Source organism: Ricinus communis, chromosome 6 (assembly GCF_019578655.1).
Source record: "Ricinus communis isolate WT05 ecotype wild-type chromosome 6, ASM1957865v1, whole genome shotgun sequence".
Lineage (NCBI taxonomy): Eukaryota > Viridiplantae > Streptophyta > Magnoliopsida > Malpighiales > Euphorbiaceae > Ricinus > Ricinus communis.
In genome coordinates, this window is record NC_063261.1 from 3493235 (window position 1) to 3565323 (window position 72089).

General features: G+C 37.7%; 1 non-coding gene across 1 annotated transcript; it reads left to right on the plus strand.

Moving 5' to 3' along the window:
* Window positions 1–34233: 34233 nt before the first annotated feature.
* On the plus strand, window positions 34234–34340 carry LOC112534012. The gene has a single exon (XR_003078342.1). It is a non-coding gene; the product is annotated as a small nucleolar RNA R71 (small nucleolar RNA).
* Window positions 34341–72089: the final 37749 nt, after the last annotated feature.

Genomic DNA, 72089 nt, shown 5'->3' on the forward strand with positions numbered 1-72089 from the left:
ATATATATAAGTCCCCTAAGAAATTGACTTAGTTAATAATTTTTTTTGAAAATCAAACTAATTAGGTATAGAAAATAAGTCCTTTTATTTTTTTTTTCTAGCATTGAAAGTCTATTTTAAATCATCCCAATTCAAACAAAACTAAATTAAATTAAATAAAAACTCGTTATTAGTTATTACTAATATTATTATTTTTATTAAAAAGAAAATTTTGAGTATTACATTCTCGCCCCCTTAAGAAAATTCGTCCTCGAATTTTTAAAAGAAAAAGGCTCACACTAAGATTGAAACTAGTGAGAGTAAGAACCTCTCATCTCTAGCTCGGCTTCTCGGGTACTTTCTTCGATAGAACAATTTAGCCATAAGACCTTGACCATCGGTATAACGCTAGAGCAAAGCCGGTGAAGTTGAGAATTCATGATCATGACTGGTTGTTCTCGTAAGTCAAGTCTTTACTTACTTCGACATACCGAGGTTGCAACACGAGCGAAGGATCGAAAATATACTACCTCTACACGGATATACGAGATACCGGATGGACACGTGAGAAATTTGGCGGCAAGTGCAACTTGCATGCAACCTTACTAATCCTGCCGATAATTCCAAGGGTCCTACACAATAGGGGCTAACTTGCCTTTGTTACCAAATCACATCACTTATTGCATATGAGACGCCTTAGGAATACGTACTCTCTAATACTGATCTCCATGCGCTCCCGCTTCGGGTCCATATAATTCCTCTGCCTACTGAAAGCTGTCTTCAGACGCTCGGGAATAATATGAATCTTTTCTGAGGTGATTTGAACTAACTCTGGTTCTGCCAACTTCCGTTCGCCATCTTCTTTCCTAATGACCTGTCCCTTACACGTACTGGATATCCTTAACATCCACATGATATCATCCATCTAGTTGTAATAACGGATACAAGACCATTTGGGTATTGAAATCATGCCCTCTTGAAACAGAATTCCTCATCGACTAGAATTTAAAAAGTCTCCTTTGTTCCTCTATAGTTCAAAATGGAGCATGCTGCGCTACATATCCATTTTCATAGCAACTAAGCTTGTCATCCAGAGAGCCCCAAGCTAACACAACTTACTTTGAAAGATTTACTTATTTATTTACTTATAATCATTATTAATAATTTTTTTTTATCTTGAAAAACAACTTTATAAAATTGTAGAATCTCTAATCATTTTCTTTTTCAAAAAATTCTACAATATCGCACACCAGGGTGATAATACCCCTTATCACCAATAGGTTGCAATGCATTGATGTATGATGCATGCCTTGAAAATGAGTTATGGAAATGTGCATGCCTAATAATGAAATGCCATGATGAGTTTCTTGGAGGACTAGGCACAATATTGTACTTTAAAACACTTTTGTTCTACTTAGCAAAATAAGCAGTGTTCGCTTAAGCTTCTCTAGATTTCGATCGCCCGAAAGATACACCAACCACCATTCTTATGCTTCTTACAACCACAAAACTCAACCTTAACCTCTACTGGACATTCTAAGTACTGAGGTCAGCTTTACCCATTAAGACGATACCTGATGCGATGACGAGGCAATTCATAGCACGACTGTAACTACACTCTGCACCAATCCTAAGCTATGGTGCCCACTATCGAAACAACAATCGAAGTATCTAAGGCCAGTCTGCACTAACCACTTGTAGAAACGACAATGAGTCTACCGCGCATTTGATCTTGTTATCACTACAGCGCTTATTCTTAATACAGAATCAAAAATAAGCTCACAAGAAAGAAAAGTGATAAACTCTCTAACAGTGAATGCTGAAACTGGAGTCAATGGAAATAAACAAAGACAGACTTGATCCTAGCTCCACAGTACCAAGAATCCTAACCTAGGATGAAGGAAAACTAAACCTAGACTTTGATACCAACTTTGTCACGACTCGATCTGTGGGCCTGTGACTGGCGCTAGGGAATGGGTAGGCATAAGGCCATCGAAACAAGTAGCAAGCTAACCATTCATCAACTCAATTAGGGTATAATCCAGATTCTATCCATTAGCACTATTCCATAATTAACCTTTAACCACCAGATACTACATATTGAATTCGGTCTGTTAGGATAATTAGGCAAAACCTAAATTAACATGCCATTATAAAATGATAAGTTCTGAAACTTTCTACTGCGGAGAATCTAGAATTTAAAAGTCAACATACCAATAAAATCAGTTATATTAACCTGAAGATGAAGGAGTCGGGCTGCTAGAGGAAAAAAACTGCAGGAAACTAACAAATACCTAAAAACAGTCAAATTAAGAATGTCAGTCTCAAGAGTGAGTTAAAATAATATATCCAAAAACCAATATAACCACTTCAGTAAAACATTCATTTAATTAAAATAAAATACTAACTCATGCAAAAACACGTGTCATGCCATGCTTCTATAAAATAATTTTTACATACTATGGGACGAGTACCTCAATAGAATTCTAGCTCCTAACACTAACAGTCTTAGCCTTTCGGCTCTCTTACTCTAACAAGACTAGCACCCAGAGAGCGAAGCTCGACCAGGTTCCTTATATCCAGTCTGGTCACTTAATTTCCAACAAAGGCGGCACCTAGAGAGCAACGCTCGACCAGGGACCTTTACTCCGACAAACACACTCTACACAGCCCGGATAGTTGAACTCGACCAGGACAAGTCCCAAATTTACCTTTTTCTACCTGTCTCATATTCATACCGGTGTGCATGCAGTCCTGATGCAACCATCAGGTGGCATGTTCTATTGTCGTCTCATCCCTATCAAGATGCAAACATAGTGTCAATGATGTAGAAAATGATATATATACATATATATATATATATGAATAGTAATTAAATAAATAATTTAAATCTTAAATCATTTAATCATAACTGCTATGTAAGATTTAGGCATGACACATGTACAACATATATATGACTTTAACTCATAGTTTTGATGATGTCCTTCCTCTGCTCCTAAGCTTTAGGTGGAGCGAGTTGAAATGATGGATTATCTAATCACGGGAACAATTAAATCAATAAAAGTAAAACATTTAACAAATAACCCTAGGCCTAGACTCCTAAAACTGACTGTCTAAGAATTTCGACTCGTATAAATTCTACCAAAAATGCGGCAGAACCTCCCTTAAATACGAATGTTTACCCCCCGTATAATGGGTCCAGGACCTGCCAGAAACACTTCTAATATTCAATAATTTATTAACGGGAGTCAGACCACCAAAACTACATCATTTTCTCTGACTCCGCAACCCACTACGGATCACAATTATTGGCAGTCGGTCCGATAAAATATTTATTTTGACAATCAATCCTTACATAATTTTTCTAGTATTCAACATAATAATTAATCAAATAATTTTTTTTAATTAACAATCTCTAAAAATCAACGGCTATAGAATTACCGAGATGCTTGATTAATCGGTCGACTCGCCTCCAATCGCTGGAGTTCGATCGATGATCTAAGCAGGCCTATGGACTCGAGACAATATGCAGCTGATTCCAGCACCCAATCCTCCGATCCAGCGAAATCCACGGACGATCTCGGCCGTCGTTTTTCAAACGGAGTCCGATCACTGCAAAACTAGTGCCATTGGAAAGCTTGAGCTGAAAGGAGTCCGGATATGCCCTTTGATCAGCCAAAAATCACCGGAGACGGCCGAAAAAAGCATAAAATCCTGACTGCCCCGAAACTATTTACCTCATCGGATTTTCTTCATCCGGCCACCATTTGTGTCGTCGCTGCTTCCAAAAGGAAGCCCACACTCACGCGAGTTATCGCTACTGAAATCACCTACCGCCGTCGCCAGGAATGCCTTGAATGGCGTCGAAGAGTTGATGCCGTTCGCTGCTCTGTTCCCATCGCCGCAGCCGCCACTTGGCCGCACTCTAACGCCTTCCTCCTCTATCCGCCATGGACGGCAGCCCCCAAGCTCTCCTCCTCTCCCTCTTCTTCTTCTTTCCTGATTTCTCTTTCTCTTTTCTTTCTTTTCTTATTGCTAAATGGTCCCTCAATTTCAATAACTATTTTGTCCCTCATTCTTTTTAATTACTAACAATTTCTCATACAAAATTTCGTTTTAACCCTCCAACTTTCCTTCATCATTTCAATTAAACCCCCTAACTACTTAATTTAGGCCAAATTACAATTATTAAAAAAATAAAGAGTTACTTAATTACCCTTGCTTTTAATGGTGAAATTACTAAAATACCCTTACTGACATGTTTAATTATAAAAATACCAACCATGAAAATTCTCATTTAAACCCCATATTAAAGAATTTATACTTTTAGTGCTTATTTCATAATTAATTATCAAATTAATCCTAACACTTGATTAACTTAAATAATCAATTGGTTGACTATCTTTTCAATTTAGTCCAAAACCATTTACTAATTAAAATTTGTCATTCCCCAATAAATTTTTTTATAAAAATATTATCTACTATTTCTTTTGTAACTTTTAAATATAATATTTAATTCATATGCTCATATTGAGAAAAATTTGAATGTGACCTATATATATGAAAACATAATTTATCCTCTAAGAAATTCACTTAATTAATATTTTTTTTGAAAATCAAACTAATTAGATATAGAAAATAAATCCTTTTATTTCATTTTCTAGCTTTGAAATTCTATTTTAAATCATCTCAATTCAATTACTTAAAATAAAACTAAATTAAATTAAATAAAAACTCATTATTAGTTATTACTAATATTATTGTTATTATTAAAAAGAAAATTTCGGGTATTACAAATGGCATTCAAACATACAAGGTAATATGCATTCGAGCCCAAGGAGAGTGACCGGAACCTCTCATCGATTCAATATAGCTTATCTATAGACTGTCACGGCACTTGCACAAGAGAAGCGAATATGAATAAGATGTCAAAACATGATAAAAGGAAACTCACCAAGTAAGGAATGGGGCATATGTGAGTGGTTCATACAGGACTGTAGGAGGGCATGAATTCTGGGTTGATTGGTGCCATCACTAAGATGATGCGCCTACTACGAGGCATGGAGACGATAGTTGAAGGTAGGGTAACAAAGTCATTGATATCCATGCCCTCCGGATGGACATAGAGCCGAGGATGAGCCGTCGCTCGGGCCTCGGGTCCTCTTCTGACCTCCCTTCATCGATCTTGGTCCATCGGCTGCGTCGGCCTTCTACCTCCTTCAGTAAAGTTTGAGGAGCACTTTTGAATGCCTTGTACTCAACAGCTAATTACAGACTAGAGGATAAATAATCGATTCAAAGCTCTGAATTGGCTCATAAGAGAATGCTACCACGTGAGCCGCTTTTAGCTCCTCCTCTATCAGCTGCCCTAGCACCATCGCTGGTCTTGGGAGAGGTAGAGCATATGGGACAGGATGCGCAGCTGGTCTAACCCTCCATTCCCTAATCTGGTCACCAAAGTACCAACGGCGATACATGAAGCTCTCTATCAAGATCGACACTCATCGAACACCTCCACAACTCCTATGGTAGTGAACCATGAGGCCAACTGCCCCAAAGCATCACATTAACGTGCTATAATGACCTAGGTACGAACTTTGAAACCTCCTACTCACTTGCTTTGAGCGAACTCACGCTTTCCAAAAATTATTTACAATAAATCATTTTTCTAAAAAGCTTTCCTCTAAAGTAAGGGGCAAACTGTTATTAGAGAAATTTGGAAACTAATCATATAAAGCCCGATTATGAGAAGTTTTAGTTTGCTACGAATCGAAAAATGGAAAAGAACCATGTCCCTAAAAACATAAGGAGATTTTCCCAAACCAAAAAAGGAAAAAAATTAATAGAATATATTGGTCTCGAGCTTAACTTCTCATGTGTCCAGGTTGACCCCATGCATATTCAATCCGAACTTGCACAAATGGACTTAGACACCACACGGTTTACAGCCTCGTAAGTGTCCTAGGTGAGATAGCATGTCTTCAGGTTAAGCCTGTGCAACTTCATTGACCACTCATGCGAAGAAAGATGTTGACCTAGGGGAGTGGCCTCTACACCTATGCCCATGCTAGTTCACTCTGAGCTCGAGCGTGTCAAAGCTAAGCTCGTGCGAAGACCCTTTTGATCTCGTGCAAGCTCAGTCTGGAGAGATGATAGGTCAGAGGTGACATGTCGATCGTTGATTAGGTGGGATTTTTCCCTCTAATAGGGTAGAGACACATGTCCAGCCTCTATAAAAATTAACTCCCCTACTAAGTTAAAGGTTGGCAACTTGTTTGGTGGGTGGAGAAATTAAATATTGCGAGCTTAAGAAAAGAGAGGAACTTTTGAGAAAAGACAATAGAGAAACTTGAAGGGGCAATTAATCTAGTTGTTTTGAAGAAAAATCACAATTCTTTCCATTTTCCTATTCATAAAAATCTTTGATCCATCCTTGATTTCAAATCACCAAGGTAGCCGCTTGAGGGCCCAAATATACTCTTAATTTTGCTTTATTGCATGTTTCCTATTTTTTTTATCGTATACCCCATGATTTAATTTCTGTCTATTCCCTACTAATTTCTTGTTTTTGTTTTATTTATTGTGGCATTAGTTTTTTTACATTTTTTTAAGTGTTTTCAATGTTCCAAATATCTCTTGGCTTGGTTAAACTTGTGTGAGTTGACCTTGTGCCTGTGCGAGGTCATCCCTTTCCCTGCTAAATTCTGTCATTTTAAGAATTATGTTTTGTGTTGTACATTAACGTAGTGTCAATTAAAACCACTAGGACCTAAGCCACTAAGCTCCTATGAGGTTAGCCTCAACGTGTGCGAGGCTAGGGAGCCCGAGGTCTCCTCCCGACGTCGTTTTGCTCAAAGTGTTGAGTTTGGAGAGTTCCAAGACTTGAGCCCCTAAGGCCGCGTGAGGTCACCCTCATTGGGTCTAGGTGCCAGATGAACCCAAAGAGTGATGTTTCGAGCAAAATGGAACCATATACCGTCTATATCTTACGTTGGAGCTAAGTTCGCGAGAAGTTACTGATAAGCATCATAATACACATATTTTCATGCCCGATTGTTTACATTTTTTATCCATGATTATCCCGTTTTATGCTAGAATCACCTGTCTTTTGTTTCCTTTCTCATTTCAGGTCATTTTCGAAGGACATCATCAGTAATCGAGGGACATACATGTGATTACGGACTAAAATCCATCAGTTTGGGCGAGGAGTAGCACCCAGAGGGTTGAGCACGGCCTGGACTCCGGCCGTGCTGAATTACCAAGAGTCTATCCCCAATTGTGCCATTTCGGCCGACTTAGCCACCACTCGATGAATCGTGACCGGATAATACCGATAAATTTATCTTTCCTGTGGATTTTATGGTAATGGATATGGAGGGTGAGAGCACCGTGCCTCTTATCCTGGTAGGCCTTTCCTAGCTACATCGAGTACGTTATCGATGTAAGCGATGGAAAGCTTAAGCTTAGAGTTGATGATGAGACCATTACCTTTGACCTAGCCACTTCCGTGGGGCGATCCGGACTATGATAATACTGTATATTCTATTGATGTGATTGATGATGTGGTTGAGTCCCATTTGCAAGAAATTTTATGTTCTGACCCTTTGCAAGTAGCAATAGCTGAGGATGAGGAGGAGTTGTCCAACGAGCAAGTGTTGGAGCAACTCGCTGTTTTATTGGCTTTTGAGCCGAGCTTGTCAACTAATCCCTATCTTTTTCTTGACAGGTCTGGGGTGCAGAAAGTAAAGACTTCATTCGAGGACCCACCAGTCTTAGAACTGAAGGAGTTACCGAGCCACTTGGTTTATGCCTTCCTGGATGAAGAGGAGCGCTTACCAGTAATCATAGCAGCCGATCTAACTTCTGAAGAAAAAGCCATGCTGTTGGAAGTTCTAAGGAAGTACAAGAAGGCCTTTGCTTTCAATATAGCAGATATCCCGGGCATAAATCCAAGTTTCTACTCTCATAAGATTTCATTGGAGGATAGTTTCAGGCCGGTTGTTCAGCCTCAAAGACGACTCAATCTGAATATGAAAGAAGTGGTAAAGAAGGAGGTAATTAAACTTCTTAGTGCAAGTTTAATATATCCCATTTCTGACAGTTCGTGGGTTAGTCCTGTGCGGGTTGTACCCAAGAAGGGAGGCATCACAGTGGTAAGGAATGAGAAGGATGAGCTGATCCCGACTCGGACGGTAACAGGCTTCCGAGTTTGCATTGATTACCGTAGGCTTAATGATGCAACTCGGAAGGACCATTTCCCTCTTCTTTTTATTGATCAGGTGATTGAACGTTTAGCAGGTCACATGTTTTATTATTTTCTTAATGGCTTTTCAGGTTACTTTCAGATTCCTATTGCACTTGAGGACCAAGAGAAGACTACCTTCACCTGCCCTTATGGGACGTTTGCTTATAGACGGATGCCATTCAGACTGTGCAATGCACCGGCTACATTTCAGCGGTGCATGATGGCTATTTTTGAGGACATGATTGAGGAGTCTATAGAGGTATTTATGGATGACTTCTGTGTTTTTGGTAATTCTTTCTCTCTTTGTTTGGCAAACCTTGAGCGCATGTTAGCTAGGTGTATTGAGGCTAACTTGGTACTAAACTGGGAAAAATGCCATTTCATGGTGAGAGAGGGGATTGTTTTGGGGCATAAGATCTCTGCATTTGGGATGGAGGTGGATAGAGCTAAGGTAGAAGTAATATCTAAGCTACCTCCTCCTAGTTCACATTAGGAGTTTTCCGGGCCATGTAGGGTTTTATAGGAGATTTATTAGAGATTTCTCTAAGATTGCTAGGCCTCTCACTCAATTGTTAGTTAAAGATGTACCTTTTATTTTTGATGATGCATGCTTGGCAGCTTTTGAGTTACTTAAGAAACTTCTAACTACATTGATCATGGTTTCTCCCGATTCGGGCCTTTTGAACCGATGTGCGATGCTAGTGATTATGTAGTTGGAGCTGCTTGGATGAGGATTGAAAAGAAGTTCCAACCCATTTACTACGCTAGCAAGACTTTGACAAGAGCCCAGGAACACTACACCACCACAGAGAAGGAGTTATTGGCTGTTGTTTACGCCTTCGACAAGTTTAGATCATACCTCGTTCTCTCCAAAACTATTGTCTTCACGGACCACTCGGCGTTGAGGTACTTATTCCCGAAAATGATGCGAAATCGAGATTGATTCGGTGGATTCTTTTGTTACAGGAATTTGATGTTGAGATCAAGGATAAGAAGAGCGGAGAATCCGGCGTGGACCATTTATCGAGATTGGAAAATCCTCACTTGGATGCACTTGATGAGACGGCCATAGACGATCGATTTCCGGAAGAACATTTATATGTCACTCGGTATACACTGATACTCCACGGTTTTCGGATTACGCTAACTATTTGGTTGCTAGGGTTCTACCAAAGGGTATGACTTATCAGCAAAAGAAGAAATTCTTCGCTGATTTGAAATACTATATTTGGGAAGATCCCTTTTTGTTTAAAGTATGTGCAGATCAGGTGATTCACCATTGTGTATATGGCGAGGAGACTCTCCAAATATTGAAGCACTGCCATGAGCGACCCACTGGAGGTCATCAAGCAGCAAACCATACAGCGAGGAAGGTGCTAGAGGTAGGATTCTATTGGCCTATGCTCTTCCAAGATGCACGGAAATTTGTTCAGGTTTGTGACCCTTGCCAGCGCGCAGGTAATATCTCTTCTCGTGATGAGATGCCCCAAACTAGTGTGCAAGTTGTTGAGATTTTTGATGTTTGGGGCATCGACTTCATGGGACCCTTTCCCTCTTCGTATGGTAATAAGTACATTCTGGTCTGCAGGTTCCTTAAGCGATTATTTGCTAGGTTTGGCATACCTAGGGCACTTATTAGTGATAGAGGAACACATTTCTGCAACGCCCAATTAGAGAAAGTACTTAAGCGGTACAGAGTTACTCATCGATTCTCTACTCCCTATCACCCCCAGACTAGTGGGCAGGTTGAGGTAACTAATAGGGGTATTAAACATATTTTAGAGACAACCATTAATACCAGTAGGAAGGACTGGACTCTTAAGTTAGATGATGCATTATGGGCGTTTAGGACTGCTTTTAGGACATCTATAGGTTTTACGCCCTATCGCTTTGTTTATGGAAAGTCATGTCATTTGCCTGTTGAGTTAGAGCATAGGGCACTTTGGGCCCTTAGAACTTGTAACTTTGATATTGATTTTGCAGGTAAGGAGCGACAGTGGCAGCTGAGTGAGCTAGATGAGTGGTGCCAGCAGGAGTACGAAAACTCCTCAATTTACAAAGCAAGGACTAAGAAATGGCATGATTAAAGGATTCGTGAGCCTAAGGAGTTTCAGGTTGGGGATCGAGTGTTGCTTTACAACTCTCGCCTTCGTCTGTTTCCCGAAAAGCTGCAGACTCGTTGGTCTGGACCATTTCAGATCGGACAAGTCTTTCCATCTGGAGTGGTAGAGTTGCATCATCCAGAGAAGGGAAACTTCAAAGTGAACAGCCATCGGCTAAAGCGATACCATTGTAACTCGTTGGATAGTGAGCAACGAGTTGACCTGGCTTTGTATGCACAGGAAGGGTGATCCGAATGAGTCAAGCTTAAGACTCTGCAAATAAGCACTTCTGTACATTCGACTTGGATTATACTTTTATGTTTTTAATTAGTTGTGATTGTTTCATCATTTTCATTTGACTTTATTATAGTTGCTTAATAGTAATTAGGGTTTTTAATTTTTCGGACTTATATAATCGGAGAGGACGGACTCTTCCATTTGACCATATCTACTTGTTTTATGATCTAATTACATGCATATATGCGTTGATTACAGGTAGGGGGCAAGGCGGTTCGAGATGGCAAAGGAAAGCCCACAAACACTCTATTTTACCACGGTTTCCGTGGCCATCATGGGCTAGAACACCGGTAGTCTTTGAGGCAGCGAGTCAAGCCCGTGTTGAAGGATAAAGAATAATTTGTCACGGCCCAAGGCATCACGGGATACAACCCCATGCCGTCTTTGGTCGACGTAGTGCCACTACCCGTGCCAAGGTGCATCACAAGAAGGCTAAAGGCTCGGCCGGTGAGTCCTAGCCGTCTTGGTCGACCTGACCTTACCCTCACCCGTCTTGAGCCACGTGCCTATAAGAAGGGAGGCCTCAAAATTTTGCTTCCCTTTTGTTTTTCTTAGCTCAAAGGTGTTGTTCTTATACCCTTATCTTACCCTTCTCACTTTCCTCAGCGAACTCAGGTAAGTCCCTTCATTTGTTGCCTTATATTTTTTTTTATTATGATTTGACTTCTATTTTATACATATACTCTTGTTAGGACATGCTAGGATATCTTGGTGGCTTTATATTGTAACCATATGACCTTGGTTAGGTTAATTTACATTAGTTGTTGTGTTTGTGGTGTAGTCGGTTATGAAAATGATAAGTGTGGGGTTTTGGTGGAAATAAAATGTGCCTACAGCATGCAAAGCATGAATAATGTTTAGACTTAAATTGCAATTGCTGGTTCATGATAAATTAGATTGGTATGTATCGGTTTATTAGTTTATACAAGTTTTTGGTAGTCGAAGTATAATCATTATACGTTGATTCGGTAGATTATTTCTTTCATTAACTTGAATTCTTACAAAAACTAATAATTCGTTGCATTAGGTGATATGACGGACGCGATAAATCTCGTATAAAGCAACTGAAATGCGTCGCTACCGATGAAGCGATCGCGTGGTGAAGGAACGTCTTCCTCCACAGTAGCGGAACCGGCACCGACTTCCACCTCCACCACAACGGCCAAATAGTCAGACCTCGGAAAGCACTGCTTTGAATCCATCCACACTGGCCGTCATCCATTGTGGACATTCCCTAATGCTGAGACAATAAAAGTAGATTCCAAGTCATGAGATGGAAGCAAGTGATGGCGGGCCGTTGCATAGACTTCACATCCCTGAGAGAGTGGGATTGGCTCAAGATATGCACACTGTTTGAGACTACGCGAGATTCTTTGACATCATTGAGCCAACCTACCGTGACCTTACGATCGAGTTCCTCGGCACCTTCTTCCTGCGTGACGGATCCTGGCTGGCATCGACTGATGCAATTTATTTCAGGGCTTGGGGAAGGGAGTTCCGATGTCGGTCCCACAATTTGGCATGCATTTGGGATTATGGGTGAACAAGAAATCTCGGGAGGAGTATCAGGGATGTCTCTACATCCACCCAATTTCATATGACGCCATGTGGGACTCATTGGTAATGAGGCCGGAAACATACTACCCAAGCAGGTATAAGGCCTCTAGCCTACCGGACCATCTCCGCTACATTCATACCCTACTAGCTTATACCATTATAGGCCGAGAGGGCAGTTTTGGGCGATCCACAGGGCCGATGTCTTTATTCTCTGGGCTATGCAACATCAGAAGAAGCTAGACTTGGGATATTTATTGGCTCGCCAAGTCCGTTCATTTATAGTAGATGCCCAGAAGAAGATGCATTGTTGTTTCGGTCCGTATGTGAGTAGGTTAGCTAAGAGACTGGATGTATTGGACGACTGTCTCTCGGAACTTTCAAATATTGGTGACATGACACCACTAGGGATCAGACAGATGATCAACATGCAGATGATCACGGCCACTAGACATCCACATGGTATTGAATATAGGCTCGTGAGCACTGATAGTCGGGGAAGCTAGGCGGTAAGCTGGGCGGCTGAGGCGGCGACTAGAGGCCCAACATTCGTCGGTACGGGATCCCGGATGTTAGGATTCCTAACCCAACTAGAGTGTTTATACCCTCATCTGGAGCCTCATCCTCTCATTCGGCAGGGCCATCGAGCATTCAGATCACTGCTATGGCCGACCGTCTAGATCGAGTCTGCGATCTACAACGTGATATCACGAGTTTGTGCGGTTTCAAGAAGAAACGAAGGCACAGGTTAGGCGGTTTGAGCAGTATACTTCAACGAGTTCACGAGTGGTTTAGAAAGACAGGCCACCCAGACAGGACTTCATAGTAGTGTGATTCAAAAGATGGCGGTCGGAGCACAAAATCGGCCAGCTCATTGATGATATGGAGTTCGATTTGGCAACATGCTTCACGGACCTGATCCACCACCGCCACCTTCCTCGATGAAATTTCTGACTTCAACTTCCAAAGTGATCCAACCGGTGAGGATACACCATCAGTAGACTCCTAGCGAAAAAAAAAAATTTGTGATATTTTCCTCTTTCCTTTGCGAAAAATAAATTTATTTTTATTTATTTTCTTTCAATTTATTATCTCCTTTTACTTTATTGCTTGTAGCTTGCTTAATTTTATGTTATTTCCTTGCACTTGTACATTTTATGTTAAGTAGAACACTATGCCTTTTTAATTAAAAAAAAAAAATCAGCATGATCTTCCATAACCATAATGTGTGAATCATATGCTTCCTCAGTTTTCATCTCTCAACAACATGGGCGGTGTTATACTAAAATGTGGGGTAGGTACCTACCGATGTTGTGCCTATCTTGAGTTTTGTTTTAATTAAGTAGTTGATGACTTTTTCTCCTTTGAATGGATTCCCTTATAGCTTTTACCGAACCTTGTTGGGAAGAAGGCAATGAATAAATCTCTTAACTACAATCCGGCCGGGTAAAACCGGTATTTTCCTTAATTCTTCCATATTACTTTATCTTAGATATAGAACACCGTTATTAATATTGCTGCTTATTATTGTGATTGACTGTTTAAACTTTGGGTTGAGAATTCATGCAATTTTAACCCGTTCAAATGGTGAGATTTTGAGCCAATTGGTGCATCACTATTATGCTCCCTTTTCTTTCATTAGTGAGCATTTTACGGAATCTCTATTTCTAGAACTTGCTTTACGATATCTCATTGAGATTACATGAATTGTCAATAATCGTGAGATGATTTGGGCACTTAGGATTTACACAATTTGGCCAAAAAGCCTAACCCTGTTTTTCCCTTAGTGAACCAATTTTGAGCCTTAGCCATTCCTTTCGTGACAATAATAACAGTGACACTCATTGTATCACTTCTATTCATTTGACCATTCTTTCTACCATTGTTGCTGGAAATTATATAAGTTATGCTGCATTTTACTTTGGATCAATCTGCATTCATATATTTCACTAAGTTGCTAGATTTTTCATAGATGCTCCCTTCAATTATTATATGTGTCAATAACCAACAACTCCTACATAAGCTGTTGTAATATATATACATAGTATATATATAATTATATATAAAAAAAAGTATTAATTTAGTTCATTTCGAGCATCATCTTATTTTTAGAGCAACTTAGTGTTCATTTTGGTACATCACTTGATCCTTCGTTACTTTCTTGCATTACTTGCTTAACTTCCAACAACTTGTAGCCTACTTTCCATATTTATACGTACCTTACCTTAACCCCATTACAACCTGGCTCAAGACCCTTTGATCATGATTATTGATTATTTCATAGTAGTGGAGATTGAATCCATAAGCAAGCGTATGGTAAGCACTTTTTCTGTATTTTTGAGTTGAGAGCTTGGCGATCTTCTTTCACCTATATACACTTGTGTGTTTTGAGTGACATCTTGTGAGGCATGGTTCTCAATTTCTCAATTTAGATGGTTTATCATTTTAACTTTAGCAACTTTATTAAGTTTGTTCTCTCTCTTAAGGATTTAGTGATTTAGGGATTTTGGGAAAAATCATTACGGAGTTTTGAAATTTGTTTTGAGCTAACCTCCTACAATGCATTTGATCGAGTTATTTGGTATATGTTTGAGCAGTGAGTTGTAAATTGCTTGAGGACAAGCAAAAGTTTAAGTATGGGGTAATTTGATAAGCATCATAATACACATATTTTCATGCCCGATTGTTTACATTTTTTATGCATGATTATCCCGTTTTATGCTAGAATCACCTGTCTTTTATTTCCTTTCTCATTTCAGGTCATTTTCGAAGGACATCATCAGTAATCGAGGGACATACGTGTGATTACGGACCAAAATCCATCAAATTAGGCGAGGAGTAGCACCCAGAAGGTTGAGCACGGCCTGGACTACGGCCGTGCTGAATTACCAAGAGGCTATCCCCAATTGTGCCATTTCAGCACGACTTCCGTAGCCACCACGGTCTCCGGCCGCGACTGTGATGAATCAGCATAGGCTTGGGCATGGCACGGAAGAGTCGACTGTGAGACTCCTGATTCGGCCACTTTGGACTCGGCCGTGCTGAATTACCAAGAGGCTATCCTCAATTGTGCCATTTATTGCGACTTCCGTAGCCACCACGGTCTCCGGCCGCGACTGTGATGAATCGGCCGCGAGCTTGGGCACTGACTTTGGAAGGTCGATCTGTGACTCCAGTTGACCAGCACCGCTGACTGCGGCGTCTTGAATCATCACAGCCTGGACTCCGGCCATGCTGAATCAACTATATAGGCGATTTTGAATTCTTTTTGAAGGGGACGATTTTTGGACTCAATTCCAAGACACACACTTAATCAATTGTTTCCTATACCTCAATTATAGACCTTGAGAGATCAATTTCATCAATTAGTTTTTATAATTGTCATTCTTGCAATCTTCTTGCTATTCAGCAATAAAAGTTTGATTCAGTAAATTTGAGACGTTGGATTAATTGTTTATTAGGTTGTTTCTTGACATTGAGAAATGCTTGTTACAACTGGACATTGAATAGTAAGAACTGGTAGTTAACACTTAGAGATAAGGTTGATTTACTCGCCGGATTAAGAACTAATAACTCTTAATAGTTTTAAATCATACTTAATGCTAATCTGTAGTAATCTGATAGGAAGAGATTCCATTAGGTTAGTGCAGGTCTAGGAATCCGGTAGCTCGAGAGGCAAGGATTCAATTCGAGGATTTAGGCACGGGTAAGCAAGATCGGCAATCCATAAAATCCATCTTTAGAATTCCATCACTTAGGCTCCCTTTTGGGTTTGTTTCTCTCTTTGCAATTGTCTTTTGATTATCCATTGTTCTTCATTTACTTATTTGCACTCATAACCATTAGCTGGTACGTTAGAACTTTCACACCCTATTTCAGACTAGATAACATAGCAAACAGTAGTAACTCTAGGTTCACCCGATCTCCAGGGATACGACCTTGATACTCACTAGTGCTAGGCTGCATCAGTAGGTTCACTACCTTAGGTGTAGGTTGCATAAAGAACCCATCAGGAGTTAGCATCCAGATGACGCCGTGAACCCTCTGTGTCCTGAGAGGACTAACCTCAAGCGCGCTCACTCTATACCCGCATGAGGTCAACCTCAGTGATAATAAAAAAAGCTACTTTGCTTTGTTTATTTCTTTTACATTCTCTTGCTTAATCATTAATTATGTTTATGTCTTATCTTGACCTTTTTATGTTTAATTCATTATATTTGTATTATTATTATTTGATTTATTGTGTTCGCATTTATTATCATTCTAAGTGGCTAACCCAAGGCACATAGTAGGTAGTTCCTGGAGATCCGCCCCCCGAGGAGGATCAATCTTATTTGGTCTTATTTCATTGTCACTTAATAATTTGCATTAAGGCCGCTAGGGCCATTGGCATGCATAGCTTCGCCTTGATTGATCCATGCTTTCCTTAATCCCATTCTGATTCTGTTCTCCTCCCTCATTCTATGTATCTTTAATTGTGGCTTAGGACATCAACCCACATGCTAAAATGGATAAAATTGGACTTAGCACTTGTTTTGATCACCTTACATGCAAACATAATAAAATTGAATACTTATCAAAGTAAGCTCTCGCGCCTCGAATATACTCACCTCAAATGCTAAAGGCTAAAACAAATCCAACACTTAGATTAGGAAATAAAAAAGGACAAAGTAGTATGAACAATTATGGCATGCTAAGATAAAACCTAAGGTACCAAAGTGCCTCCTAATTAGGACTAGTCAAGGTACCAATGTACCTCCCCCTTTAGGATAGTCTTATGCTTTCTCACCCCACATGTTAAAGAAGATAAAAATAGGTTGATGTGTAAAATGAATAAAGGGTGAAACAGGCTAAGACAATGTTATTACGGTAGGCAAAGGCTCGTCTGCTCTAATAGAGTATAGACTTCACCGTCTAGGTGGATAAGGGTGCTTTTGTGAATCTTCCCTATCCCTACCTAACTTTTTGAACCTAGAATCTCTAATTTTAGGGAGGGGGAAACTTAGGCTCTCTATGAGGGGTACAAAGCCATCATCCTCACTCCTGAAACTATCCCAATCTCAACGAATGGCGACTCCTTCTTCGAGTAGTCTTAAGGCCATTTGTAATCCCTTAGGGTCCTCAATCGGACGACTTATTTCGAAATGGGCCTAGTATGGGGAGCAGACCTCGGACTAGTAGCGGATCTCGGTATCTTCTGTAGTTCTCTAAAAAGGTTCCTAAACCTAGGGTTCTTCCTTAGTGGCTTATATCTAGTTACCAAAAACCTTTTGCCTTTGAATCAACATAGTCAATTCACCTAGGTTGCTAGTAATCTCTGTCTAATGAATATTACTAACCCTAGACCTAAGGCATAATGATGTTTATATAGAGCTAAGGTTTGGAAACCCTAAAAGGTAGAGCGGTAAGCTTGAATTATTTATTTTTTAAAAGAAAAAAGATTTTCTTTTATCTGTCAATAATATCCAACAAAAATCTTAGTCATTATCACAAAAATTTTCTAGAAACTTATTCTCTTATTTTTGGGCATTTAAAGTCAAAATGCACACAGAACGACATTAGATTTTAAAAATCAGCCAATCGGGATTTCGAGAATCAACTCATCGAGCATTTTCGGCATCAGAGAGGTATTTTTCTTCCATTAAATCTTGTTTCCTGTGATTTATCCACTAGATATATGTGTTATTTGCCCAAAATACAGGAAAGTTTGATGAAAAAGTCGAAGAAATTGTGTGCCCTAACCCATAAAGCCGATTTAGCAGTGCACACAACTGCACATTCTGAATGACCGTGCATGGGCTGAAAATTGATTTTTAGTGCATTTTTTCATAAAATAACAATAATTACCAAGAACCAAAGCAAATCAATGATGTAACCCTCCCCAACATCAAAGTGTTGGTTGTGGATGGCATCCTCGAGAGGTATAGGCATAGCTATGAAGTTGATGCCGGTGATGTCTATAAAAGATAATGGAGACAGAGTCAACTCCCCAACCGAGGTGTAGAATGTGTGAGTGGTTTCCATCCACCTATAGAGTAGTACATAAATCGAGGTATAGTTCGTCCTCCTAGTAATAGATGCCAATGTAGCAACAAACCGGTGAAATTTAGTTCTAATGATCCTAGCCTAGATAGAACTTAGTAACTTATCGAACCACTCACGTGCATTGTAAAACCTCTTTAGCAAGCCGAATCAAAATACAATGTCGCCTTATAAAGCATACAAACAAGTATCAAAACCACAATACACACACACTAAGACCCAAAAGTATTATTCTTCACAGTCGTGAATCTGGTTTTGGACTCTAAACATCATCTTTTTGGCAGTAGTAGTCACAGGAAGGCGTCCCACTCGTGATTTCAGTTTTCATGGCCGTGAAAATTTCTTTACAGGCGTGATTGGGGCTTTTACGGCCATGAACATTTTTTCACGAGTGTGAACGCTGCGATTCCAACAAAAATAAAAACTAACGGTTCTCTTTCAAAATTGTTCAAAACTCATTTAATCCTTGTCAAACTAGCTGTTCCAACCACTATCAAACTCTCATTAACATTTTTTTAAAAAGTTCTTCAAAATCCTTTATTCTCTTTCTCCAATTTCAAACCAAATTCCTCTTTCTCTCTCCTTTTTCATCATCAAATTCCTAAATTCATCTCTTCTATGGCTAGTAGAATGAAGTTATGGTCCACCAAGAAGGAAAAATTACCTGGAAGTAGTGAGTTCCTCTCCTTTATTCTCAATAGAGAGCATAAGGAAAGGTATGCTTACCTAAGACTTAGGAATGTAAGCCTTACTAGGTGTTTTTGTTGGGTCATTGTAGCCAAATTAGGTTTAAAAGAGAAGCTGGTGGAACTTCTCTCTAGAGTTGGGTGGCGTGCAAGAATACTTGGTGCTTGGCCTATCAGAGCTTCCCCTCAATTGCAAGGGCTTCGCGCCTCATAATGCTTGAGAGGTAGATCGGATGGCTCGGGCCTTCCTTGTGTATCTTTTTGGGACTACATTGTTCAATGACTTAAGGAACTCATTGAACTTCCATTATTTAGCCTCGTCATAGGATTTGGACCAGGTCTCCTTCAATTGGGGATCTGCGGCTCTTGCATACTTGTACCATCATATGGACATTACTATCCATGGGAGCAAAAGGATATGTGGCTTTTGCATGCGATCAATGTAAGGTCCATCTATTTTGATTTCTCCATTTTCCACTTTCTTATTATTACATTGCAGTTACTAACTTTTAATTTGCAGCATTGGGCCTTGGCGATTGGACTGCTAGTGAGCTCTCAGCCTATTAGACGTCTCGAGCCTTTTTGTGCTTAAGTCATTAGGGCTCGAGTAGGAGCATCCCTCTAGAGTGGGCACAAGTCCATGTGCATTGCATATGGATCAAATCCTTAAACAGGGATAAGGTAAAAGAAAATTCATTAGTCATATTTATACTTTACAAGTTCTAATTACTTACCTTTATAATTCGCAGATTCATGGTGACTAGCTTGGCGAGCATTATCATTGGGATCCATACATGCTCTCCACTGCAGATCTCGATCATAGGAGGGTCCTAATGTTTAATTTTAGGTTAGCCTTAAGATTAAATCCACTGCTATTAAGAGTTGTTAATTCTTAATCCGGCTAGTTAGTTACCCTTATCTCTAAGTGATCATTAACTAGTTCTTGCCATTCAAATTTCTAATTACTAAATGAACTTCTCAATTACATAAAGCAATCTGAACATCACAATTCACAATGTCTCATGAATGATGCAATTTCTTATTAATAATGAAAGCAAGAAGAATACAAGCATTGATAATTAAAATCTCATAAACACTAAATGCAATCCAACAATAAAGGAACCCCAATGGGTTTAACAGTTCTAGTTACTCATGCTAATAAATAACACAAAGTAAGGAACAAAAATAGAAAAGCAAATTGAAAACATGTACAACCTTCTTCTTCAAGTCAGATGAACAGCCCTAAATCCCTAAATCTGAATGATGAACCTCAAATTGCGTCTTAAATGCCTCCAAATCCATCTTGATCTATTAATGTGATGCTTAAACCATTGGAATCTGTATTTCAATATGTGAAATAGTCTCCCAAAGTCGAATATCGAAGTCTGAGAAAGGGTGGCTCGTGCGTGTATGTGAAAAATCAAGTCAGAAAATCGAACCCTTGCAAAATAATTCGATTTTGCCTATATAATTGTCCCAGCATGGCCATGGTCAAGCCCGTGCTGGACCTCCGAGTCCCAAAAATTAGGTCTTCTCCCTAACCGTGCCCTCACCGGTTCTGAGCCACCACGGGCTGTGATGCAGGTCGTGGTGGCCTCGAAAACCCTGCCTAAAGGACACTTTTGAGGGTCAAATGTTAATGGTTCAACACGGCCAGAGTCCAGGCTATGCTCAACCTTGAAATGGTAGCCTTGCTTAATTTTGATGGATTTTGGTCCGTATTTGCACGTATCTCTCTCTACTACTAATAATGTTCATCGATGATCACCTAAAACATGAAAGGAACCAAGACAGAGGTGATTCTGGCATATAACAAGATAATTATGCAGAAAAATGGAAGTAATTGGGCATATAAATATGTGTAAGATAATGCATATCAAATCACCCCGCACTTAAGCTTTTGCTTGTCCTCAAGCAATCAATAAATCAATACATATACAAGCAACAATCACCCCTCAAAATTCATGCTACAGTTCACAACTTAACCTTATTCAACAAATAATAAATGAAACTTAAGTAGCTAAACAAATCATACACCTTCAAAGAAGAACTATAGTAATACCATCTCGAAGGACAACTTATATAACAACTCAACATTAAAGACCAGGAACCATTGCCTCACAGGAATCTCTCAAATCAGTCACAGTGTTTATAAGTAACAAGAAAATTCCCTCAATGCAGCTGCACAAAACCTATTTACCATATGCTTGCTCATAAACCCCATCTTCGCTACTGCGAATAAATGAATGCCAAAATCAGAGGGTCTTTACAAGGGTTGAAATGTGGCTAAGGTAAAGGTAAGAATATTTGGATAGAAGTGTAAAGTATACTGAAAAATCATGTAATTATTTAGAATGAATGCTTCAGGAGTTGAATGCCAAATCAACAATCAGTAAGCCTTATTTGAAGTAGAGGATGCTCACAAAAAATTAAACACAAAAGAGAAAAGAGCTAAGAAATAAGTCTGAATTTTTTTTATATATGCCACAGCAGCTTACACAGGGGCTGCATGATTAATGACACAAACAACGAGAATAGTTATACAATTTGGATTGAAGGGAGTATCAAAGAATGATTAAAAAGACTAAGTGAATTTATAACAAAATTAGGCACTATGGTTCCATAAAAGAAGAAGGATAACACATAATTATTTAGTATACAGGGTGAAAGAGAAGATAAATGAAGAGAATGGTGTAGATGTAGCGTATAGGTGAAAATCATGAAGAAAATATTAAGGCTTAAAACTGGCTGACTAATGGAAACAAAAGGTAGGCTTTTGGCCAGATGTGGTGAATCCTAAGTTGCCCAAATCATCTAATGGTATTCAAAAATTCATGTAACCTCAACAAGTATTACAGAGCAAGTTCTAGAAATAACATTAAGTACAGCGCACACTCAAATAAGAAAAATCATGAGCACAATTTACAGTGGATGCTGAAATCTTGGTTCAAAAACTCATGTTTGAAGTGGCTAAAATTTGTAATTGGTTCCCAGACTTATCAATTGAATCATCACATAAATTTTATAAGAGATTGGCAATAATCAAAGTTGATGTGCGTAAAATACACACATCTAAATGGGGTTTTTAAGATTGATTTTATGGACATTTGGATGTGAATTGGTCTCAACACTCACCCTATACGTATGTTTGTGTGCATTAGGTCCAAAAGAGGTCAAAGGATGATAAAGGAAAGAATTGGAGCATAATTGGACGTCAAAGCTGCCGAAATGAGCTAAGTACGATCATGAGGAAGCTGCACATGGCCATGTTGGTTTCAATACTGGCCGTGTTCCCAACACGGGCACCAACACGGCCGTGTTGGGTGTCATCAAACATAAAAGAAAAATAAGTTCTTAGCGAGCACGGCCAGGAACACCAGACCGTGTCCCCAACACGGCCAAGAACACGGCCGTGTTGGAGGCGACAGGGGGTATTAATTAAAAGAACGAAGAGAGGAAAAAAGAGGAGGAGGCTAGAGTTAGAACGTCCCAAACCCTAAATTTTCTCTCCCTAAGGGTTTTCTGAGCTGAAACCAAGGGAAAAGGAGACTTGGATCAAGATTTCAATTGGATTCCCTTGAAGGATCGAAGATTGGGCGAGGTTCGTTGAATGATTTTCAAATCGAGCAAGAGGAACAAGAATCGATTCAATTAGAGCAAAAGGATTTGAAATTTTTACTCTCATCCAAGGGTGTAATCGGGTTTTCTCTACCTTTGCTTATTGTTGTAATTGAATTCTTGTGTATTTTGAGAATGAACATGATTAGCTAGATTGATTAAATCCATTGGGATTTCTTTACTATGTTGGCTTGATATTATATTGTTGGATTGTTTGAGTTGGTTTTGTATTCTTTTTGTTTTCAGTATTAATAAGATAATACATTATTCATGAGACGTTGTGAATTGTGATGTTTAGATTTCTTTATGAGATTGAGAAATCCGTTTGGCAATTGAAATTTTGAATAGCAAGAACTGGTTAATAATCGCTTAGAGATTAGGATACTTAACTAGCCGGATTAAGAATTAACGAAGCTTAATAGAGGCTGATTGATGTGTGCTACTCGTGTTAGCTACAATCTAAGGCAGTGTACCTATTGATGCAGTCTAGCACTAATGGCGAGTATCAAGGTCGTATTCCTCGGGAAAGCGAAAGCCCAGAGTTACTCCTTTGTTCTTTGTTATATTAACCTAAAATGAATGATGAATAAATTCTAAACTAACTATTAAGTACGAGCTAAGTTCCGAGGGAAATGCAGGAGTAATTGATAAGTGAAATAATCAAGACAAGAAGATAAACCCAAAGAGAATCTAAACTAGTTGGCAATCAAACAAAAGAGAAAGGATCGGTGAGTCTAATTATGCTACCCGTGGATGAATTCTTAACCGAATTTGGTTTCTCTCTCGAGATAACCGAATTCCTAAACCTAATAACCTAAAGTTGGAATCTCTTCCTAACGATTGATTCTTAAATTAGCATTAAGCTTTAATCCGCCTCTATTAAGCTTTGTTAATTCTTAATCCGGCTAGTTAATTATCCTTATCTCTAAGCGATTATTAACCAGTTCTTGTTATTCAAAATTTCAATTGCCAAACGGATTTCTCAATCTCATAAAGCAATCTAAACATCACAATTCACAACGTCTCATGAATAATGCATAATCTTATTAATCACCGAAAACAAGAAGAATACAAAACCAACTCAAACAATCCAACAATATAATATCAAGCCAACATAGTAAAGAAATCCCAATGGATTAAATCAGTCTAGCTAAACATGTTCATATTTAAAACAATATAGGAAATCAATTACAATGAAAGAATAATGAAAATAAAACATGTACACCCTTTTCTCTCGAATTGGATGAGCTGCTCCAAATCCGGATCTACACTTTGATTAATCTCCCAAACGCCTCTTGAATTGCTCCACTCTGTTTTTGCACTCGGAATCTTACGATTCGGGATTCTACTCACTGCAACTCTCTCTACTTTTCGGTATTGTGCAGAAACCAAACCAGCCACTAGGGCTCAATGTCACTCTTTTCTTTTCCCCCCTCTTCTTAAGAAAAACTCATTTTTCTTATATATTTAACTCAAGACGGTAGTGCTCAAGGCGTCTTGGTCAAGACGGCCAAGTCCGGGCCGTCTTTGGTCAAGAACGAAGTCCGGGCCGTCTTGGCTATGGATCTCACCGTAGGGTTTCACCACGGCCGTGTTCCTCCCCGTGTTGGCCACCACAGGCCGTGTTTCTCCCTGTGTTGTCCACCACGGGCCGTGCTGAAGGCCGTGGTGGCTACGGAAACCGTGCCCAAAGTGCCAATTTCAAGAATCAAAGCCAATGGTTGAGCACGGCCAGAGTCCAGGCCGTGCTCAATGTATGCATTGCGGGCTCTTGTCCGATCTTGATGAATTCTAGTCCGTTTCCGCACGTATTGATCTATAATTGCTTAAACAACGATGATGGTCCTATAAATGTTCCTGAAATGCAAAAGAACACAAAACACGGGTGATCTGGGAATAAAAGCACAATAATTGCTAAGAACATACGCAATAATATGCAAGCAAATATGTGTAAAACTATGCTTATCACTGATTAAAGCTTAATGATAATTTAAGAATCAATCGTTAGGAAGAGATTCCAACTTTAGGTTATTAGGTTTAGGAATTCGGTTATCTCGAGAGAGAAACCGAATTCGATTAAATAGAATCACGGGTAGCATAATTAGACTCACCGATCCTTTATCTTTTGTTTGATTGCCAACTAGTTTAGATTCCCTTTGGGTTTGTCTTCTTGTCTTGATTATTTCGTTTATCAATTACTCTTGCATCTCCCTTAGGACTTAGCTTGTAGCTATTAGTTAGTTTAGAAATTATTTATTGCTAATTTTAGGTTAATATAACAAAGAACAAAGGAGTAACTATGGGCTTTCACTTTCCTGAGGAATACGACCTTGATACTCGCCATTAGTGCTAGACTGCATCGATAGGTACACTGCCTTAGATTGTAGCTAACACATTTAGCACATATCAAGTTTTTGGTGCCGTTGCCGGGGAATGTTTGAAAACTAGAGTGAAATTTGCTATTTGTTAATTTAGCCATTTCTTTTTTTTCTTTCTTATTATTTTATGATTTTTTTGTTTATTTATTTTATTTTATTTGTACATATTTATTTAGTTTAAGTTTATGATTTAGATAGTGAATGATAAGGAGGTTCAATGCTAAACTCAAACTCTTTGTATGACGCATTGGAAAATGGGATTAGGAACTAAGAGAGTGCTAAAAATTGGGATACACGTGCATCTTTAGAAGCTCGAGTGGGATCGTTTTGCAGGGCTACTGATAAACTCTCCACCCCTATCCTTTTATCTCAAGTTTTTTGTGAATTTTGTTGTGGTTTACATTTGAGTAATGATTGTCCATTGTATAGTGATGTTGCTCATTGTTCTTATAACTATGAACAGGTGAATTATACGGGAAGTTGGCCAAATGACTCGTATGGAAGCACCTACAATCAAGAATGGTGCATTCATTCACCCTTTGGATGGAGCTTAGATGGCCCAGAACCACCAAAATCTCAGCAACCACTTCAGCAGCCTAATCTTGCACCTTCAACTCAAGATGAAGAGTTAGTGTCGGAGGAGCTGATGATGAGGTTCATTACAAGTCTTGATGATAGATTCCAACAAACAGAGACGATACTTGAAGATCAACAAGCCTCGATTAACAACATAGAGCATCAAGTAGGCTTAATCTTCAAGTTACTAGCTGAAGAGCAATTGGGAACTCCATCAAACGCTACTGAATCTGAGGAGCATTTGAGCACCATCACTTTGCGTTTAGGTGAGAATTTTTCTAGTTTATCTACTATGTTTGACGATGATGCTTCTGTGCAGGACAATTTCTTAAACATGGAGATGGAACCAGAAAAGGAAGAGGCGAACATGATTCCTGTGAAAGACTATCAATAAGAACGTATAGTTGATGATGCTGAGTTGCAGTTAGAGGAATTTTTAGTGGATTTTTCATAAGTCCCTTCGATGATGGAAGATGAGCACAAGTTATCCAATGAGGAAGTCTTGGAGGAGCTCGAGTTTCTTCTAGCAAATGAACCAAGCCAAGGACTAGAGAAAACCATCAACATTCCTGAAGAAATTGCCCAACCGTCGATCCTTCCAATTGGTGAAACTCCAGCTTTCAAATTGGAAGAGCCCCTAGAGCATCATGACTACGTGCAATTATATGAGGAGCGAGTCTTGCCCATCATACTAGCAGCTTGCTTGATAGTCGGGAAGAGGAAGTCGACGATTATCCCTTTAAGCAGATACTTGAAGCCATTTTCTTGGAAGAAGGATGGATGGTCGTCAATCCCCACCGTTTACTTTTCACTATGAGTCCAGCTAAGAAGACTCATCACATAAAAAAGAAGCGCTTTTGGGAGGCACCCCAAATTTTATTTTATTTCTTTTTCATTTTTAATTATTTTTTTTTACCCTTTCATTTTGAAACATTTTATTAGTTTTAGTTTTCATATTTTATTTAATTTTTGTTTTAGTTTCAATTTTAATTCCTTATTTTATTATTTGTAGCCACTCCTCTACCACAGACTAGCCAGCGCCCTGATATCCCTAATGATGCACCTCTTTTCACTCGGGAGCCATAGTCAGGGCAGTATTAGTTCTTTTCCCTTTTGTATTTCTTATATTTTGTACACTGAGAACAGTGTGTCCTTCAAGTGTGGGGTGGGTGATATTTATCCCATCTTAGTTATTTGTTTATTCTTTGTGCAATTTTTTGTAAAATTTTGAAAATTTTTCACTTTGTTTCGATGCTCTTACTGTTGACTTGATTTTGAAATCCTGTTTATGTCCATGTGATCGGGTAAAACCGATAGTGTTGAGTTTTGCGGAAGAGTGTAAGATAATTAGTTTGAGTTTTGCACTAAGTTGCTTTGGTTTATTTAATTCTGTTTTGATGATTTTTGTTTGGAACCTACTCAAAAGCACACTTGTGAGAAATTGAGCCTAAATTGTAAGCATACACTTTATATGCTTGTATTTATTTCTTGTTGAGAGTGCCAATTACTGTCTTTACTTTTAGAACTTGCTTGGTAATGCTTATGAGGGCCACAAGGAGAGTTTAACACTTTGGTATGATAGAGGCACTTAGGTTTTTCATTCTAGCCAAATAGCCTTCATTCGTTTATTGATTCTGTAGATAACCCCTTCTTTTACCATTTTGTTTTATCATATTTCATTGCCACTTAGTTTTATTCTGCTTTGGGTTATGATTTTGCACATGAGTTGTTTTTATTGGGAATATTTGTCTTGGGAATAGCGTTGGAATCTTGTAGTAGCTTACTTCAATCCCAAAGAACATGTTCTTCCCTTATGAAAAAAAAAGAAGAAAAAAAAGAAAAAAAAAAGAAGAAAAGAAAAGAAATAGAAGAATAAGAGGAAAAGGTGATGAAAAGAAAGAAAGTAAGTGAGCTAAACATTTTGACTTGATTCCTATTTCCCACCTTAGACTACTCTCCATTGTTTACCCTCTTGTGATCATTGTGGCTTGTGTGCAGGTCATGTATTTTATTGTAGAACACCATAGGTTCAACGCTAACCAAATTTACCTACCCCTACCTAATCCTCATTACAACCTTTATAAAGACCTCTTGACATGGTTTTGACTCTCCATAAGTGGTAGGAGTAGGATTTAAGAGCAAGCATATAGTAAGTAAGGCAGTAGTTGATGCATTGAGCGATTAAACACTACCCTTTAAACACTTTGAGTGATTTAGAGTGAATCTGGTGAGGAGTTGGTTCTGAATAATTTTATTGAGACAGTGTTTTGCGAATTATTGGCATCTTGGTTGTAATACTTGAATTGATTGCTTCATTTCTTTTTGTTTGACTTGCGCTTGTTAAGGATATGTGCAGGAGCTCCCTAGCTTGTCTGTCAGTTCAAGTGTTGTTCCTTAGTGGTTTATTTTCCTTATTTTACTTTTGATTGCTTGAGGAAAAGCAATGAGCTAAGTGTGGGGTTATTTGATGTGCGTAAAATACATACATCTAAATGGGGTTTTGAAGATTGATTTTATGTATATTTGGATGTGAATTAGTCCCAACCCTCACCCTGTGTCTGTTTGTGTGCATTAGGTCCAAAAAGAAGCCAAAGTATAATAAAGGGAAGAATTGGAGCATAATTGGATGTCATAACTGCCGAAACAAGCTAAGTATGCCCATGAGGAAGTTCAACACGACCGTGTTGGATTCAACACTGGCCGTGTTGGATTCAACACTGGCCGTGTTCCCAACACAGCCACCAACACGGCCGTGTTGGATGCAACAAACATCAAAGAAAAAAAGGTTTTTAGGGAGCACGGCCACAGAGAGTAACACGGGCATCAACACCAGAACGTGTTGGGAACACGGGCATCAACAAGGCCATGTTCATGGCAGCTGGTCAAATTCATTTAAAAAGAAAGAAAAGAGAAAAAAAGGAGGCGGCTAGGGTTAGAACGTCCCAAACCCTAATTTTTCTCTCCCTAAGGGTTTTCTGAGCTGAAACCAAGGGAAAAGGAGACTTGGATCAAGGTTTCAATCAGATTTCCTTGAAGGATCGAAGATTGGGCGAGGTTCGTTGATTGATTTTCAAATTGAGCAAGAGGAACAAGAATCGATTCAATTAGAGCAAAAGGATTTGGGGCTGTTTACTCTTATCCAAGGGTGTAATCGGGTTTTCTCTACCTTTGCTTATTGTTGTAATTGAATTCTTGTGTATTTTGAGAATGAACATGATTAGCTAGATTGATTAAATCCATTGGGATTTCTTTACTATGTTGGCTTGATATTATATTGTTGGATTGTTTGAGTTGTTTTGTATTCTTCTTGTTTTCAGTATTAATAAGATAATGCATTATTCATGAGACGTTGTGAATTGTGTGGTTAGATTGCTTTGTGTGATTGAGAAGTCCATTTGGCAATTGGTATTTTGAATAGCAAGAACTGGTTAATAATCGATTAGAGATAAGGATAATTAACTAGCCGGATTAAGAATTAACAAAGCTTAATAGAGGTGGATTAAAGCTTAATGCTAATTTAAGAATCAATCGTTAGGAAGAGATTCCAACTTTAGGTTATTAGGTTTAGGAATTCGGTTATCTCGAGAGAGAAACCGAACTCGGTTAAGAATTCGTCCACGGGTAGCATAATTAGACTCACCGATCCTTTATCTTTTATTTGATTGCCAACTAGTTTAGATTCCCTTTGGGTTTGTCTTCTTGCCTTAGTTATTTCGTTTATCAATCACTCTTGCATCTCCCTTAGGACTTAGCTTGTAGTTATTAGTTAGTTTAGAAATTATTTATCGCTAATTTTAGGTTAATATAACAAAGAACAAAGGAGTAACTCTGGGCTTTCACTTTCTCGAGGAATACGACCTTGATACTCGCCATTAATGCTAGACTGCATCAATAGGTACACTGCCTTAGATTGTAGTTAACACATTTAGCACACATCAAAAGTTCAAAGATAAAGGCTAAAAATTTACAAAGAACTCAAGCAACACCGGTTTAACCCGGCTAAAGTGACATATTGAATACAGTGAAATTGCTTTCCAAGAACAAAAATCAAGAGGGACAATCAATTACTAGTGTGTGAATTAAGCCATTAATTACAGAAGAACAAACCAAGCTTAAATGTCATGAAGAACCTATAACATCCTAAGAATAGTCCATTATCATTGCCTAAACAATCAAGGGATAACAAAACCACAGATGCCCACCCCACACTTGAGTATAACACTGCCCTTAGTATTAGAAAAAAAGGGTATATAACATAACTAGCACATAAGAAGAGTGAAGATCATATTAAATGTACATAGCATAAAGGCAAGGCAAAGTGCTCCACTAAAATAAAATAAGATGAAAGAAAAATGAAAGAAAATAAAATAAAATGAAAACGCAAAAAGAAACGAGAATAAAATAAAATAAAAAAATAAAGAAAGAAAATAAAAAGGAAAAGAAAAAGAAATAGAACACAAATTTTTATCACTGCTGGTAGTCTGCCGAAGGCACATCCTCATTGGCTGGATCGACTGAAGCGTGAGGAGTAGGGGAAGGCATTGAAGGAGGGGGCGGTGATGGTGGCACAGGATCTGTAAAACAACCTGCTAGATCAAACTCCATGTCATTAATGAATCGCTGAGATTGTGCTCTGGAATCTATCATCTTTTGTATCTCCTCCGCCATTAGGTCCGTCTGGGTGGCTTGCCTATCCAATCCATGCATAAGCTACTGGAGCACATCATTTAACCCCTGGAACTATGCCCTACTCTCATATGGAAACTACCCAAACTCCTTTCTGTGTTGCACAAACTTAGTATAGTGATGCTACTGTAAATCATAAACTCGATCTAGTCGGTCAGCCAAAGCACTAATCTGAGCACTCGATGTCCCAAAAGTGCTTCTTTTTGGTTCTCGAGTCATTTAACTGGACTCGACACAAGACTACTCTCGTGGGAAAAGCACCATGTTCACTCGCTCCTCAACTTCTAGCGAATTCTTGTGATAGTGCTTCAGCCTATGTCCATGAACCTTGAAGTCTCCCTTCTCTAGATGATGCAACTCCACTGTGCCATATCGAAAGACTTGCTTGACTACGAACGGTCCTAACCATCGGCTTTTCAGCTTACCTGGAAACAACCGAAGACGCGAGTTACATAAGAGAACCTTGTCTTCAGCTTTGAACTCTTTCGAGCCTTTCAGTCGCTGATCATGCCACTTATTTGTCCTAACTTTGTAAATTATGGAGTTGTCATGAGCTTGCTGACGCCGCTCCTCTAACTCATCCAGCTACCATTGTCTTTCTTTACCTGCAGCATCAACACTAAAATTGCATGATTTTAGAGCCCAAAGGGCCCTGTGTTCCAATTCAACAGGTAGATGACACATCTTACCATAAACTAGTATATACGGTGTAAAGCCAATAGAAGTCCTATAGGCTGTTCTAAAAGCCTAGAGTGTATCATCTAACTTAGTAGCCCAATCCTTCCTACTAGTCCCCACGGTTCTCTCTAGAATACATTTTAGACCCCTATTAGTTACCTCCACTTACTCACTAGTTTATGGGTAATAGGGTGTAGAGAACCGGTGTGTGACCCTATAGCATTTAAGTACTTCCCAAGTTGAGTATTACAAAAATGGGTCCCCCTGTCACTAATCAATGCTTTAGGTGTACCGAACCTGGCATATAATTTATTGAGGAACCTAGCAACTACCCTGGCATCATTAGTGGGGAAGGCTTGCACCTTTGGCCGCTTAGAAAAGTACTCAACAGCCATAAGTATATACTTATTTCCATAAGAAGAAGGAAAGGGTCCCATGAAGTCGATGCCCTAAACATCAAAAATCTCAACAACTTGTATACTATTATGGGTTATCTCATCACGGGAAGAGATATTAGCGGACCGCTGGCATTCATCGCAAACCTAGACAAAGGTTCTCGCATCCTGAAAGATTGTAGGCCAGTAGAATCCCGTATCCAACACTTTCCTAACCGTATACACATCGCCGAATCATTTTATCTGCACAAACACGAAACAAAAAAGGGTCTTCCCAAATGTAGTATTTCAAGTCAGCAAAGAATTTCTTCTTTTGCTGATATGTCATATCCTTTGGTAGTACCCTTGCAACCAAATAATTTGCATAATCTGAAAACTAAGGGGAATTGGTATATACCTACAATGAACACAAATGCTCATTAGGGAAGCTATCATCAATGGCCCTCTCATCAAGTGTCGCCATGCTCGGGTTCTCCAACCTCGATAAGTGATCTGCTGCCAAGTTCTCAGTGTCCTTTTTATCCTTGATTTCTTTGTCAAATTCCAGCAAGAGTAGAATCCATCTAATCAGTCTTGGTTTAGCATCATTCTTTTTGAACAAGTACCTCAATGCCGATTGGTCCATATAGATGATGGTCTTTGATAGCACAAGGTATGAACTGAACTTGGCGAAGGCATAAACCACAACTAACAGCTCCTTCTCAGTGGTGGTATAGCGCTCTTGGGGCGTCTGTCAATGTCTTGCTAGCATAATAGATAGGCTGGAACTTCTTCTCGACCCGCTGTCCAAGAATAGCTCCAACTGCATAATCACTAGCATTGCACATGAGTTCAAAGGGCAACCCCCAATCAGGTGAAACCATGATAGGAGCCGTGGTTAGTAACTTTTTTAATAACTCAAAAGCCTGTAAGCAATCCGAATCAAACACAAAAGGTACATCCTTAACAAGCAATTGAGTAAGAGACCTAGCTATTTTAGAAAACTCCTTAATGAATCTCCTATAAAAGCTAGCATGCCCGAGGAAGCTCCTAATAGACTTAACAGAACTAGGGGGTGGCAATTTTGATATGATCTCTACTTTAGCTCTATCTACCTCCATCCCTGCATGTGAAATCTTATGCCCCAACACAATACCCTCTCTCACCATAAAATGACATTTTCCCAATTTAGAACTAAATTTGCCTAAACACATTGTGCAAGCATGCGCTCTAAATTAGACAAGCAGTGTGAGAAAGAGTTAAAGAACACTGAGAATTCTTCCATGAAAACCTCCATAGACTCCTCAATCATATTGTGGAAGATTGCCATCATACATCTCTAAAATGTGGCAGGTGCCAGATTTTGTAACTTGCTATCCTCTTGCGTAGCAGGCAAAGATTTACCTCCATGGAAAGGATGATTCATTCAGATTGACATGAGAGTCCAACTACATTGCATTGCTAGAATCCATGTTGTATATTTGAAAGAGGTTGACCTCCTTACTTCTTTCATGGTACAATCCTCTTCTCGTTGAGCCCCTTTCTCCTCAAATAGCATCCTCCGGTATGTAAACGTCCAATTGGGGCAAGTAAATGTTGTCTTCTCCTGGTCCTCAAGTGCAATTGGTATCTAGAAATAACCTAAAAAGCCATCAAGAAAACAGTAAAACATATGGTCCGATAGACGCTCAAGCATCTGATCAATAAATGGAGGGGGGAAAGTGGTCCTTCCAGGTCGCATCATTTAGCCTCCTATAATCGATGCAAACCCAAAAACCGGTTACCATCCTTGTTAGTATTAATTCATCCTTCTCATTCTTTATCATAATCATCCCTCCTTTCCTTGGTACAACCTAAATAGGACTCACCCACGAGCTATCAGATATGGGATAAATCAACCTGAATCAAGAAGTTTAATTACCTCCTTTTTCACCACCTCCTTCATGTTCGGGTTAAGTTGTCTTTGTGGCTGCACCACTGGCCTAAGACTATCCTGCATCAGGATCTTGTGTGAGCAAAAACTACAGTTGCTTCTAGGGATGTCCACAATCTTGTATGCGAAGGCCGTAGGGTGCTTCCTGAGAGATGATAGCGTCATCTCCCTCTCCTCGGGAGTCAAGTCTGTTGCAATAATAATTGGCAGCCTCTTTGCTTCATCCAAGTAAGCATAACTCAGGTGCTTGGGTAGTTCCTTCAACTCTAGGATTGGAGGGTCCTCAATTGAAGGTTTCACCTTCTACACATCTGACCTGTCAAGAGAAACAAACGGGTCAGTAGAACGGCTGGGCTCACTAGCCAGCAAACAAGCAAGTTGTTTCAATACTTGCTCGTTGGACAACTCCCTTTCATCTCCCTGCAATGCAACCTCAAAGGGTCATCAAGCACAATTTCCTACATATGAGACTTAACAACATCATCTAAGACATCCATAGAAAATATAGTATCATCATGGTCTAGGGAATGTCTCATGGAAGCCGCTAAGTCAAAGGTGATAGTCTCATCATCTACCCTAAGTTGGAGCTTCCTATTACAAACATCTATAACGACTCTAGATGTAGTAATAAGATTAATGGCACAACACTCTCACCCTCCAAATCCATGACAATGAAATCTACAAGGAATATAAACTTGTCTACCTTAACAAGTACATCCTCAACTATACCCATAGGAATCTTAATAGTCCTATCGCCTAACTGAATGCTCATCCTAGTGGGTTTAGGCTCACTAAAACCAAGTTTATCAAACAGGCTAGTGGGCATCAAATTAATACTAGCTCCTAGGTCAGCTAATCCATACTGCCAAGGCTGTTATGGAGTCTAGCTGGTTGACCACTTCGTGCTTGACTGGCCGACTTCTAGAGGATTGCCACTGGTAGTTGTTCATGGCCATCTCCTCTATTAGATTTGCGCTTGCTCTAGCGTCTTACTGTTCAGGGCCCCACCTATTACAACATCTACCATCTTTCTAGTAGCAAGGTTCAAACCACTGTAGAAAGTCTGAACCTACATCCATACTGGTAGTCCTTGGTGTGGGCAACATTGGAGCAAGTCTTTATACCTCTCCTAAGTATCATACACGCTCGCATCATCAAACTGCACAAAAGAAGATATGTCATTTCTCAATCTAGCAGCTTTCGTAGGAGGAAAATACTTATATAAAAAATTCTCAGCCAAAGATCTCCAGGTCGTAATAGTGTTGGCTGGGAGTGACTGCAACCATCTTTTCACTTGGTCCCTCAAAGAAAAAGGAAACAACCTCATCGAATGGCATCATCAGTCGTTCCATTTATCTTGAATGTGTCGCAAATCTCCAAGAAGTGGGCTATGTGAGCGTTTGGGTCCTCGCTCGGTAGTCCCCCAAATTGTACACTATCTTGGACTATTTATATCACGTTCGTCTTTATTTCAAAGTTATTAGCTGCCATAGGTGGTCGCAATATACTCATCTGTGTCCCCTCAAGAGAAGGTCTAGCAAACTCGTACACTGTCTTATTTTCATCCGCAGCCTGGTTGTTGTCTCCCATCCCTGCTGGTCTATTCACAGAGGCTTCAATCTCTATACACGTCTCCTCTCCTTCTTGCATACACTTTCTCAAAAGATGGAGGGATCACTCTAGTTCAGCAAGAGGGTCTACAGGAGTAGGATTAAAGCTCCTAGTCATAAACTACCTAAAATTAAGAGGCAGCATGTCACACCTCCATTACATGCTAACCAACAGACATTTGCCAAGTAACAAACAAGCGTCGTAGACTATATACTACATGTAGATAGGTCATATGCAGATTGTTAAGAATTAAGACACAAGGTTATTAACATATAAAACATATGATTATACTTAAACATCATTTAACAAGTATTCAAAACATCTTCTTATGCCTTACAAGGCATACTTGCATATACATCACATAACTGCATACAAAATTGCATTAGGAGGAGACTCCGCAAAACTCGCCCAACCTGACAGAACTGCTAAAAGCTAGACTTCGGATACAACCAACTGATGCACTACTATTTAAAATCCTGAAAAGAATTTGGAGAGGGGTGAGCCTCCAGCTCAGTAAATAAATAATCAACATAATCTATATCACATACACTTAATACAATTTCCATCCAATCACATAACTTACCATGATTCATAATTTACGCATAAGTTCATACCATTCTACTCAATTCATTACAACCATCATAAAAAAAAAATACAATTCAGCAATTATGGTTAGTTCTCACAGCTTGTGGATCCCCTTTAATGTGCTGCTCCACCTCATCCTTACCTATCGCACATGTAAGCTGCTCCACCTCATCCTCACATTACACACTTTTATAGCCTCTCTAGGCTTTAGCCTCCCAAGGCTTTATATATATATATATATTCTTTTCACAGGGGAATCCACCATTCACATGCACATACGCACTTAACATCATAATTCAATCATTTCACTTATATCATATTCAAGTAATAATAATTGTTCCACTCAACACCAATCATTTCCATCTCATTCATTCAAACATAACACAATATTAAGCAAACACAACCATTCACGGAACATTTGATTAAATATATGATAGCAAATATTAACTATTTACTTACTCAAAATACACTTATTCCTTCAACATAGAAGAACCTCCTTTCTCCACAACTTCCTTTCCAGGCCTTTGAATTCCTGTTAACACATTCATCAATTCACATTTCATGCATATTCCAAATATTCATGTAAATACTAGTTCTAATGCATTACAAGATCATCCCCTTTCTAATTCACAAGTCTAACTCTTCCTCTAAGACTCTCAATTACTATTTTAATATCATATATACACGTTCCATCTAGCTATATACGAATTTAACTCAAATTAATATCAAATAAATAGCATAAAACTAATCTCCAACATCTCTATTTTTTGGATAGAATTTACTACCAAGGTATATTTATTGCCGGGAAAAATTGGCTTAATATAAAATCTCGTATTAAATAGACATATACTTTTATATGTCTAGTTTCATCTCCAGGAAGAATTACTCAATTCTGACTTCTATAGATTTAATTATTCCCAAATTACTGAGCAAGGGTCATACAGCTTGTTGTACCCGAGCAGCAATCTATTTGCTCAATTTAAGCAACCAAAATGGCAAAAATAGCAAAATCACAAAACTACAAAGTTATAGAGGACTCTTCATAATTTGCATAGACACCAATTAAGCTTAATTTGGACTTATATAACGCATGTTATGCCCAAAATACAGAACATCAAGGTTGCTGGAATTTTAACAGTTTTCTGTCTTAACATACTTAAACTTAAATCAAGCTTAATCTCTATGCAATCATTCAATACTCTACTAATTCATGATAATCAGACCTTTAATTAATCAATAAAAGCATCAATTGAAGTTTTCCCAATTTATAACCAAGAACCCCAATGACAAATTAATAATACTGAAGTAACAACTCACCAATTTCAGCTTTTGGGTTGCTAATATGCTCAAATCCTTTAGCTTTAGCTTGGCTCCTTCAATAGTTGGTAAAACCCTATCTTAATTCTAAGTTTTTCTAGGTATTTCACTCCTCTCTTTTGTTCCAAATTTTGAGTTTTTGGCCATGTATGAATTTTAGAGAAATGAAGAGGTGAAATGAGCTTGCTCATGATTCCAATTTCCAAGATTCATCTCCCGATGCCACCACCTACTAAAATTAGTTTTATCATCCCAAGTTAATTTTTACTAACCATACATAGGTACTAACTATTAATTATATCTTTTAAGTCCAATCTATTTACTCAACCTTCAACTATTGGTTCAATTAAGTCTTAAGGTTTAATATACATAACCCAAGTACTTAATCAACTTATCTAAATTAATAATCTAATATCATACTTCTTATTAATTAATATATATCTATTCTCATAAAATAAAAATATTATTAATATACCATCATATGCCCAATGATTAAATGTAAATTCACATAATATGTATGATGAGAAAATGCAGGCGTTACAACTCTCCCCTCCTTGAGAATTTTCGTCACCGAAATTTTAACAACTCACCAACATTACTGTGGAATAGATGCGGATACTTCTGTCTCATATGCTCTTCCACTTCCCAAGTTGCTTCTCTTGGTGAATGATGACTCCACTTAATCTTGACCATAGGAATGTCTTTATTTATCAATTGTTTAACCCTTCAATTAAGAATTTCTATCGGTTCTTCCACATAAGTCAACTTTTTCCGTGATTTCTATCTCTGGCTCTTGAATAATATGACTAAGATCTGATCTATATCGCCTCAAGATAGAAACGTGAAAAACATCATGAATAAAAGACAACTCTGAAGGTAATTCTAACCTATATGCCAATGGTCCAACTCTTTCAATAATTTCATAAGGTCCTATATACCTCGTACTCAATTTCCCTTGTTTACCAAACCTTAATATTCCTTTCCATGGTGATACCCGCAAGAAAACTTTATCACCCACAATATATTCCATTTCCCTTCGCTGCAAATCAGCATAACTCTTTTGTCTGTCTTGTGCTACTTTTAAATTCTTTTTAACTATCTCTATTTTATCCATTGTTTCTTATACCAATTCTGGACCTTCAAGCTGTCTTAAACCTTCAATATCCCAGTATACTGGACTTCTACATTTCCTCCCGTACAAATCTTCTATAATAGCCAGCTAACCCAAGAAAACTTCAAACTTCATAAACATTTCTAGGCGGTTCCTATTCAATAATTGGTTTAATCTTTGATGAATCTGGTTGCACTCCATGTTTAGAAATAATATGCCCTAAGAATGCAATTTCCTCCATCCAAAACTCACATTTGCTGAATTTTGCATACAACTGTTTTTCCCTCAAAATCTGTAAAACAATTCTCAAGTGTTGTTCATGCTCTTCTGGGCTTATGGAGTAAATCAAAATATCATCAATGAACACAATAACAAAGTGATCTAAATATGGTTGGAAAGTCTTGTTCATCAGTGACATAAAAGCAGCAGGAGCATTTGTTAATAATGGCATAATAATAAATTCATAATGCCCATACCTTGTTCTGAATGCTGTCTTGGCAATAGATCTCTCTTCAACCCGGAGTCGCCAATAACCTGATCTTAAATCAATTTTAGAGAACACAGTTGCACCTTTTAACTCATCAAGCAAATCATCAATTCTCGGCAATGGATATTTATTCTTCATTATAATCCTATTCAATTGCCTATAATCAATACATAATTGCATACTACCATCCTTTTTCTTCACAAACAGAACTGGTGCTCCCCAAGGTGAAGTACTTGGCCTGATGAAACCTTTATCAAGCAACTCTTCTAATTGCTTTTTCAATTCTTTCAATTCCAATAGAGCCATTCTGTATGGTGCAATGGAAATAGGTGTCGTGCCAGGGATGATGTCAATCTCAAAATTAACCTCTCGATTTGGTGGCAAACCATGCAAATCATCTAAGAATACGTTAGGAAATTCTCTAATCACTGGAACGTCTGATACCCCTGGACTGACCTTAGTAGTATCTACAAAACTAATTAGATATGCTTCACATCTATCTTTAACTAACAGACATGCAGTCACTACTGAAATCAAACAATTAGGAATTGTCTTCCTTTCACCCACAATTACTGTTTTCATTTCTCCTTGTATTTCCGTAGCCACTTCCTTCGTTTTACAATTAACAATAGCATGATTTCTTGACAACCAATCCATCCCCAAAATAACATTAAACTCTTTAAGATTAATAACAACCAAATCTGCATGTAGTTTGACACTATCTACTACTACATGACATGATCTCACTATTGTATTTACCATGATAATACCCCCAGCAGGCATAGATACATATATATATCATAACCTAATGCCTCTATATAACCATGAACACGCGATGCAAAATCATGTGATATTAATGAACATGTGCATCAGAATCATGAATAGAAAGTGTACCAGTAACAATTTTAGGTGCTACAAATGCTTCATTTCTGGTAGTAGCAAATACTCTAGCTTGTGCCTGAGGTTGACCAATATGCTTTGATGGTGTTGCTGAAATAGTTAAACCTCCTCTGCCACTTCTTCCTCTTCCTCTGCCTGAACCAATTGGAATATTTTCACCGACACTACTCTGACCCACTCCAACATTATTTATTCTCATAGGACAGTCTCTAGAATAATGTCCTGGCCTACCACAAGTGAAACATACTACTGGTCTAGGTCCCCAACATTCTCCAGTATGTCTCCTGTTACACGTAGGATAAACAAGAGCAGACCCTCTACTGGCGAAAGCTTGTCCTCTATCAAGTCTGGATTAATTGTATCCACCTCTGCTATAAGATACTTAATAGGCTATTTACGTAGCTACAATCTAAGGCAATGAACCTATCAATGTAGACTAGCACAAATGGTGAGTATCAAGGTCGTATTCTCGAGAAAGGGTGAACCTAGACCTACTGTAGCGTCTTATGTTATCTAACCTAAATAAATTAATGAAGTGTTATGTTATGATTAATTATGAACAAATAATTAATTAAATATCAAATAATCTGAAAGGATTTAGGAAAACTCTCGAAGGAAAAAGCAAACCCTAGGGGACCTAAGTTAATTGGATTTTAATGAAGATAGAGATTAATTTGATTATCAATTGCAATTACCCGTGGATAAAGTCTTAACTGAATTCGGTCTCCCTCTCGAGATAATTGAAATCCTAAACCTAATAACCTAAAGTTGGAATCTCTTCCTAACAATCGATTATTTTATTAGCATTAAGGTTTAACTCGCCTCTATTAAGCTTTGTTAATTCTTAATCCGGCTAGTCAATTACCCTTATCTTTAAGTGATTATTAACTAGTTCTTGCTATTCAAAATTCTTATTACTAAACGAATTTCTCAATTACATAGAGCAATCTAATACCACAATTCACAACGTCTCATGAATAAAGTCCTCTCATTAATAATGAAATCAAGAAGAATCAAGAATTGAGAATCAAAATCTCATAACATTAAAATCAATCCAGCAACATAGGAACCCCAATTGGGTTTAATAATTTAGCTACTCATACTAATAAGCATCACAAAATAAGGAATAGAATTAGAAAAGTAAATTAAAGGCATGTACACCCTTCTTCTTCAAGTTGGATGAGAAACCCTAAATTTTCAATTCAGAATAGTAAACCCTAATTTGCCTCTTGAGTGCTCCCAAATCTTGTCTTGATCTTCAATTTGATGTTAAAACAAGTGTAATCCTTCCTTCAATTGATGAACTTGATCTCCCAAGGTCAAGAATTAAGGTATAGAAACAAATAATTAAAGTTTGTATAACGGAAATCAAGTCAGAAAATCAAACCCTAATTCACCAAATCGCATTTGCTTATATAATCCTTTCTGCACGGCAGTGGTCAAGCCTGTGCTGATAAGCACGGGCGGAGTCCATGCCGTGCTGAACCTACACATTCAGCTTTTGTTGACCTCTTCCAGGTCGTGCCCTAGCCGGTGCTGAGCCACCACGGGCCATGGTGGAGGCCGTGGTGGCTACGGAAACCGTGCCAAAATGGCAATCTTTGAGGGCAGCTACTTGACAATTCAACACTGCCGGAGTCCAGGCTGTGCTCAACCTCGGAATACTAGTCCTTGCTCAATTTTGCTGTTCATAAAGGTGGACGTTTTTAGAGTTATTCCTTGTTTAATTTGCTGTTGGAATTTCAGTTTTAAGTGTGTAATAAAACCTTTGTAATCCGCCTTTAATAGTTGTTACAAAGATTTTCTTTATTTAGCACTTTTATTTGCTGTTTAATTAGGGATGTTACAAGGGAATGTTAATCCTTGTGGCTGGTCAGTGTTTAGGAGGAAGTTGAAGAGATTATCTATGTCATGTAACTCTTCTAGTGGTTGAGTATAAATAGAACTCATGGCCAAGTGTTATAGGCATTGAGAGTTGAAAACAAATCTAATTTCTTTGTGAAATTATTCTAAGTGTTTTACTTTGTGTTTACACGCCCTTTTGCTCTTACTACTTAGTGTTTGAGAGTAGAAGTTTAAGAGTGCTTTACTTAGTGTCTTGTTCTTTTATTTATTCCCTACCATTCAAAGTACTCAAACTCATTCCAAAAATGATCTTATTCCTTTTCCACATCATTGGACGACTGTCTGTCAGAGCTTTCACAAATTGGTTATATGACACCACTAGGGATCAGACAGATGATCAACATGTAGATGATCACGGCTACTCGACATCCACATGGCATAGAGTACAGGCTTGTCAATGCAATAGTAAGGGAGGCTAGAGAGGCAGCAGCTAGAGGAGCCCAAGACCCAATGGCTGAAATTCCAGATGTTAGGATTCCTAACCCAGCTAGAGTTTTTATGCCTACATCTAGAGCCTCCTCTTCTTATTCTGCAGGGACATCGAGTGCTCAAATCAATGCTTTGGCTGACTGACTAGATCGAGTTTGCGATTTACAACAGCAGCACTATACTGAGTTTGTGTAGCATAGAATGAAGTTTGGGCAGTTTAAAGAGGAGACTAGGGCACAGTTTCAGGGTTTAAACGATACGCTCCAGCAGCTTATGCATGTGTTGGACAGGCAGGTCACCCAGACAGACCTAATGGAGGAGCAGATTCAAAAGATGGCGGAGACCGGAGCACAAAATCAGCGATTCATCAATGATATGGAGTTCGATCTAGCAGGTTGCTTCATGGACCCTGTACCACCACCACCACCCCCTCCTTCAGTGCCTTCCCCTACTCCTCACCCTCCAGTAGATCCGGTCCGTGAGGATGACCCTTTGGCAGACTACCAGCAGTGAAAAGAATTTTCTGCTATTTTTCTTTTCCTTTTCCTTTTTATTTTGCTTCTTTATTTTTATTTTACTTTATTTTCATTTCTTTTTGCATTTTCATTTTATGTTATTTTCTTTCATTTTCCTTTCATGTTATGTTATTTTAGTGGAACACTTTGCTTTGCCGTCTTGATATGTACATTTAATATTATTTTCATTCTTTATGATGTGCTAGTTATGTGCTATACTCAGTTTTAATTTTTCTAACACTGTGGACAGTGTTATGCTCAAGTGTAGGGTAGGTATCTGTGTCTCTATCCCTTAATTGTTTAAAGCAATGATAATGGACTATTCTTAGGATGGTAGGACCTAGGTTTTTCATGACAATTAAGTTTTAGTTTATTCTTTCATAATTATTGACTTAATTCACACACTTTGATTGTCCCTCTCGATCTTTTGTTCTTGAAAGCAATTTCACTGTATTCAATATGTTAATTTGGCCGGGTTAAACTAGTGTTACTTGAGTTCCTTGCAAATTTACAACCTTTTGACTTTGAACTTTGATTATGCCAATCTCGTATTCAATTTATGTGATGATTCAATTGATAAGTCTGGGAACCAATTGCATATTTTAGCCACTTCAAACGTGAGTTCTTCAACCAATATTTGAGCATCAATTGCACATTATGCTCATGACTTTTCTTGTTTGAGTGTGTTTTCTACTTAATTTCGTTTCTAGAACTTGCTCTGTAATGCTTGTTGAGGTTACATGAATTTTTGAATACCTTTAGATGATTTGGGCAACTTAGGATTTCACCACATTTCTGTTCAAAAGCCTACCATTTGTTTCCATTAGTCAGCCAGTTTGAGCCTTAACCTTCTCTTCATGATTTACACCTAATCACTAGACATACACCATTATATACATCTATCTTTCCTTTCACCTTGTATACTGAGTGATTATGTGTTATGCTTCTTCATTTATGGAATCACAATGCCTAACGTTGTTCTGAATTCACTTAGTCTTTTTAGTCATTCTTTGATGCTCCCTTCAATCCAAATTGGATAACAATTCTTATTGCTTATGTCACTAATCATGCAGCCCCTATATAAGCTACTGTAATATATATTGTCACGACCCACTCTGTGGACCCGTGACCAGCACTAGGGAATGGGTAGGCTTAAGGCCACCGAATCCCGTAGTAAGCCTGACACTCACTAACTCAATCAAATCTCATCTCACATTAATATTATTAAAGCCACAAATTATCTTAATAGTTACATTTTACATAATTACTTCGGTCTGCCAGAAAAATTAGGCGAGACCTGAAACTCAGAAAATTACCACTGATACCTCTACTATTACTACTGTGGAGAATCTAAGATTTTTACAATTTGACATACCAAATCAAACACCACCTGATGACGAAGGAATTGGGTTACTGAATAAGAGTCGCGGGAAAACTAACAGTCACGCATTTGAAAAAAAATAAATTAAGACTGTCAGTCTGGAGAGTGAGTTAAAATCAAATAATTTAGAGACTATTGCAGTCTTTACAGAAAATATTAATTATTCGAATCAGTATATCAAACCATGCACGTAAATACAACTCATATTATAATTATACCATAATAAATAAATAAATAAATAAATAAATTAAAATATATTTTTACTTTTACGAGACGAGTGGCTCAGTAGAACCCTAACCCCAAATTCTAATAGCCTTTTGGCTCTCTTAATCCAACAGGTCTGGCGCCCAGAGAGCAAAGCTCGACCAGGGTCCTTACCTCCAGCCTGAACACTTGATTCCAACCAAGCCGGCTCCCAGAGAGTATTGCACGACCAGGGACCTTACCTCCGACCTGAACACTTGATTCTAACCAAGCCGGTGCCCAGAGAGCATCACTCAACCAGGGACCTTACCTTCGGCAATTTACTTAAATCAGCCTAGAGAGCCATGCTCGACCAGGGCAAAACTCATCATAATCTTATTACCTGTCCATGATCATTACCGGTGCGCACGCGGTCCTTATGTAACCCATCAAGCAGCATATTCTACGCGACCACATTTCCCAAATCGCAATCATCACATTTTCGATCTGACCCTTGATCATCCGGAGAGATTTTCGGACGATCTCGGCCGTTGATTCTCAAACGGAGTCCGATCGCCACGAAACTGGTGCCATTGCAAAGCTTGAGCTGAGGAGAGTCGGGATACGTGCTCCGATTGTCCATCCTCCGCAGGAGCTCGCCGGAAAAGCCGGAAAACGCAGCTGCCACCTACTTCGCCAGAACTCCCTCCTTCGGCCACCAAAACTGACGCCGCTATCGCCAAGAGGAAGCTCTCTTCGAGGGGAGCCGATCGCCACCAAGATCAGCCGGAAAGACCACCGGAAATGGCCGGAACGGCCTTCAAAAGCCGATGCCCTTCTCGTGCTTCGCTTGCCGACAACGCCGGAGCTTGCGCTGGCCGCCGACACCAAGAATCTCGCGCCGGCCACTCGACCTTGAATGCCGATCTTCTCATCCCCGCGTGATTCTCTCTCTCCCCGACACCTCTCTCTCTCCTTTTCCTTCTTCCTCGATTGCTTTCCTTTCAATACCGACATTTGACCCCTGAACTTTTCCTTATTACAATTTGGTCCCTCAACTTTCTTAATTACTTACAATTTCATCCTCCAGAATTTCCAATTAACCCTTAAACTTTTCTTTAGCCTTTCAATTAAGCCCCTAGCTTATTTAGTTTGGGCCAATTTAGAATTATTGAAAATACATAATTACATAAATACCCCTGCTGACACATTTATTTATAAAAAATACCAAACATCCAAATTTCCATTAAAACCCCATATTAATGAAATTACACTTTTAAATCCTCATCCAAAAATAAATTTTTAATTTAGTATTAACATAATTAATTTAAATAATCAATTTGCTAAATATTTTTCAGTTTAAAATTTAATACCACTAGTTAATTAAAATACCTATTTTTCTTAAATTCCTTTTATAAAAACACCCTTTACAATTTCTCCACAATTTTTCAATACATAATTTTATTTATATAAATATGCATTTGGAGAAAATTTGAATAACCAAAATATAATTATTTCTCAAATAATTTACTTAATTAATTTCTTAAAAATTCAAACTAATAGGATATAGAAAGAATGACTCCTTTATTAGTCTAATATTAAAATTTTAAATTTGCATTTAAATTATTCCAACTAGACCAAGTAAAAATTAAATTAAATTAATTTTAAATAAAAACTCATTATTAAATATATATAAATTCCGGATATTACATATATATACATAGTATATATGAAAAAAAAAATTTGACTTATTTCTTAGCTCTTAGCTCTTCTAAATTTAATTCTTATGAGCATCATTTACTTCAAATAAGGCTTAGTGACTATTTTTGTTGTTTTGGCACTCAGCTCCTGAAGCATTCATTTTAAATAAGTGGATGATTTTTCAGTATACTTTACACTTCTATCCAAATATTCTTACCTTTACCTTAGCCACATTTCAGCCCTTGTAAAGACCCTTTAACTTTGGTATTCATTTATTCGCGGTAGCAAAGATGAGATTGATGAGCAAGCTTATGGTAAACAGGTTGTGTGCAGCTGCGTTGAGGAAATTTTCTTGTTTACCTGTAAATACTGTTAGTGATTTGAGAGATTCCTGTGAGGCAATGGTTCTTAGTCTTTAATGCTGAATTGTTTTATAAGTTGTACTTCGAGATGGTATTATTATAGTTTTTCTTTAAAGGTGTATAATTTATTAGTTACTTGAGTTTCATTCTTTATATGTTGAATAAGGTTGAGTTGTGAGCTTTAGTATGGATTTTGACGGGTGATTGTTGCTTGTGCATGTATTGAGTTCTTAATTTCTTGAGGACAAGCAAAAGCTTAACTGTGGGGTGATTTGATGTGCATCATTTTATACATGTTTACATGCCCAATTGTTTACATTTTTTTAGCATAGTTATCTTGTTTTATGCCATAATCACCTGTGTTTTGGTTCCTTTCACGTTTCAAGTCATTATCGAGGGACATTATCAGTAATCGAGGGAAATACACGCAATTACAGACCAGAATCCATCAAAATTTAGCAAGGACTAGCATTTCAAGGTTGAGTACGGCCTGGACTCTGGCCGTACTGAACCATCAAATAATTGACCTTCAAGAGTGCCATTTTGGCACGGTTTTCAAAGCTACCACGGCCTCCACCATGGTCCGTGGTGGCTTAGCACCAGCGAGGCCACGGCCAGGAAGAAGTCATAATTTGCGGGACGCGGAGGTCCAGCACGGCCTGGACTCTGCCCGTGCTGATCTGCACGGGCTTGACCATGGCCGTTCTGAGAGATTTATATAGGCAAATATGATTTATTGAATTAGGGTTCGATTTTCTGACTTGATTTCACATATACAAGCATAAGCCATCTTTTCCCAGACTTCAATACTCGACCTTAGAAGACCATTTCATCTATTGAAGGAAGGATTACATTGGTTTTAACATCAAATTGAAGATTAAGAGGAGATTTAGGAGCATTCAAGAGGCAAATTAGGGTTTATCATTTTGAATTGGGAATTTAGGGTTTCTCATCCAACTTGAAGAAGAAGGGTGTACACGCCTTCAGTTTACTTTTATGAATTTGTTCTTTACTTTGTGTTGCTTATTAGTATGAGTAACTAAATCTGTCAAACCCATTGGGGTTCCTATGTTGTTGGATTGATCCACAGGTAATTGTATCCACGGGTAATTGCAATTGGTAATCAATATAATCTCTATCTTCACTAAAATCCAACTAGCTTGGGTCCCCCTGGGTTTGCTTTTTCCTTTGATTATTCTCCTAAATCCTTTCAAATTATTTGACACTTAGTTAATCGCTTGTTTATATTTAATAATAGCATAATAACTTCTTTGATTTTGTTAAGGTTAGATAACATAAGATGCTATAGTAGTTCTAGGATCACCTTTTCCCAAGAATACTACCATGATACTCACCATTTGTGCTAGTCTGCATCGATGGGTTCACTGCCTTAGATTTTAGCTACACAAATAGCTTATCATACTGCAGCATCTTATGTTATCTAACCTTAATAAAATCGATAAAGTTACTATTCTATGACTAGATGCAAGCTAAGTGATTAACTGAATGTCAAACAGTCTGCAAAGATTTAGTGAAACAATCAAAGGGAAAAAAAGCAAACCTAAGGGGACCTAAGCTAGTTGGATTTTAGTGAAGGTAGAGATTATATTGATTACCAATTGTGATTACCCATGAGCAGATTCTAAATTGAATTCGATTTCCCTCTCGAGAATATCAAATCCCTAAACCTAAGAACCTAAACGATGGAATCTCTTTCTAACGTTTAATTTTTGGTTAGCCTTAAGATTAAATCCACTGCTATTAAGAGTTGTTAATTCTTAATCTGGCTAGTCAATTACCCTTATCTCTAAGTGATCATTAATCAGTTCTTGCTATTCAAATATCCAATTACTAAATGAACTTCTGAATTACATAAAGCAATCTAAACATCACAATTCACAGCGTCTCATGAATGATGCAATTTCTTATTAATAATGAAAGTAAGAAGAATACAAGCATTGATAATCAAAATCTCATAAACATTAAATGCAATCCAACAACAAAGGAACCCCAATGGGTTCAACAGTTCTAGCTACTCATGTTAATAATAACACAAAGTAAGGAACAAAAACAAAAAAGCAAATTGAAAATATGTACACCCTTCTTCTTCAAGTCAGATGAACAGCCCTAAATCCCTAAATCTAATTGATGAACCTCAAATTTCCTCTTGAATGCCTCCAAATCCACTCTTGATCTTCAATGTGATGCTTAAACCATTGGAACCCATCCTTCAATATGCGAAATAGTCTCCTAAAGTCGAATATCAAAGTTTGAAAAAGTATGGCTCGTGCACGTATGTGAAAAATCAATTCAGAAAATTGAACCCTAGCAAAATAATTTGGTTTTGCCTATATAATTATCCCAGCATGGCCGTGGTCAAGCCCGTGCTATCCAGGCCGTGCTGAACCTCCGAGTCTTGAAAATTAGGTCTTCTCCCTAATCGTGCCCTCGCCGATGCTGAGCCACCATGGGCCGTGATGGAGGCCGCAGTGGCCTCGAAAACTGTGCCTAAAGGACACTTTTAAGGGTCAAATTTTGATGGTTTAGCATGGCCAGAGTCCAGGCCGTGCTCAACCTTGAAATGGTAGCCCTTGCTCAATTTTGATGGATTTTGGTCCATATTTGCACATATCTCCCTTGACTACGGATAATGTCCATTGATGATCACCCGAAACATGAAAGGAACCAAAACACAGGTGATTCTAGCATAAAATAAGATAACTATGCATAAAAATGGAATTAATTGGGCATATAAACATGTGTAAACTAATGCATATCAAGGGTCCTTTTGACTGACCCCGCTTATCGAGCCTGGTTCTTAGGCGAAAGGATCTACAGCTAGGGGAGGGGGCCTAGTAGACGCCAAGTTCCTCTATCTCCCCTTCTCTCCATGTTTTGGACGGCTCACCTTGTCGTTGAGGAGCTGGCAAGGAGCTTGGAAGGATATGATGACTTCGATGATCTTACTATTCGATCCATATGACAGACTATACTTCATTCCTCAACTACTAGGGCACATGCCCTTCGATGATGATACCATGACACAGGTCCGTTCGTGACTTTGCCGAGTGTTCATTTTCTCTTTTCTTGCTTGGTTACCCATTTAGCTGCTCTGCTATAGTTCATCCATCATGTGCCTCTGGCTTCTGAGTTGATAAAGGGGCAGTCTACTCGTCGTTCTAGGCCCTCCCATATCTCAAGCTCCTCTAAAGGTATTTCATCAAAGGCACCTCCTGCGATGATGTTAGACGTGGTGCTAGGGAGTGTCCCATTTCTTCCAAACTTGATAGTATCCCAATAGAGTCTCGGTGATGCCATAGAGCATCAGCTTGATATGGAGCAGTGGCTTCCTCTGGAGTTAACTCTAGGAAATTGCACATACATAAGTTATTATTTTTGGTACTTTTAATAATCATACAGGTTCAGAGAGATAAGTTTGAGCACGTACATCAACTAGTTAGTGCTGTGAGAAGGTAGTTCTTTGTCCTTAGCAAGGATTGGTGGGTAAGAAAATAAATTATGAAATATGAAATATTTGCATGTTTGAAATATAATGGCTAACTCCTTTGGGTTTTCTTCAGAGGGAACATAGGGGCATGCAAGGGCAGGTGGATGGTCGCCAATGCCAAATCGAGGCCAAGCAGTCCATGATGGATACTTTAACACTCCAGTTGTCCAATCTTCAGACTTAGGAGATTGATACTGACTATGACGAAGGGATGAGGGATTCAAGAGAGTGCCCTGACTTTGGATTGTGCTACCATTTTATTGTATGTTTTTTGCTAATTTTTTATAAACTTAGAACTTTTCAAGATATAAAATTAAGCACTTTGATGTTTAAATCCATGCTTTGCCATTAATTTGTTGTCCATATTGTATATTTTGGACTTACACACGATCAGGAGCTTGAGAAAGTGCCTAAAAACCCCTCAAAAAGTTGAAAAACACACGATGAAGTACATAAATGATTTAGCTCTGCAATTGTAGAGTCTAAAATAAACTGTATTTTTTTGGGCCTTTAAATGCACATGCACCCCTCACCTTCTCCATACATGATTCACACTTCAAATTGACAAACCATAACTCAAAAAAGTGCTTAAAGCCTTCCAAACTCTTCTCAAAATCCTAACTAGTGATGAATAAATCAAACTTGGGAAATTCAACGTTTCCTCCTTTAGATCCATGCAACACACCAAACTTGTTTATAGGTTTTTTCACTCTATCGTTAACTTTTGGTACCCAAAAGACCACATTTTTCGATTCAACAGGCAAGAGCTATGTCCCATGATTAAAGAGTTCTTTGCTATTCTTGGAGGCCCTATGCATTCTACTCATCAAATTGCTTTGCCAAGGCTTGATGATCCTTTTCCTGGCAAATTGGTAGAGCTATTCAACATGTCCCCTGCTGAGGTACTTTCCCATTCCTTTGTTAAGTACATTACCTTTATTCCATTAATTTTCTTGCTATGAGAAGAAGGAAAATGGTATACTTTCTTGGATTAGGATGCTGGGCTTTTGCCTTTATGCCTAACTCCTACTGATTTCTCCTCAAGGAGGGGGAGATATCATAATTACTGGCATTATTGACTATGTGAAGCACAGAGCAGATCTAGTTCTAGTCATCTTGGCTGAAACCATCACTGGGTTGGACATGTATAAAACCCATCAACAGTTTGGTGGCAGCCTAATTCTCTTACAGATATGCAACTAAATCTATTTTTTCTTTTATTCATCTAACCCTAGCATGTCGTCGTAAGACCAAGCAAATACTAACTTTCTTTTTTTCTATTATTCTTTCTAATTCTCTCCTCGTCTCAGGAATTATATCATGCACTATCGAAATGTTCATTAGATTTTCATTTGTGCTTAGATTAAATGAATCAATTTGGATGGAATTTATGTTAAACATGCACATGTTATGATTACTAAAATGCACACTACCATTAGAAAAAATATCGCACAAGCAAAATTGGAGTTTATATCATTGGTCTTAGAAATAAAAGAAACATCATCCTCATAAAGATATGATATTATTATATCATCATAAGATACATCAATGATATGCTTATCTATCAGAGCAGCTAGCTCATGTTGACTCGGCTTTTTAGGCAAAGAGATGAACTCTTCTAGCTTCAGCCCTTCTACCTTAATGGTGACTTTTTTCAATGAATTTTTGATACTCAGCTTGACCATCCTATTAATGATCAAATTCTTGAATATCTCAAATCCTGGCACCTTAGACTAAGCTACCATAATAGGTTCAGGCTCCCTATAGTAGAGCTTGTACACCTTGATAAATACATCTCTTAAAGTCTTACCCTTCGGTTTGCCCTCATCTTTATCCTTATGGTAACTCCGCTCATGTAGAGTTTTCTAACCTTTAAAGTCTGGTAGCTCTATAACACCCTGATGATTCTTCCCTAGCCCCATTTTAAGCATGAAGTCTATTTTCTTGAACACTTTAGGGTCCATTCAGTCCTTATAAAGAATAATAACTTGGAATCCATTTGGGGCTTTCCAACTCCTTAATAGCTTCTTGAATAGTCAAGACAGCCTTACCACCTTCGGCGTTGATAGTCACTATCTTACCTTTATGAGGGAAGTTGACCTTTTGGTGTACAATGGAAGGGACTTCTCCTATGGCATGAAACCATGGCCTTTCTAGTAATAAAGCGAAGGTTACTGGGATGTCCATGATAGTGAATTCCACCCAGGATCCGATGGGACCTATTTTTACCTATGCTAAAAAATCCCTTACACATCTCTCTTTATCTCATCGTCGGCCCTTATAATCATATTTGATAGTTTGAGGTCTTTCACAGTCATCCCCAGCTTAGGGAATGTGTGAAAGGGACACACATTGATGGCTGACCCATAGTCCACCATCACACATGGGGTTCTTTTCCTTTTAACCTCTCTTGAAATATAGAAAGCCTTATTATGGTCTCTTTCATCTAGTGGTTGGTCTTCATTCGAGAAAGTGATCATCTCAATGATTTTGTCAGTTACAGTTTTGATCATTTCCTTGAGGGTAGCTATTGTGCTAATAGTTATACTAGACAAGGTGTAGATTAGAGCCTTTTTGTGATCCAATGAGTGCATCAATAGCTCCGAGATGTCTATCATCTTCTTATCCTTCTTCAGCTACTCTAACAATCCTTTGTCCCCTTCTACAGGCGCTCTCTTGACTTCCTTGAGCTTTTGTACCCTTGCATATTCACCCTTACCTACTGGCTCGACTTCTTTGTCAAAATCGTTATCTGTCCAGATATCCTTTACTCTGTTGTCTTGGACATTGCACTCATCTCCAGAGCTGTACTGAATGTCAATGGCCATTATCGACTTCTTTTCACCCTCATTCCATACCTCTAAAAGGCAAAATTCACCAGCTGCTTGATCATCATTTGATTCCTAACTACTTGTATAATATCCTTAACTTGAATGTCAACCGAAGGAGGCTCGCGTAACAGACTTTGAAATCGAATTTTCCAAAAGGCTACCCTAGTAGGTCTTCAAATTCATACCAAGCAAGTTGCTTCACTTGCCATTCCCTGTAGTTTATTAAGTCCTAAAATTTATGCCTAAGGCCGTAACACTAATCCATTACATGCTAGAAAAACCTAGTGATACTCACAATATTGGTCATTGTAAGGGTTAGGAATGCTTCTTGGTGATTGTGGCTTAAGTTTCCCGCTCCTTTTTAGATGTTAGAATACCGTGGATAATGATGCCCTCAATTTAGTGAAGGTTGTTTGTGGGCTCTAGCTCAAGCTCAGGTTAGGATATATCTTAGGAAGAGTTCATGACCTCCTCTTCGCTGAAGTGAAGAGTGATCATGGACACTTTGTTTTGTGGTGGTGTGTTTCTATAGTTTGGTAGGGGTTTTCTTCTAGTGCTTGGTGGAATTTGCAGTAGGTGTTTGGTTTCTAAGTAGGTGCATTAAGGTTAGGTGGATTCTCGAGGGTGGTTGGTTATAGCATAATGCCATTTTATACTAACCTCTCAAAGTCCTTCTAAAGAGGTTGCTTGAAGTTAGACAACTTCCTTAATTGCTGGACAACATTCACATCTAGGGTCCTACTCCCTCCAGCCTGATAATTCGGCCTTCTGCCAATTTACACAGTCTTTCTCTTGTCATTCTCTATCCCTTCGGCTTGAAGCCCGTCATTATATAGGTCCATGAAAGTCTTCGGGTTCATCATATAAAGCCTTTCAACCCATTCTGGAAGAACATTTCAGAGCACCATATGAACCCAGTCCTTTTCAGAGGGTTTAATTTTTATCAATCCCAACCCGCCTTATTCCTCCACTTAGTCAAGAAATCGGAGAAGGACTCATTTGGCTTTTGCTTAGTGGACTCGAGGTCTTTGATTGACAATTCTAAATGAGTGTTGTAGTCGTATTACTTGACAAAAGAAATACATAAATCATGCCATTCTACTTTGGCAGATTTCTCTAATCCATGATACCAGTTTACAACGGGTCCTTCTATAGATAACACAAACAGCTTGACAATTTGGGTCCTACTTGATTGAGTAGTTCCCATGATGGTGATTTAGATTGACTTTCAGATCACCAGACCTATTGAACTTGTTCATCTCGCGCATCCTAAACTCTACAGGCAACTTGTCTTTGCCCATCAAAACCAACTCTTCAAAATCATAGGTTAGGTACAACATGCCTTGCATCTTGTTAAGCCTAACGCTCAAGCCACTTACAACTTCATTAGTGGCAAGGGCAGTCTCTCTTTTGGCATGGTCCAACATGAACTCGTCAAAGTCCCAAAGATTATAAGGCACTCTTCTCTTAGCAAGGTCTTAAGCATTAGCATTAGCGGCAGCTGGGGTAGCGACTACAGCCGGATCAATAACAATAGGATTGTTAGCTACTGGGAAAATTGAAGCAATCAGGGCGTCAGGCGGGGCTTGATTTGTAGCCATTCCAGCCAAAAGTTGTTGAAGATCCTCTTGATGTGCATAGTTTTACACATATTTGCTTGTATATTATTATGTACTATCTTAGCAATTATTGTGCTTTTACTCCAAGATCACCCTGTGTTTTGTTTTCTTTTACATTTTAGGAGAATTTATAGGACCATCATCAGTGTTTGAGCAATTATAGATCAATACGTGTCAAAACAGATGGGAATTCATCAAAATTGGACAAGGGCTCGCATGTCAAATATTGAGCACGACCTAGGTCAAGGCCATGCTGATCAACATGGCCTGGACTCTGGCCATGACCAACCATTAGCCTTTGATCCTCAAATGTGGCATTTTGGGCACGGTTTCCAAGGCTATCACGGCCTCCAGCATGACCCGTGGTGGCTCAGCATTGGCAAGGGGCACGGCTAGGAAGAAAACCTAACTTGCAAGATCCACAGCCTGGACTTCCGCCATGCTGGGACAAGTATATAAGAAAAGCGATTTCTTAAGCTAGAAAGGAAGGAGGAGGAGAGCTTTGGCGGCTAGTTCAATCTTTGTAGGGTACTGAGTTCAGGAGAGAGTTACAGAGAGTGAGAACCTTGGAATCGCAAGGTTCCGAGTTCAAAATAGTAGTGGAGCAAATAGAGAGGCAATTGGGGAGGTCAATCATAGTGCAGATTCAGATTTGGAGCTGTTCATCCAATTCGAAAGAAAAGGGTGTACATGTTTCATTTTCATTATTCTTTCATTGTAATTGATTTTCTAGTTGTTTTAAACATGAACATGTGTAGCTAGATCAGTTAAATCCATTAGGATTTCTTTATTATGTTGGCTTAGTATTAAATTGTTGGATTGTTTGAGTTTAGTTTTGTATCCTTCTTACTTTCAGTATTAATAAGATAATGCATTATTCATGAGACGTTGTGAATTGTGGTGTTTAGATTGCTTTATGTGATTGAGAAGTTCATTTGGCAATTGAAATTTTGAATAGCAAGAACAGGTTAATAATCACTTAGAGATAAGGATAATTGACTAGCCGGATTAAGAATTAACAAAGCTTAATAGAGGCGGGTTAAAGCTTAATGCTAATTTAATAACCAATCGTTAGGGAGAGATTCCAACTTTAGGTTCTTAAGTTTAGGAATTCGGTTATCGAGAGAGAGAAACCGAGTTCAATGAAGAATTCATCCACGGGTAGCATGATTGGACTCATCAATTTGTTATCTTGTCTTTGATTGCCAACTAGTCTAGGTTCCCTTTGGGTTTGCTTTCTTGTCTTGATTGTTTCATTTATCCATTCATTCCTGCATCTCACTTAGAACTCAACTTGTAGTTATTAGGAAATTTAGAGATTATTCATCATTCATTTTAGGCTAATATAACAGAGAACAAAGTAGTAACTCTGGGCTTTCACTTTCCCGAGGGATACGACCTTGATACTCGCCATTAGTGCTAGACTGCATCGATAGGTTCACTGCCTTAGATTGTAGCTATATAAATAGCTTATCACCTCTCCAATCACACCTCTCAGATCATCAATGACAATATTCTTAAGGATCTCAACATCCTGCTCATTAGCCCTTTCGTTGGCCTATTCCGATGTAGCTTCAATCTCTGTAGTAAAAGCTTGATGCCTTAGTCTTTCGAGGAGCTCTAGCATGGTTCGGATTCTTGGTGAGATGGGTATTCTCTCCAGTCTTCCATTGTCTTACCTTTTCCAAACCAAAGGAGAGTCTATATGGCTAAGAAAATAAGATGTTAGTGTGATGAATCTGATGCATGATGCACGTGATATGCACAAAGATAAGGAAATAAAAGGGTTAGCAAATATAGAGTTATTATACAAAGTATCCTTCCAATCTTATTTCTCCCACACACAGTTTGTGGTAAGTCTTTCTTCCCTAGGATTTTAGATATGGGCTTTCTATCAATAGGGGATAGTAGGCTCGATGTGGATGCAATAAGCTTTTAAAGCAGATTTAAAATAAACAAGATGATCTTTTATATATAAGTGTAAAACCTGCATATTTATTACCTAGGGCCTGATTTCATTTTTTTGGGCCAAGGCTTTCCAATTTGTGGGCTTAAGCACTTATAAAAGACATCTCAAATAGGAAGTAATAAGATTCCTAAGGGAGATTGTTATTGTCATTACTATGAGCTAAGTCTTGGGTAAGGAAAAAAAAAGGCTCCTACAAGTAAAACTTGTTCTTCCTTGTCTCGTCTCCCCACTCAATGGTCCAAGCGAGGAAGAAAATTCACTTTTTAGTTATAAGTAATGGTTAGCCAGTGTCGCATTTCCAAGGTTTGAGTGGAACCAAAGAACCACTAACTAACGCCATAGGAGCTATTGGGACCAAAAGACGTAACCATGCAAATGATGCAAGAATCACTTGTTAAATAATAAAATTAAAGATAAACATACACTTGAATCAACTTCTCTTATCCCTAATGAAGTCGCCATTGTGGGCGGCAGTTTAGGGGGCGCATCAAAGTGTCCCTAATGACTATGACACTGCAAGGCTTTTCAACCTAATAGAGAACAAGCTAACTAATCACAAAGACTAGCGCGAAGATAGGAGTCACTACCTGGGTGATTCTTCGGGACACTTTTAGTAATTGAGTTGTGTATTACATTTCATAAGAAAGCTTCGCCAGATCCAAAGATGGATTCAGAAGCCAACTTCCTTATTTATGTATCTTAGTTTTTAACTTTATTGTTTAATAGGCTATTCCATATAAATGCAATAGTTTATACTTTTTAAGCATCCATTACAACATGTGAGGTCCTCTTAATTCGATCCCATTTTATTAAGCCCAGCCCATGTTTAGTTTGTTGGCCTATTTTACTAATTAATTATGTACAAGGCTCACTTAGTCTTAGCCCAATTACAAATTATGGCTTAATTCTAGCCATTAAACCTATATGGATTACCTTTTATGCTGAGGCCTAATCGATCCCATGCAACCTGGGTTTATAAACATAATGGAACCTGGGTGATTCAGTCCCATTTTATTAAGCCCAGCCCATGTTTAGTTTGTTAGCCTATTTTACTAATTAATTATGTACAAGGCTCACTTAGTCTAGCCCAATTACAAATTATGGCTTGACTCTAACAATTAAACCTATATGGATTACTTTAAATCTAATATGACCCTATTAATTTGATTAAAGCATGGCAAAGCCCATTATGTTTATATTATTTTTAAATTTAGGTCCATTTACCATCCCTTAACCTAATGGAGTACATTTTCATGTTAAAGTCCAATTATCACCTAAAGTCTATATCTCCAGTTTTAATTTAACAGTAACGTAGCAAATATTGGGCCTCCATCCAACATAAAATAAAAATAAAGTGCAGGAAATTGAATCCAACTATTATAAGCCTCCTACAACTAAGAAAATTGAAAGGAAAATGCCTAAGCTTAAGTTACAGTACACAAATATCACCAGAAATCCATTAAAATTTAAAAATTAGGGTAGAAAGGTGCAAAGTCGATAACTCTAGGGCTTAGGATGGTCCGTTTTGTGATTTTTCTTCAAATTCTCATGCTTAGGAGTCAATTTCACATCCATAAAAGATATAAAAAAATCAATTAAAACATGTAAAATAAAATAATAAGTGATAAAAAAAACATAAAATTTAAGTAGAAAACCTAAAAATCATGCAAACCTTAAAAATCAAGATAGGCAGTAAGCAAATAAGATATTCTAAAGTAGGTTCTAAATTTCAATCATGTAACCCTAAAGATCAAATGTAATTACATAGAAATACAAATCACTCATAGAAATACATATTGCTATATTCAAAACTCTACATGTTCATATTATCATATTCAAAATCTAGCATATTAAAAAAATGTTAGTTCATAAGAAACTCTAATCTAATAATGTAAAACATGTAAAATAATAAAAAATCCTAATCATTTTTCTAGAATCATAAAACAAAAGAACTAGTTAAAGGGGTAAAGATGTTGATGATGTTGGATGTGGGGGGAACCCTTAAGTTGTCACCGTAGATTGATGTTCTGTGAGTCTTTAGAGATGATGAGGTTGTTGAATCAAGGATCGGCTGAGAATCCAAAGTTGCTTAAGTTTGGCAAATCTCTTGTCGTTTTTCAAAAAAGTTTCCTAAACTTAGAGTTCTTACTTATTGGCTTATATCTAGTTACCAAAAACCTTTTGCCTTAAATCAAGATAGACAATCCACCTTGGTTGCTTGTAATCTCTGCCTAATGAATATTGCTAACCCTAGACCTAGGGCATAATGATGTTTAGAAACCCTAAAGGAGTAGAGCGATAAGCTTGAATTATTTTATTTTTAATTTTTAAAAGAAAAAGAATTTCTTTTATCGGTCAATAATATTCAATAAAAATATTTTAGAAATCTTAATAATTATCATAAAAACTTTCTTGAAACTTATTTTCTTATTTTTTGACGTTTTAAAGTCAAAATATGCACGAAATGGAATCAAATTTCAAGAATCAGCCAATTAGGACTATATAGAGCCGGTCAGGTCTGCATAAAGCCGATTCGGCTCTATGCTCAGTCGATTGGCTCCAAGGGTGAAAAGTTCTAAAAAATTTGATAAATTAGTCCCTCAACTTGCAGAAACTCTCATTTTACCCCTCAAAGTTAATTCTTTCTAACAATTGAGTCAAAATTGGTTCTATGAAAGTAATTTTAGTCTAATTAATCTCAATCCTAACTTAGATTTGACCATGCTTAATCCCTCGAGACTCCAGAAAGGTAATAAGTTTCATCATAGGGTTTTTCATAATTCTCTCGATATTTATATCTAGAAAATGCGAACTGACACCCGCAGTGAAAACTGGTGGTTCAGTTGGAGAATCAAATTGAAAGTCATCTTACGAGGTAGTATAGTAGGCAAAATCATCTTCTCTTTAACTATACATTACAAAGTCTCTAAGCCCATCAACTTAGGCAACCCATCTAAGGACATTGCCAACAATTTATAAAAATGCCTAGAGTCTTTGTTGGTCTCGTGATATACATATGCCCATATACACAACCTTTGTCCAACTTCTTAGTCTGTTCAAGCAAATGTACTAGCAAACACAATGCAACATTGAACCAAATACATTTTTCAATGCACATCAAATAAAACAAATCTTGTTGGGTTTAACGCCTACCACTCTCATCTCTACCTGTAAGGGGAAGGAATCAAAAGTAGAAGCTTTAGATTTGGAGGCAACATAACTAGGTGCTCTAGTTGCCAATTTCACCTAAACACCCTATAGAGTAGGGTTACTAAGAATTTGAAGGGTGCATGAATGTAATCATTAGATGCCACCTCATCCTTTGTGTAAATTCTCATAGCTATAGCAAATTCATTAACTGATATGTCAGAGTACTTTCTTCCCAATCAAAATTTGATTGTATTCCCCGTATGATCAACCTTAGAGCCAACTTCAAATCGCAAGGTGTAGAAAAACTCAAGTGTGATCTCTCTATAGGTAGGCTCCGAAATTTCAAAATTTTCTTCCATGTCAATTGGTTGACCTACCCGCCAACTACTCCCTAACTACTCTTCATATTCAATAGAGTGTATGAAGTCCCAACCAAAGTGATGAGTGAGGAAAACCTCTTATTGGTTAGATTCTCAAATCACGCCTTAATACTTTGTCACTAAATTGGACCAAAGGATGATTTAGGTTGATTGAAACTAATGGGAAAGCCGAAGGTGGTTCATGAAAGGGAGAACTCCCACTCCTTAGGTAGTTCTTTGTTGGGAACAGGGTCTGGTGTTCCTAGCCGTGTTACTCTCTGTGGCCGTGCTCCCTAAAAACTTCTTTTTTGATGTTTGGTGCAACTAACATGGCCGTGTTAGTTCCCGTGTTGGGAACACGGCCAGTGTTGAAACCAACACGGCCATGTTCTGCTTCCTCGTGCTCGTACTTAGCTTGTTTCGACAACTTCGGCGTCTAATTATTCTCCAATTCTTCCCTTTATCATCCTTTGACTTCTTTTGGACCTAATGCACACAAACAGATGCATAGGGTGAGTGTTGGGACCAATTCACATCCAAATGTCCATAAAATCAATCTTAAAAACCCCATTTAGATGTGTGTATTTTACGCACATCAGGCGTGTCATCTCATCGTGTCATAGCAATTTCCTTCAGTAAGTTTCACCTAGTCCACATAGCATGGTGACATGGCTGTGTGGCTTCCCATATGGCGTAGTCTTACACATAATTTTCTTAAAATTTTTCTAAACCTAAGCATTAAGGCAACCTTCCCATGCCTCATTTTAGTCAAACATAAACAAAATCAAAATAATGAAAACATAACTAAATAACAAATAAAATTGAATTAAAAAGAACTAAATTGATAAATAAAAAGAAATTAACAAAATCTAAGTATTTAAATCAAACCCTAAACAAAAGAAGAAAATCACATAACTAAAAGAAAAACTAGTTTACTAAGATCATTAATCCAAACAATATTCCAATTCTCATATCTAAAGACTTCACAATGACTTCCTTGGATGTCCTCTCCTTCTTTTAACCGTAAAAGGTTGCTCAACCGTCCTTGGACATCCTCGTCCACTTTTGGTGTTGAAATAGCATGAGTATGCTTCTTGGTACATCCTTAAGGTCTTGAAGTAGGAGGAGTAGCTTCCCTCCTTTCCTAATCACTAGGTTCACTAGGATCATTCTCTATACTATTATCAAATTTGGGAGCCTCATCTGAAGTATTGTATTCATAAAGATATTTCTCTTGATAAGCTCTTTCAAGGCATTCATTCTCCACTATTTCATCTAAAGAGAAGACATGCTCATTGGGCTTAGGGCTTTGATAAGCTAATATAATAGTAGACTCTTGTAGCCTTGGATCCCATGGATCCCTCTTCCTATAGTATAGCACCCATCTTCTAGGGGATGATGAACAGAGTTTGGGAAAGTCACACTTCCCAAGCTTAGTTGGATGTGGTGTGGGTGATCTTTTGCAATGTAGGGATGGTGATTTCGACCTATGCCTAGTTATAAATGGTGATGTTGATAGGGAAGAAGGAACATCATACACATGAGTATCCCTAGAACTCATGGTTGTGGCAAAAGTAGGAAGAATATAAAATCTAAAGGAATGCAAAGGGTTCTATTTATAGAGCAAATCTCAAGAGTTATAATCATTATTGAAGTCGAAAAGTCTATTGTAACAATAGTAGGACTCTAGTCATCTTAATAAAACTAAACTACTAGTTCTTAAAGCAAAAGAAAAAAAAAAGTAATTAAAATACAACTACTAGTCTATTTCTAACTAATTTAAATACTAATATCGGTATCGGATCCAATTAAAACTAGGATGGGTTCAAACCTACAAAAATTGGACTACAGCCCAATTGGATGGTGTATATTGAGGCCATTATTCCTTAAACACAAAAATTGCATAGCAAAGACATAAATGACTAATAATAATAAAAATGAACATAACATAAAAATAAAATAAATAAACGTGAAAATAAAAAATAGGTTGCCTCCTACCAAGTGCTTCTTTAATGTCATCTTAGTTAGACATCTAGGTATTTTCTCATGTTGACTCGATAAGTTATAAAACTTCTATTCTCGAATCAAACTCTCCTCCAAAATAAAAATTCAATCTATGGCCATTAACTTTAAATTCACCCTTTTTAAGATGCATTAATTCAACTACTCCATATGAAAAACTTGTTTAACCATAAGTGGACCTAACCAATGCGATTTTGACTTACTTGAAAATAGCTAAGTCTCGAATTGAATAGAAGTACCTTAATCCGAGACTCCCTTCTTGGCTTAATCCAAGAATCATGCCATCTCTTTGTGTGTTCCTTGATTAGATGAGCACTCTCATATGCATGTAACTTCCATTCATCTAGCTTAATAACCTGGAATTTCCTTTTCAAACCTACACTAGTTAGATCAAGGTTAACCTGTTTAATAGCCCAAAAAGCTTTATGCTCAATCTCAATAGGTAGATGGCAAGATTTTCCATACATTAATCTATAAGGAATAATGCATAGGGCTGTATTCATAGACCAATCCTTTGTAGACCGCTTTATAGTCTTCTCAAGAATTCTCTTGAGCTCTCTATTTGTGTTTTCTACTTGACCACTAGTTTGAGGGTCATAGGGGATGGAAAATTTATGCGTGACACCCCCCCTTCTTAATCTTTCTCTCCTTGAGTATAGTGTGTACCCTTATTACTAATAATGGCCTTAGGGATGCCAAACTTGTAGAAAGTCTTTTTGAAGAATCTTACAACTACTCTAGCATCCTTTCTATGCAAAGCTTATGCCTCAACCCATTTAGAAAATATATTAATAGCTACCAAGATGTATTTATTACCAAAAGAATTAGGGAATGGTCTCATAAAGTCGATGCCCTATACATAAAAAAGTTCACATTCAAGCATACCTTATTATGGCATCTCATCATGAGAAAAAATGTTACCTATATGTTGGCGACGATCATATTCTTGCATAAATAATTGTTATCCTTAAATAGATTTGGCCAATAAAATCCTAATTCTAGCACCTTTTGAGTTGTTCTATTTGCTCCATAATATCCACTAGCTGGATCACTGTGGCAATGGCCAAGAATACTCATAGACTCTGGCCATGCCATACACCCTCCATCTTATCCTATCAGCATATATTTTAAACAGAAAAGGATCTTTCCAAAAGTAAAATTTCAAATCAACAAAGAATTTTTTCTTTTGTTGATAAGAGTAATCTCTTGGAAGTTCTTTTGTAAGAAGATAATTCACAGAGTCAGCATACCATGAAATAGATAAATCTGAATTACTTGCCAAACTTACCATAACATACAACCGCTCATCCGAGAAATGATCATTGATATCCTTTTCATGTAGCTTTTGTAAATGAGTATTTTTAAGGCTCGATAAATGGTTAGCTGCTAGGTTCTCTACACCTCTCTTGTCTTGTATCTCCAAGTCAAATTCTTACAAAAGTAAAACCCATCTTATTAATCTTGGTTTTGCATTAGATTTAGAGAACAAAATATCTCAATACCGAACGATCAGTATATACAATCACTTTTGATAAGATCAGGTATGATCAAAACTTGTCCAAAGTAAAAATAACTAGAAGAAAATCCTTTTAAGTAGTTGTGTAGTTTTCTTGCGCTTTAGTCTTTACTTGCGTAATCGATGGGCTGAAAGTGCTTTTTCCTCCTTTAACCAAGAACAGCTCCAATTGCAAAGTCACTCATATCACACATTAACTCAAATGGTAGACTCCAATCTAGTGCTAATCGGGGCATTGACAAGCTTGGCTTTTAAAGAGGAGAAGATTACCATACATTCTTCATTAAACACAAAGTCGACATCCTTCTCCAAAACCCTAGTAAGGGGTCTAGCTATTTTGGAGAAGTCTTCAATGAATCTACGGTAAAGCCCTGTATGTCTAAGAAAACCCTTAATAACTTTAACAGATAATGGAGGTGGCAATTTCTCAATAGTCTCAATCTTTAGTTTATCCACCTCAATTCCCTTACTTGAGATGTTATGGCCTAAAACAATGTTCTCTTGTACCATAAAATGGCACTTTTTCTAATTTAAAACCAAATTGGTCTCCTCACATTTAATCAATACCTATCCAAATGCTCCAAAAATTATTCAAATGAGTCCCCGTGAACTGAGAAACCATCCATGACGACTTCCATAATATCCTTTACCAAATCATCAAAGATAACTATCATGCACGTTTGAAAAGTGGTTGGTGTATTACACAAACCAAATGGCATTTTTCTATATGCAAAGGTCCCATAGGGGCATGTGAAGGTAATTTTCTTGTGATCTTCAAGGGCTATTGGAATCTGAAAGTACCCTAACAAACCATCTAAGAAGCAATAATATTTATGCCTTAATATTTTTTCTAACATCTGATCAATGAAAGGCAATAGGCAATGATCTTTTCTAGTGGCATCATTAAAATTTCTATAGTCGATGCACACTCTCCAACCTGTTACCATCCTTGTTGCGATAAGCTCACTATTCTCATTTATTGCAACCATCATGCCTCCTTTCTTAGGCACTACTTGTATTGGGCTTACCCAAGAACTATCTGAAATTGGATAAATTATCCCTGCATCAAGAAGCTTGATTCACTTCCTTCTTTATTACCTCTTTTATAATAGGATTTAGACGCCTTTGGGCTGCACTACAGTCTTGAATTCTTCTTCCATAAGGATCTTGTGCGTGCAAAAGGAAAGGCATATTCCCTTAATATCTACAATTTTCCATGCTATTTCCTTCTATCACCTCCTCAATACTTCTAATAGCTTAACTTTTTGGTCCTCTAGTAATTCAGAACTAACTATTACTAGTATCCCTCCATTAAGAACACATATTCTAGATGAGATATGAGATGTTTAAGCTCCAAAGTAGGCAGGTCCTCAATGGATGGCTTTATCCTCTCTTCCTTTGGCATTTCAATAGACACGAATGCCCTCGTTCTTATTGGCTTTACTTCCTCATGATAGGCTAGTTGCTCTAAAGCTTCTTCCATCTCACATTTCTCTTGTTCCTGTACCAAACATAACTCGAGAGGATTTTTAGCAATAATAGAAGAAATTAAATTATCAGTTTATACTCAATCTTATTATCACTAAAGCTTATGTCATCTAGTACAAGTGGAAGTTTCATAGCATTAGCAATCTAAAAAGTGACTTGCTCTTCCCTTATCCTAAGAATAAAAATAAGCTTACCATCATGAACATCAATGATGGCCCTAGCTGTGGCAAGAACGGGTCTTCCTAAAATAACAAAAACATCAATAGTTTCATCCATATCCATGATCATAAAATCCATAGGAAAAATAAACTCTTGAACCTTAACTAACATATCCTCAATGATGCCCCTAGGGTATACAACAAATTTTTATCGGATAATTGAATGCTCATGAGTGTTGGCTTAGGTTCTCCAAGTCTTAATTTCTTAAATAAATTATCAGGCATAACACTAATGCTAGCTCTGAAAATCAGCCAATGCATTATGAATATTTAAATTACTAATAAAATAAGGAATAGTGAAACTCCTTGTGTCTTTTAACTTCTTTAGTAATCTCCTTTCGATGATCACGAGCTCTTCTACGATAATTGCACCATTGACACTTCCTTAAGTTTCATCTTATTAGAAGGAGTTCCTTCAAGAACTTAGCATAATTGAGCATCTGCAATAAAGCTTCTACAAAAGGTATGTTAATATGTAATTGTTTAAAAAGTCTAAGAAACTTACCAAATTATATCTAATTTGTGTTTTTAAGGATGGGTTGGAAGAGGCACCCTCGGTTGATACTCCTTCACAATAGGGGTAGGCTTTTGTGTTGCTTCCACTTCAGCCTCTTCACCCTTTTGTTCATCAACTACCTTTTTCAACTATAGTTGAACTCTCATCTACTTCATTCACTTCAGTTCCTAATTCCCTGCCACTCCTTAATGTAATAACCTTAAACTGCTCTTTAGGATTGGCTTCTATGTTACCTAGAAAGCTTTCTTGAGGTCTTTCATTTAAGAGTTTTACAATCTATCCCATTTGATTCTCCAAGTTATAAATTGAAGCTTGCTGGTTCCTAAGAGTAATTTTTGTATATTGAAACTAAGTTTCAAAAGCTGAGATGAATGTCTCCATCATCTCCTCTAAGCTACTCCTTCTAGGAGGAGCCTACTGCTCGCTTTACTGCTGAAATCCTAGTGGTGGGGTCTCTGTTGATTTTGATTTCCCTAAGAGAAATTTAATAATTTCTCCACCCCGGATTATAAGTATTATTGTAAGGGTTATTCTGCTACCTCGGAGCATTTTCCATATAATCAACTTACTCTGGTTTAGCAAAATTATTTTCATTTTGGCAAGCTTGACTTTGATGACCACCCCACATTGATCACAAGTCATAACTTACGCTTGTCTTCTAGATCAAGATATAGTTAAAGCATCCATCTTCTTACTCATGGCCTCTAAATGTGCTTTTACAGCTATCGTGGGGTCTATTGCATGATCCTAACTCCTTTAACTCAAACCTGCTCTCTAAGATTTTGCCACTGGTAGTTTGTGACTGCCATATCCTCAATAAGATCTATAGCTTGCTCTGGAGTCTTATTATTCAGTGATCCACCTGCTGCTACATTAATAGATTGTTTACTTGCATAATTATGTATGTTAAAGAATGTTTGAATTTGAAGCCATAAAGGTAAACCATAATATAGAGAGCTCCTCAGTAAATCCTTGAACTATTCCTAACAATCATATAGAGTCTTATTCTCTTGCTAAAGGAATCTTGCTATGTAATTTCTCAACTTATCCGTCTTAGAAGGTGGAAAGTATCTCTCAAAGAATTTCTTGACCAATTTATTTCATATCGTAAATGTTCCAGCTAGAACAACTTCAACCACTTCTTCCACTTATCCCTTAATGAGAATGGGAATAGCCTCAATCCAATAGCATCATTTGATACTCCATTAATCTTAAAGGTATCACAAATCTCAAGAAAATGAGTGTTTGGATTCTCATTTGGTAGATCATCAAACATGTAATTATTTTGCATCATCTGAATAATGTTGGGCTTGATCTTAAAGTTGTTTGCCATAATATTCAGTCTCACAATACTCAAAGTAGCCTCATTTAGAGTTATGGTTCTATCCCTAGGTGGAGATTCCATCTTTAACCGTTCCCCTTGTTGGTTTGGTTCCTCCCAATCCTCCCGATTCTGATTCTGTAACTCCGCCATTGTTTCCACTAAAGCTCATTCCTTTTCTTCTTTTTACTGCTTTCTCAAAGTTCTTTCCAACTCTATTTCATAAGTGAATAATTTCGTCAAACTACCTCGGATCATGCACAGATTTAGGTACCTGAAGAAAACACTAACACAACAAGAATAATCAAATAAAAACAAAAGTACTAAATCATTAGCTTTGGATTATTAATAATATCACAATAGAAAAGTTCCTATTAATAATATCACAATAGAAAAGTTTACCAGCAAGGTCGCCAAAAACTTGATGCACGATATTCGCACGCCGCAAAGTGCACCAATCATATCAAGTAATAAAGTGATAAGTAGAGTATCATTCCACTAGAGTCCTAATTATGAATATTATTTTCATTCATATACTAATGTTTAGCAACCAAATATAGTTTGGTTATGGTAATATTTAAAAATGAACTAATGTTAAAAATAAGGATTAAATAATTGGTCTATTCATCAAGATAAAGCCTATTTTGGTAATGAATCCCCCTAATAAGTTGTATACTTCATGAAACAAATAGCAAATAAATCAAGCCATGAGTTGAGTTGGAATTCCATAGAATTAGGTAAAAATCTTTCTCTAGTGATTAAACCCATAATTAATCTAAGATGAAGGAAAGGAATCTCTTCTCAAACCCACTCACTTAAGTCATACGTTAAGATTAAGGAACTATTAAATCAAAGGATCTTGTAGATCTATCTCTAGTATCCCAATCAATCCTCAACCCCTAAGATATGATCAATTCATAAATAGTTATATCTAATGAAGTTATGAAAATAAATCTTAATCAATACATTGACTTATCAATTGAAATAAATAATTAAGCAATCAAAGGAACAAAATAACTCATAAAAATGATTTAATTGCATTAAATTTGAATCGATCCATACAATACAAACTAAAGTTTATCAAACCTAAATAGCAAGAAAATTAGTTCTTATACATTGCAATAAAGAAATAAAGATTAGGAAAAGAAGATCTCAAACTATTCATGGATGATTAGAGATGAAATTCTTCTATCTTGAAAAACAATGATGGAAATGATGTTCTTCCTTGAAAATAACCAATAAACCCTAAGAAATAAAAGTAACACCAGTTTTTTAAGTGTTTCTCTCACCATAAATAAAATAATGACGAACTCCCCTCAAACAATCCCAAAAGTTCTTTTAAATAATGAATTTTTATGATTGACATAGGGACTACACGGGCACCACATAACCTTGTCATGTCCTCAGTATAACCGTAGCTACCTATATGAACCTTATGCATAATCTGCTAATCTTAACTAGGTGACACAGGAAGGCACATAGGTGTGCCACCTTCTCATGTAAGCGCCTTCACAACCTGCCATTTTGCTTAATCAACACAAGCAAGTGATATGCATTGTTTTACACATGTTTATATGCCCAATTACTTCTATTTTTGTGCATAATTATCTTGTTTTATGCTAGAATCACCTGTGTTTTGGTTCCTTTCATGTTTCAGGTGATCATTGATGGACATTATTAGTATTTGAGGGAGATACGTGTGAATACGGATGAGAATCCATCAAAATTGAGCAAAGGCTAGCATTTCGAGGTTGAGCACGGCCTGAACTCTAGCCGTGCTGAACTATCAACATTCAACCCTCAAAAGTGACATTTCGGCAAGATTTCTGAGGCCACCACGGCCTATGGTGGCTCAGCACCAGTGAGGGCACAGTCAAGGAGAAGAGGCTAATTTTTTGGGACTCGGAGGCCCATCACAGGCTTGAGCACGGCCGTGCTGACCAGCGTAGGCTTGAGCACGACTATGCTGACCACCACAGGCTTGAGCACAGCCGTACTGAAACATTTATATATGCAAAATAAATTTCTTTTGTAAGAGGGGCAATTTTCTGACTTGATTTCACACATGCATGCACGAGCCATCCTTTTCCAGACTTTAATATTCGACTTTAGGAGACTATTTCGCATATTAAAGGAAGGATTAGATTAGTTTAAACATCACATTAAAGATCAAGAGTGGGTTTTGAGGCAAATCAAGAGGCAATTTGGGGTTCATCATTCAGATTTGGGGATTTTGAGCTGTTCATCCAATTCGAAGGAAAAGGGTGTATTTGTTTCATTTTCTTTATTCTTTCATTGTTATTAAATTCCTAGTTGTTTTAGACATGAACATGTGTAGCTAGAACGAATAAACCTATTGGGATTTCCTTACTATGTTGGCTTAGTACTAAATTGTTGGATTGTTTGAGTTCTTTTCTGTATTCTTCTTGCTTTCAGTATTAATAAGATATTGCATTATTCATGAGACGTTGTGAATTGTGTTCATTAGATTGCTTTCTGTAATTGAGAAATTCATTAAGTAATTGGAATTTTGAATAGCAAGAACTGGGTAATGAACACATAGAGTTAAGGGTAATTGACTAGGCGGATTAAGAATTAACAAAGCTTAATAGAGGCGGATTAAAGCTTAATGCTAACTTAATAATCAATCGTTATGAAAAGATTCTAACTTTAGGTTCTTAGATTTAGGAATTTGATTATCTCGAGAGGGAGACCGAATTCAGTTAAGAATTCATCCACGAGTAGCAATAATTGGATTCATCAATCTGTTATCTTTTGTTTGATTGCCAACTAGTTTAGGTTCCCTTTGGATTTGCTTTCTTGTCTTGATTGCTTCATTTATTTATTCATTCTTGCATCTTATTTAGAATTCAGTTTCCAGTTATTAGTAAATTTAGAATTCATCCATCATATATTTTAGGTTAGATAACAAAGAACCAAGTAGTAACTTTGGGTTTTCACTTTCCCGAGAATACGACAATCTTGATACTCGCCATTAGTGCTAGACTGCATCGATAGGTTCACTCCCTTAGATTGTAGCTACATAATTAGCCTATCAACAAGCCACATGGTCATGTGCTTTCTATGTCAAGATGTAAATTTTCTGCCACTTTAATCTTTTTGCTCCAAATTATGACATGGGCAAGTGTATTCCTTTAGGACCTTAACTTTGATATAAATGTATTCCTTTAGCCTGATTCTCATGCTTTTTGATTCCAAATATCTCTTTGCTATGTAAAATCCTCAAAATGTCTAAAAGAGTTGAAAACTAAACTCTAAACAAACAAATTAATCTCAATTATAAGTAAAATTAATATAAAATATAGCTCAATAGTAAGTGTTTTTAGCACTTATGAAGTTGCCTCCTTGTGTTAAGCATTTCTTATAGAGGATAACATGTTGCCATGTGGTGCTAATATGGTTCGTACATGCATGTCTCTTGTTTTAAATACATCATCACCTCCTCTCATATTTTCTAGAATTATCTAGTGAAAATAACAAATTAAGAAAAGAGAAAAAGGGGAATAAGGAAACTATATGATTGGCGGTATGAATGAGTAAAGTCGGTAGTCATGCACCTTATTTGTGTGAATGGAGAAGTCCCTACAAAGTAGTGTAAGAGTGTGGGTATTAGAGGGTTATGCTAGTGTGCTTTATAGTACAAATACTTTGTACTAAATTTCTATTTAAAATAATAAAAGTCTTTTGTGTGCAATCAAGTCCTTGTCTATATAAATTCAACAAGTGTTATCATAGCGGGAAGATCAAGGGCCCGTGTTCCTAGAGTGGTTTAAGATCAAATAACGAAGCGTCTTAAGAGGTAATTATCTCGTGCACAATCAAGAGATACTGTGAAGCCGGTTGCTTGTTTGGTTGAGAGGAGTACCAAGTTACGAAATGGACCTCAGAATGGGCAATGTGAAGAAGTTGAATAATTATAATTACAATATGTGGTGGATGTGTTTGAAGTCGTATCTCTAAGGTTAAGGTTTATGGGAGTTATTTGGCAAAAGCGAGAGTACGCCACCTCAAGAAGAGAACGTTGGAACTTTAAGAAAATGGAGGATCAAGAGTGGAAAAGCAATGTTCGTGATCAAGGTAATGATTGAAGAAGAAATGCTTGAACATATTAGGTATGCATCCACACTTAAAGAAGCTTGGTATATTTTAGCCTCACGTTTTTCTAAGAAAAATGAAATGGGATTATAAAATTTAGAAACAGAGTTAATGTCAATTAGACAAGATGAATCGTGAATTAATCAATATTTTATAAAAGTTAAGTTGCGTCAGAAGATATCAGAATTAGATCCAGTATCTAGAGTTAGTGAAGATAGAATGCAGAGAATTATTATTTATGGAACTAACCAGAATATAGAAGTTTTATTACAGCAGTTCAGGGATGGCGTAAACCACCATCACATGATGAGTTAGAAAATTTATTAGCTAATCAAGAGATGTTAGTTAAACAAATAGCTGGAGTTTCAATAAAAGGTGAGACAAATGAGGGAGCATTGTAAGCAAATATGGAAGAAATTCTAAAGGTGGTTATTCTAGAAGAACCTATGAAGGTAACAAGTCTGATTTAGAAGTAGATAGAAATGGAAGGTGGTGGAAAGGCGACAGTCCATATTCAATGGGAGCTTAACAACGTCAAGAGTTGGAAGATAAGCAAGATAGAAGATCTAAGCAACGTGATGTTGAATGCAATAATTATGGCAAACAAGGCCATTATTCCTAAGACTATAGATATAAAAGAGCCGAAGTAAATGTAGCAACATCTACACAACCTCAAGTTCAAAGTGACGAGAAATGGGATTTTGACATCCAAGCATCATGTGTCATTGAAGAAGCAATAAAAGGTAATGAGGTTGTATATTTTACAAATAATGATGACCAATAGGACGTGTTGGCATCCTCAGCTATGTTAGACTATCTTGAACAATTGTATGAAAGTAAAGAAGAATAGGACATAACAAAATCAAGTTTATATGAAGAGTTTCATTGGAAGAAGAATTCAATTACGAAGAAAAGTTTCAAGTCGAGCCAAACACAAACGCTGACAAAGAAATGATAGAGAAATATGTTGAAGAACTAGAGTGCCAAGAAAAGTAAGAAACACTACAAAGTATAGGAGAACAAATAGAAGAAAAGTAAGAAATTTTCAAAATAGCGAAAGAGCTTTTATTGTTTCCAAGCAATGGAAAAATTAGAGATGAAAATTTGACACAAATAGGAGATTGATAAGCATCATACTACACATGTTTTCATGCCCGATTGTTTACATTTTTATGCATGATTATCCCGTTTTATGCTAGAATCACCTGTCTTTTGTTTCCTTTCTCGTTTCAGGTCATTTTCGAAGGACACCATCAATAATCGAGGGAAATACGTGTGATTACGGACCAAAATTCATTAGATTGGGCGAGGAGTAGCACCTAGAGCGTTGAGCACGGCTTGGACTACGGCCGTGCTGAATTACCAAGAGGCTATCCCAATTGTGCCATTTCAGCACGACTTCCATAGCCACAGCACCGGCTTGGGCACGGCTTGGAAGGAGTCAGCACAACAGATTCCACAGATTCAACACTGCCTGGACTCCGGCCGTGCTGAATCAACTATATGGGCAATTTTGAGTTCTTTTGGAGAGGGGACGATTTTTGGACTCAATTCCAAGACACACACTTAATTAATTATTTCCTATACCTCAATTGTAGACCTTGAGAGATCAATTTCATCAATTGAAGGAGGGATTTCACTTGTTCCAATATCGAATTGAAGATCAAGACAAACTTTGGGAGCATTCAAGAGGCAACTAGGGTTTGAGATTTCGAATTTGCAATTTTAGGGTTTCTCATTCAGCTTGAAAGAAAAGGGTGTACATGCCTTTAATTTGTTTTTCCTTATTTTGTTCCCTAATTGCTTTAACCATGAACATG